This window comes from Oryctolagus cuniculus, chromosome 6 (assembly GCF_964237555.1).
Source record: "Oryctolagus cuniculus chromosome 6, mOryCun1.1, whole genome shotgun sequence".
NCBI lineage: Eukaryota > Metazoa > Chordata > Mammalia > Lagomorpha > Leporidae > Oryctolagus > Oryctolagus cuniculus.
This window is the reverse complement of record NC_091437.1, coordinates 35,629,221-35,700,291: the sequence shown is the minus strand read 5'-3', so window position 1 is coordinate 35,700,291 and position 71,071 is coordinate 35,629,221. Positions and strand designations below refer to the sequence as shown.

The 71,071-nt window shown below is 37.9% G+C and overlaps 5 protein-coding genes across 5 annotated transcripts; 3 read left to right on the top strand and 2 right to left on the bottom strand.

The window, feature by feature from the left end:
* Positions 1-1,943: 1,943 nt before the first annotated feature.
* On the top strand, positions 1,944-9,180 carry LOC108176572 (ovomucoid). Its single transcript, XM_017341610.3, has 5 exons — positions 1,944-3,217; positions 3,680-3,753; positions 4,910-4,944; positions 5,871-5,989; positions 8,862-9,180. The coding sequence occupies exons 1-5, from the start codon at positions 3,183-3,185 to the stop codon at positions 8,905-8,907; spliced, it is 309 nt and encodes a 102-aa protein (XP_017197099.2). The 5' UTR covers positions 1,944-3,182; the 3' UTR covers positions 8,908-9,180.
* Positions 9,181-13,799: 4,619 nt separating this feature from the next.
* LOC103347993 (sperm-associated acrosin inhibitor) lies at positions 13,800-19,392 on the top strand. The gene is made up of 5 exons (XM_017341609.3): positions 13,800-13,901; positions 14,297-14,386; positions 15,327-15,364; positions 16,303-16,412; positions 17,293-19,392. The coding sequence occupies exons 2-5, from the start codon at positions 14,320-14,322 to the stop codon at positions 17,336-17,338; spliced, it is 261 nt and encodes an 86-aa protein (XP_017197098.1). The 5' UTR covers positions 13,800-13,901; positions 14,297-14,319; the 3' UTR covers positions 17,339-19,392.
* Positions 19,393-19,909: 517 nt separating this feature from the next.
* LOC103347913 (serine protease inhibitor Kazal-type 10) lies at positions 19,910-32,211 on the top strand. The gene is made up of 10 exons (XM_051844848.2): positions 19,910-20,195; positions 20,670-20,746; positions 21,717-21,754; positions 22,233-22,348; positions 23,170-23,194; positions 26,973-27,049; positions 27,489-27,565; positions 28,393-28,430; positions 29,284-29,402; positions 32,122-32,211. Exons 1-10 carry the CDS (start codon positions 20,134-20,136, stop codon positions 32,165-32,167), a joined length of 675 nt encoding a protein of 224 aa, XP_051700808.1. The 5' UTR covers positions 19,910-20,133; the 3' UTR covers positions 32,168-32,211.
* Positions 32,212-38,885: 6,674 nt separating this feature from the next.
* On the bottom strand, positions 38,886-45,092 carry MARCOL (MARCO like). Its single transcript, XM_051844847.2, has 4 exons — positions 45,044-45,092; positions 40,664-41,220; positions 39,847-39,968; positions 38,886-38,931 (listed from the first exon to the last, which is right to left on the bottom strand). Exons 1-4 carry the CDS (start codon positions 45,090-45,092, stop codon positions 38,886-38,888), a joined length of 774 nt encoding a protein of 257 aa, XP_051700807.2.
* A 12,925-nt stretch (positions 45,093-58,017) lies between these two features.
* LOC103347992 (serine protease inhibitor Kazal-type 6) lies at positions 58,018-70,864 on the bottom strand. The gene is made up of 5 exons (XM_017341608.3): positions 70,668-70,864; positions 66,668-66,690; positions 61,501-61,575; positions 59,614-59,729; positions 58,018-58,570 (listed from the first exon to the last, which is right to left on the bottom strand). The coding sequence occupies exons 1-5, from the start codon at positions 70,723-70,725 to the stop codon at positions 58,525-58,527; spliced, it is 318 nt and encodes a 105-aa protein (XP_017197097.1). The 5' UTR covers positions 70,726-70,864; the 3' UTR covers positions 58,018-58,524.
* Between the last annotated feature and the right edge of the window lie 207 nt (positions 70,865-71,071).

Genomic DNA, 71,071 nt, shown 5'->3' with positions numbered 1-71,071 from the left:
TCTGCTGCTTTCCCAGGCCACCACAGAGAGCTGGCTTAGAAGAGCAGCTGGGACTAGAACCAGCACCCATATGGAATGCTGGCGCTGCAGGTGGAAGATTAACCTGCTGGGCCACAGCACCAGCCCCTTGATTTTTTGTTTTACTGATACAATACATGACATGTTGAAACAACTTTGCAACATTGAGCTAAATCCCACTTGGTCATGGTATTTAATTCTTTATGTATTGCTGATTCTCTTTCTTAGTATTTTATTGAGGAATTTTCATCTATATTTGTAAAAGACTTTATCTGTAGTTTTCCTTTTTAAAAATATTTTTCAAACTTTTTTAGAAGGCAGAGCAATGAGGGTGAAGAGAGAGCAAGTAAGAGCCTTCCATCTGCTGGTTCACTCCTTAGATGACCAAAGCCAGGAGCCAGGAACTCCATCCTGGTCTCCCATAGGGGTGGCAGGGGCCCAAATACTTGGCTATCCCCCGCTGCCTTTCCAGCTGCATTAGCAGGGGTAGAGTAGGTCAGACTCCAGCCAGCACTCTGACATGAGATGAAGGCATCACGAACTGTACAACACCACTGCGCCATAATGCTGGCCCCGTCTGTCGTTTTCTTTACTGAGATGTCTTTTTCTGGTTTGATGTTAGGATACTATTGATCTCATAAAGTGATTTAGCAAATGTTTCTTCATGTTCTGTCTTTAGCAGGAATTTATGAAGTATTGGTGGTAGTTTGCTATTTGGTTGGTAGAATTCTGAGATCTCTAATGTTGGTTTTCAAGGAAACACAACTTTTTAAAAAATATTTATTTTATTATTTATTTGAAAGAGTTAGAGAGAGAAGTAGAGACCGAGAGAGAGAGAGAGAGAGGTCTTCCATTCTGCTGGTTCACTCCCTAGGTGGCTGCAACAGTTGGAGCTGTGCCGATCTGAAGCCAGAAGCCAGAAGCCAGGAGCTTCTTCCAGGTCTCCCATGTTGGGTGCAGAGGCCCAAGGACTTGGGCCACCTTCAACTGCTTTCCCAGGCCATAGCAAAGAGCTGGATCAGAAGTGGAGCAGCTGGGACACGAACTGGCGCCCAAATGGGATGCTGGCACTGCAGGCTGGGGCTTTAACCCACTGCGCCATAGTGCTGGCCCCAAGGAAACACAACTTTGAGTATGGTTGCAGTCATCTTGAATGGTAGTTGTACAAGTTGGCCTCTCTTCAACTCTTCCTGAACACAGCTATTTGTTTGTTTATTTACAGCAATGTCTTGAGACATAAATCCCTCTATAAATGAATCCATACAAATTGTGTCTTCTTGGGTGAAGGTTTCTGAGGTCATTGTTTGATATTTGGTCTTCCCTCAAGAGAGCTCTTTCAGCTGTCTTACTCCTGAGTCCTCTCCCCCAAACTGTCTGACCTGTAACCTGGGCTGGATCTTCTTAGATAGATGAATTGCCTTTCAATTGCATTCCCAACAATCTCTAATGATTTTGAGAAGTCATTTAGGTTTAAATTCATTTGTTAATTATGCAGGATATATGATTCTTGGTTGACTCGCCCCCTTCTTTCAATACTTGAAATATATCATCATACTGATTTTCATATCTGTATTTTCTGATGAAAAGTTACCTGTTGATTATCTTTTTGTTTCCTTGCATATTATAAGCCATTTTCCTCTTTTTTGTTTATCTCTTTTGGAAATTTTTATTAGTATAAAGAGAACAGATTTCATGTATTTCATAGATAACAATTCTAAGACAACCATACTTCTGTTCCTCCCTTCATCCCTCCCTCAATCCCTCCTCATTCCTTTCTTTTTTCTGCTTTAATTTTTATAATAACATACTTTCAATTTACTATATAATCAGAGGCGTTTCTCTTTTTAAAAATGCCCTCTTTTTATCTTTGACTTTCAAAGTGTGTGTCTGGATTTCATTCTTTTAATTTACTCTAATTGGAGTTAATTTAGTTTCTTAGATATGTGAAATCATGGTTTCTAAATCAACTTTGAAAAATCTTCAGTTATTATTTCAAGATATGGAAACAACTCAAATGCCTATTAACTGAAAAATGGATTTTAAATATAGTACATACTTGCAGGGGAATACTATTCAAGTATATTTTTATAAAGGAAATCCTATCATTTGTGACAAGATAAATGGACCTGAAAGATACTATGCTACTCATGAAAGACAAACCCTGCTTGATTCCACTTATATGAAGTATGTAAATAGTCAAATTTACAGAAGCAGATTATAGAATAGTGTTTACAGGGGATTGTGTGAGGGGAAAATGGAAAGTAGTTCAATGAGTATAAAGTTATACAAGAGGAATAAATTCTAGATATTTGTTATTCAACATAGTACCTATAGTTACCAATATGGTGTTGTGCACTTAAAAATTTGGTAAAAAAAAATGTACTTCACTAAGTGCCCTTATTAAAACAAAGCAAAACAATTTGCCAAACAAAAAGAAATCCAAATAGTCAAAAGGAAACTTTTGAAGGTGATGGATTTTTTTACCTTAATGGTGGTGATGACATCACCAAAGTCCAAACTCATCATATTGTATTCATTAAGTATATCCATTTTTTGCTTAAAAATAATGAATATGCTCAATAATATGAAAGTTATGAAATAAATATAAAATAAAAACATACATATGATCATTATACCAACGACCAGGACTTAGCTATTGAGAAGTAATTTACAATCTTGATGGAGGGTTGGTGCATCCACAGGCTGCAAAATTTCTCCAGATACTTATAACATAAATTTATTTTTTAAAATTACTAAGAGTACAGACCTTTATTGAATTAAAATTTCCCCATGTTCTTTTTCTTTCTCGATGATCTTATTTGTTTCCAACTCCCCTGCTTGCAAAGAGTTCACATATCTTCCATATCTTAGGATCTGTAACCAGGCTTACTACCATCTCTCCTCCTTGTACTTTTGGGTTCACCAGATCAAATTGTCCCCAAACCTCCTGCTGAGGGGAGATCTATTGAGTATTTATTAGGCACCTCTCATGACCTCTTTTGTAGCCTCCAGGGAGGACACAAAATACTTCTGTCTTATCTACCCTGGACCATCTGTCCTATCTACATCTAGCTCCTCACTCACAGATCAATAAAAGAGACTTAGCTACAGGGTCGTGGATGGTTCAGGAAGAACAGTGAACAGGATAACTACAGTCTCCTGAGATGTTGGCCTCATCTCTCTTCCCTCTATGTGTGAGGTAAGCCAAGTGGGGATCCTTGGGCTGTGGAATTGCTACAAGTCCTGCTATAGATTGGTGCTAAATAGAAATAATTGGTCCTACTTGTTTCCTGAGGAATACATACTTCTGAATGATCATGTTTACTTTAATGGGATCAGGTTGTTTATGGACTTAGCCAAGAATTAGAGTAGTAATAAGCTCCTCACTTTTTCCTGGGTGTTGGTCCTAGTCTTTCTATCATGTCTTCAGGGAGGCATTTTGTTGACATTATGTTATGTTTATTGAATTATAAGGTTGGGGGGAGGAGAGAGGAAACAGGTCAGTGGTGTTAACTGGGAATTTAGAGTGTTGGAGAAAGTTTTTTTCCAAGCAAGAAACTTTCTAAAATCGGGCCCTGTATCCCATTTGCCTGTTAATTGGAAATGAACAATGTTGTTTCTGTGCCGTTGTATCAAACATTCTGAAGAATTTCTTCCACAGACTCAATCAAATGCCTTTATTTTCATTATGGATCAAAGCCATTTTTGTCATCTCGGCCTTGGCTCCTTATTCAGGTGAGTAAAGTTTACAGTTCTAGGTGGAACACATAGATACCCTTAAAACACGTATCCTTGAAAAGCAGGTAAATTTCTAATGTAATTTAGGCATGGAATGATTGTTTTTTCTATTTCTTTAAATTGGCAAAATGGAACAGAATGTGTTCTAAATTCCTATTAAAGATTTCATCAATGGATTGTCTTACTTTCCACATTACAGAAATGAGGGCACAGTGATGGTGTAGAATGAGCAGTTGAATTTCCCTCTTTGTCCATTGCTACACTGAATGACTTTGATTACATATTAATTGTTGTTATTTTGGGGAGATTAGTTTCTATGTTTGTTAAATACAAAAATGCAAGCAAGGAAAGAATCCCTAATAAAATACCTTGAAAATCTGATTTTAAGTTACTTTTACTTACCAACTGTAAATCTTTGCAATCAAGGCCTTATGTAAGGAAGTAACTCATTCATACTTCTGGCAACAAATTATCTTGCTTAAATGTCAAAGAAGTGCATGATTTAAGTATAAAAGAGATAGTATTGAGTACAGCCCTGAAATCAGAAGTTGTTTCATGTTTAAGTAATTTCTTGTTGGCTTTTATCTTCTACCACAATGAGGTGTCTCTTCTATAAAACTTTTAAAAATGGATTTCAAGTATTGGCTGCTACACTTGCAATCCATCTCCTTGCTGATATGCCTGGAAAAGTTCTTGGGCCCCTGTTCCGATGTGGAAAACCCAGAAGAAGCTCCTGGGTCCTGGCTTTGGACCCACCCAGTTTTGGGATTTAGGAGGTGACAGACATTTGAAGAGAGAACCAGTGCATGGAAGATCTCTGTTTCTCATTCCCTCTTTCCCTATCTCTACTCTGCCTTTCAAAAAATAAGGAAATCTTAAAATAAAATAAAATAAAATAAAATAAAATAAAATAAAGGGGCATCTTCAAGCAGGTTATTAGATGCTATTAAAATAATAAATAACACTGTTTTCACAGAGTTAGATTCATTTGGATTCTTTAAGATTTGGATATATTTGAGAATTCATACTTTTATTATTGGCATAAAATTTTCACATCCTTAGTGACAATTCCTTGAATACGTCTCTTAAATAAATTCCTGCTGCCAATGTATGTGCAGATTTCTTATCTCTTAAAACTATTCTTCGGTTGCAGAAGCTTCCATAAAACCAGATCGTGTGCAGAATTGGGTAAGTTGCTATAGGTTCATTTGGAATTTAAAAATATAAATTTTAAACTTTTTAAATTTTTAAAATCATAGCAAAATCAACCACACAAGTGGATTCATAAGAAAGATAAATACTTCAACAAGTAAAAATATTTATGTATTATTTTTTCACCAGGATCAAGCAACACAGTGAATACAAAATCACTTAGCCCTATGCACACAAGGAAGTGATGTGTTTATGCTATCCAAACTTCTAATCATTTCCATTGTTTGCTATTGTATATAACACTGAAAATATAAAAATATATGTAGAATAGAATGGTGCATCCTAACAAAACAAAAGGAAATAAAGTACCATTCCAGTTCTCAATTTTTAGGAGGATAAACTGTAATGATTTTCATATGTTCACATGGTAGAGTATTACATAGAGGTGAAAATAAATGAATTATTGCCCCAAATGTCAATTTACAAGTTCACGAGAATATGTAAAAAAACATATAATTTAAAAATACATTTAGCTTAGTTTTCTTTGTATAAATTGCCAAGATATCCCAAACTACACAAAATGCTGACATGTAATATGTGTGTATATTGATATATAGTGAAATTATAAATTGAGTCGAAGGATCACAAGCTGAGCATTCAGCTTGGTGATTTCCTCTAATGAGGTGGAAGGGGAAGGTCATGGGTAGAGGGGCAGTGTTGACAACATTATGAAAACACACTGATGCAGCGTGGGACCTGCTGATCAGTAGAAAGTTTTTATAAAAATATTGATAATGCTTTTCTTATTTATTGGTTTATGGGAACAAATTTCTTTGTCTTTAAATTTAAATGGAGATTATGTTTATTCATTTTAGTTGTGTGGTATTTCATATTAAGATTTAAGAAAAATGATTCAAATATTTCTTTTCTAATAAACTTTGTGCTGTTTCTCTGTTTTACAGATAGACTGCAATACATTTTCCACGAGTTTTCCAACTATTTGCACAAAAGAGTATCTTCCTATCTGTGGTACTAATGGCCGCACTTATTGCAATAAATGCATTTTCTGCTCTGCATTGAAGTAAGAACGCAAGTGTAAATATTTGCTCTTCCAAAATAGTGAAATATTATAGGAAAATTCATATTCCTGATAACCTAAGCTTAATGTATACTGAAAACAGCCACAATATTTGGGTTAAAATCAAAGTTACACACTACTATATTTCCTTAAAATTATTTCTTTTTTTAATATTTGTATTTATTTTTAAAAGATTTATTTATTTTACTTGAAAGGCAGAGAGAGAGAGAAAGAGAGAAGAGATCAATCTTCCATTCGCTGGTTTACTCCCCAGATGATTGTGTTGTTCAGTGATGGGCCACTTGAGCCATCTTCTGCTGCTGCCCTTCCAGATGCATTAGCAGTGAGCTGGGTTGAAAGTGGAGCACCCAGGATACAAACCAGCACTCTGATATGGGATCCAGCATGGCAGGCAGTGGCTTAACTGCTGTACCAGAAATCCAGCTTAAAATTCTTATTTCTTTTTTAAAGATTTATTTATCTATTTGAAAGTCAGAGTTACAGAGAGAAAGAGAGTACTTCCATCTACTGGTTCACTCCCCAGACGGCTACAGTGGCTAGGTCTGGGCCAAGCCAAAGCCAGGAACATCATCTGGGTCTCTGATGTGGATGGCAGAGGCCCAAACACTTGGACCATCCTCTGCTGCTTTCCCAAGGCCATTAGCAGGAAGCTTAATTGGAACTGGCACAGCTAGGGCATGAAACTGTGCCCATATGGAATAGGAGATGGCTTTACCAGCTGTACCATGATACCAGCCCCTTAAAATTTTTCTTTCTTTCCTTTTTATTTTTTAAAGATTTTTTTTATTTGGAAGACAGAGCTACAGAGAGAGCAGGAGAGCAAGAAATCTCACATCTGATGCTTCATTCCCCCAAAAAGCCGTAACAGCTGGAGTGGGCCAGGCCAAAGCCAGGAGCTTCATCTGGGTCTCCCATGTAGATGGCAGGACCCCAAGTACTTGGGCCATCTTCTGCTGCTTTCCTAAGCACATTATCAAAGAGCTGGAATGGAAGTGTAGCAGCCAGGACCCGAACTGGTGCCCATATGGGATGCTGGCATCTTATGCGACGACAATATCTGGTTTGCTACAATGCTGGCCTCAAAATTCTTATTTCTAACAGTGTATTTGGGACAGGTGCTTGGTGCAGCAGTTTAGATGCCACTTGAGACACCTGCATCCCATAACGGAGTGCCTGGGTCTGAGTCCCAGCTCTGCTTCTGCTTCCAGATTCCTGCCAGTGCACACAACGAGAGGCAGCAAATGGTGGTTCAAGTACTGAAGTCTTTGCCACTCATGTGGGACATTCTCATTTTGACCTGTCCCAGCTCAGGCTGTTGCAAGCATTTGTCTCTCTGTTTTTTTTTTGTTTTTTTTTGTTTGTTTGTTTGTTTGTTTTTTGTTTTTTTTTTTGACAGGCAGAGTTAGAGAGTGAGAGAGGGAGAGACAGAGAGAAAGGTCTTCCTTCCGTTGGTTCACCCTCCAAATGGCCATATGGCCGGCACGCTGCGCTGATCCGAAGCCAGGAGCCAGGTGCTTCCTCCTGCTCTCCCATGCGGGTGCAGGGCCCAGGCACTTGGGCCATCCTCCACTGCCTTCCCAGGCCACAGCAGAGAGCTGGACTGGAAGAGGAGAAACCAGGACAGAATCCGGCACCCCAACTGGGACTAGAACCCAGGATGCCAGCGCCGCAGGCAAAGGATTAGCCTAGTGAGCCACAGCATCGGCCTTTTTTTTTTTTTTTTTTTTTTTTTTTAAGATTTATTGATTTGAAGTCAGAGTTACACAGAGAAAGGAGAGGCAGAGAGAGAGAGAGGTCTTCCATCTGGTGGTTCACTCCCCAATTGGCTGCAATTGCTGGAGCTGCACCCATCTGAAGCCAGGAACCAGGAGCCTCTTCCAGGTCTCCCACGCAGGTGCAGAGGCCCAAGGACTTGGACCATCTTCCACTGCTATCTCAGGCCATAGTAGAGAGCTGGATCGGAAGGGGAGCAGCCGGCACTAGAACCGGCACCCATATGGGATTGCAGCGCTTCAGGCCAGGGTGTTAACCTGCTGTGCCACAGCGCCAGCCCCTCTGCCTTTCAAATAAAAATGAAAATAAATAAATAAAAATTTAAAAGTACTATTTGAATTATCAATATAATCATACTGATGTTCCACAATGCATAAACCAATTAGTTAACTGAATTCAATTAACTGTAATTACTAGTGGCAGCTTGGTAGCCAGTGTGATGTATTTCCATAACCATGATGCTGGGTGCCATAAGAATCAGCCTTGCAAAATCCAGCTATAATGAGCATAAATGAGCAAGAACCAGACTGCACTGTTCTCTGCATTCTGAAATCCCATACAATGGGCCCCTTCCTGTTAGCAGGAACTCGTGATTGTAAGCTCCTGGAACTGATGGCGTGAAGACTTCCTCAGAGTGCAGGACAGCTCCGTCCGCGCTCCCTTCCCTTCGTCCTTCACCCGGAAGTAGTTTGTGGTCAGACGCTTAGCCGACCTTCTCTACCTTACTACCCACTTTTTTTACTCAGGTGTTCCCTTTTATAAAGTACTTGCCCATTTACTACTTAAAATTGTCTGTCTCTTGGAGGACCTGTGGTAAAAACCCCTAATTAGTCTTCTTCCTTAGGCCTGGTCTGATATTGAGATACAGTTAAGCACGCAGGAAGGTTCATGTGCCTCACAGCAGAGAAAGGATGTGGGGTGGAGGAGAGGGTGGCACCCGGCCGCTGTGGAAGTGGAGTGCAGCTTCTCCCTCGTGTCCTGAGTTCAGACACTTCTCATTTAGAAGCACTGTGTGCATCACCCAGGCCATTTACTGTGTTCTTTTATTTATCTATTTTTTTCTTTCTGATTCTTTCTACAGAAAAAGTGGTGGCAAATTTAGTGTTGCTCATTACGGTAGATGCTGACGTTTAGATGGAACTGCAAATCCCTATGGTTTTTATTTTGATAATATTTTCTGGCGGATTTTATAGATTAAATAGAGTTTTAAAATCAGGGTCTTCCATTTGTAGAAGACTAGGTGAACCCTCCTGAGTGACACAAGATGGAATCCTGGACGATCTGTTCTTCCCAGCTCAAGATTCCACAATTCAGCCATGTTTATTCTCTGTGCTCAATAATTCAACGCTGAAAAATTAATATCCTAATTTTATGTTTGATATTATAAAGTGTAATTTAAATTCCTCGATATTTTGCTCAATAAAATGTTAAATGGTGTTATTACATTTATTAAGATGTCTTTTTTAATTCGAATGCTAAATAAGACTCTGGGATCTAGAACATGTCTATAATTGAATGAATTAAAGGCCATATAGAAATATAATGTAAAGTTTATTGGGAAATTTTATGTTATTTACATATACATATATATTTATTGGGAAAAATGTATCACTTCTTTTTGTTTCTTGATGACAAATCAGTTGAATGGCTGATGCGTGGTCCTGGAATGATAAGCAGAAATGATTTCATTGACATAGGACGTGATTGGGTTCAAATCAGATCTTTCTCCATCTTCCAGCCACAAGAAGCACACTTTCGCTGTATTTCCAAAAGCTAATTTAAAATTTTAATTTAAAAAGTATTTTATTTTCATCTTAGAGAGAGAGAAACTGATTCACTCCCCAAAAGGCTATAACAGTCAGGGCTGGTCCAGGCTGTAGCCAAGAGCCAAGAACTCAGTCAAGATCTTCCGTTTAGGTGGCAGGAACCCGAATGCTTGAATCATCATCTGTTTGCACTCATGGTGCATATTAGTAGGAAGCTGGATCAGAAGCAGTAGAGTTAGGCCTCAAACAAGGCACTCCAAGATGGCACCATTGTATTGGATATGCAGTGATGGGAAACTGACTGAGGGTTTTTTAAGATTATTTAAAATATGGGTGAAATACTGAAACTCTTTTCATAAAAGACAATATCCTGTAATGTTGTGGTCTTGTGTATACTGAATCTGACTGGAAACTTTTGAGCTTCCTGCATTTGGAGATTTATTTCTTTCCTCTGATTTGGGAAGCTTTCAACAATTATTGCTCCATACATTAATCTGAATTCACCATTTTTTTCTCTGATGTACTTTTTTTATTTTGGGATCCAACTCAAGAAACCACAAATTTAAACTTTTAATTGGTTGGTTTTTTTTTCTTTTTCTTGATTGTAGAAATGTAATATTTATGTTTGTATATGCACATAAAATAATAAATATACATATACACAATATTAAAACATACTCACATACACATATTCCAGAACTGAGTCTTTTTTGATTATTTATGGTTGGATCTTTTTGAATTCTAGTTCTTTTATCTACTTTTAAATAATAACTTAGTGAGTAGAATTTCTAATAATGGGATCCTGTGTATCATTTATTTTTCTCTATGGCTCTTCCTTCTTTTTCTTTCTGTTTAAGAACCTGTCACCAACTCTCAGGTAATGAATGTATTCGCTATTTTTTCTAGAAAATTATTCATCTTAGTTTAATACTTAGGTGTGCAGTTTACCTCAAATTATATTTTGGTTTTTATTCTAGTAGGTGTCAATAGTTTTTTAGCTAGTAGATGTCAGTATTTTAAAGTATTATTTTTCTGTAGATATGTAATTTTCTCAGAATTGTTGTTAGGGTGATTGGCCCCACATTTTTTCTTCATCAAAAGAAGGGATTCAAGGCTGTGATATAGATAAAGTCAATAGATAAGCAAGATTTATTTACATGCAAAGCGAAAGTACACATGCAGGAATGAGTCCAGACAAGCTCAAGGAAGGACTGCATTCAGTAAGATTCAGGGCTGCCCCTTTATATGAGCTGAAGGCACGGGGTGGTGTCAGGGATGGGGATGCACTGAGTACGCAGACAGCAGAACTCTGTGTGGGGTTTCAGTGCTGTCCATTTCCCTGCCTTTTTCTGAAAATCCTAGAAATGGTAAGGCATCAGGTGCATGATGGGGCTGTGACTCTTGACCGTGGTCATCTTATATAATGATAAAATGAAGTAAAGGTCCTCGTAGGGATGCAGTCTGCAACCATATGGAATATCTTTAGCTGGCACCGATTCTAAGCAGCAAAACTCCAGGCGTTGTAGATTTCCACCAGACAGACTGGAGGAGGTTTGTTGGCACAGAGGAGGAGGAGGCTTGGGCAGTGCAGGGAAGGAGGTTGTGGGTGGTGCAGCAGGCAGTGCAGGCAGGTTTGCAGTGGGCAGAGCTGCAAAGCAGTGCTGGCAGACCTCCGCTCCTCCTTGCTAGCTGCTTCTTTGCCTGCATCAGTACCATTCATTGAAAAAAAAAAAAAAAAAAAAAAAACCTCTCCTATAAACTGACTGTGTATATGTGGGCTTATTCTTGGTCTATTTCTATTTTTATCACCATTACTGTATTTTTTGATTATGAAGACTTCCATGAATTTCACATCCAGTAGTATAGGTACTAAGAAGATCTTAACATTTTACTCTTCTCATTTAGCTCACCACTTACGTCTTCATTCTGCAGAGTTACATAGGCAAATGTTTTTACCCCCCTGTAAAAGTCATACATACCCAGTTGGTGAGGGACATTTTAATAAGCCTTATCTGTTTAGAAATCTCCCCAAAAGAAGTGGTAACCTATCTCTACACTCATGTGCTCCCTGAAAGTGATATTATTGTTTGTCTATTTATTGCTCACCTGCTTGCATAAGAATGGGTTTGGATTTCACCCTCAACCTCCAGATACACTGTTGTACTCAGGCCTGTCCCCACCCAACTCAACTCCCTCATTGGAACATGTCACCGAGTAACTTCATCCTCTTCTGTGAGAAGACACCTTAGAATATCTCGGACTACTTTGAAAGGATAGTAAATGTATTTATTTAGAATTCTATTTCAATAATATGCGGTGTCCAGAAAACATTACCGTATTCAGTAAGCTGGAGGAGAACCTGGTCCATATCACAACTGCTGTTTCACAAGCCTGAACTAGACCCTGACGGCCGTCCGTGTTACCCTGTGGGATTCTTTGCCCAGTACAGGGGAAGTTGCCTTGGACAGTTGGAGAATATTCTTTTTTTTTTTTTTTTTTTTTTTTTTTTTTTTTTTTTTTTTTTTTTTTTGACAGGCAGAGTGGACAGTGAGAGAGAGAGACAGAGAGAAAGGTCTTCCTTTTGCCGTTGGTTCACCCTCCAATGGCCGCTGCGGCCGGCGCATGACCCGATGGCAGGAGCCAGGTACTTCTCCTGTCTCCCATGGGGTGCAGGGCCCAAGCACTTGGGCCATCCTCCACTGCACTCCCTGGCCATAGCATAGAGCTGGCCTGGAAGAGGGGCAACCGGGACAGAATCCGGCACCCCGACCGGGACTAGAACCCGGTGTGCCAACACTGCAAGGCGGAGGATTAGCCTAGTGAGCCGCGGCGCCGGCCCGGAGAATATTCTTCTCCCCATCAACTCGTTCTGTCCTGCTTTATTTTGACATCTCTTTCATATTTTTCTTTTTTTAAGATTTATTTATTTATTTGAAATGTGGAGTTACAGAGAGGGGGAGGCAGAGGCTGAGAGAAAGAAGTCTTCCATCTGCTGGTTCACTCCTCAAATGGCCACAGTGGCCAGGGCTGGGCCAGAGTGAAGCCTGGAGACAAGAACTTCTTCTGGGTCTCCAACATGGGTGTAAAGTCCCAAGGACTTGGGGCATCTTCTGCTACTTTTCCAGGTAGGTTAGTTAGCAGGAAGCTGGATCAGAAGTGGAGCAGCCGAGACACGAACTGGTGCCCTTATGGGATGCCAGCGTCACAGGCAGCGACTTAATCCACTACGTCAAGCGCTGACCTCAGCCTCTTTCATCTTGAAGACATTGTCTTCTCTACCTCTGGAGCAGATTACATTTTCTTTGTGAAGCTATATTAGATACCCACACACCTAACATTCTTTTCACTGATTTGTCTCAAAACCATGTGGCCTGTTGTGTGACGTGGTTGTTTATCCTGCTTGTGATCTCTGTGAATGAATGGAAACAATGAACAGCCAATGTGTAGACCATAAGAACATTACAATACCTTCACAATAGCTTCAAATCCAGACTTCAGTTCCATTTTGCTTCAACTAATTTATTTAGATTGGCATGGAACAGTGCTAGAACCAAAGGTTCTTTCCTACATTTTAACTTTATTTACCACACAAAAAAAAGGGCAGGTTAGATTATGGTGATTTGTATCTCTAATATTTATGACAAATCTATGAGATAGAAATTATTCTGTCCTGTCCTTGGGATAGAACTGGACATGGGTAAAAGGTCTTCAGCTGGTATCCATCCCTGGCTGTATACTTATAATATAGCTTTACAAGATGTTCCCATTTGGGGAACTGTTTAATGGCATCACAAGAACACGCTGCGTTAGCATTTAAAATTTTATGTGCGTCTACATTTACCTTAAATAAGAGATCCAGTAAGAATCAAATATCCATTCAATCTGATGTATTTCCAGTGTTACAGAACAGGCATTTGTCTATGTAGAATTTCCTAAAAGGCTTTCTTATTTTTCTTGCTTTTGTTCTCTTGGGCATTTCTGCCTGGGAGCTTAGAAAGCTTTTACTCTTTTTCTATGATGGGATCTCTGAGTACTGTTAGCACCTCTCCATTCTCACCCCATGTTTTTGAATGCATCAGATCTACTTGTCCCGAACCTCTTGCTGGGGGAAGATCTGTTGAGTACTATATGAAGGAATTCTCGTACGCTATTTTGTGACCTCCAGGGAGGACACAGAATATCTCTGTGTCCCATCTGCCCTTGGGCAGCTCTTTTATCTCCACGCAGCTCTGCACTGACAAATCAGTAATGGAGACTCCTCAGCTGAATACACGTGACTGAGAAGTGCAGGTGAACAAAATAGAGACCGCGTCTGCAGCTGGTGTCTGCACTCTGCGTTGCCCTCTCTCCTTCAGGTAGGCCAGGTGGGAGATCTAGACGATGCCCGGCCGTCTCACGATGCTGTGCTGAGGACCACTCCAGTCCTTTCTTTTCTCCTGTTTTTACTTCCTGAGCAAAAACTGAGGTTCCGTTGAGAATATTTCCTTAAACGCAGGCAGACTATTTGTGGGCTGACTCGGAGGGTTGGGGGAGTAAACCGTTCCTTTTTAGATGTTCAAAGACTTACCCTGGGCTTTCTCTCAAGTTTCTAGGAGGCCCTATGTTCATATAATATGCTTTATTGATCATGAGGGTTGGGGGAAGAACACAGGCAGGTAATAGAGAGGTAGAACATGAACAGTTCCTTTAACCGTAAGAGACTTTCATTTGGACATGGACAATTTGTTCTGTGCTATAAACATTCCTAAAGGTTTCTTCCACAGAGTTGATAAAATGCCTTTCTTCTCGTCATGGATCAAAGCAGTTTTCATCATTGCCTTGACATTTCCTTTTCATTCTGGTGAGTAAATTTTCCAGCCCTGGTTGAAGCATTTTACATGTAGAAAGTGCTGCAAACAACTGCTGTAATTCAGAACTGACCAAGCTTGTTTTATGGGGTTTGCAAACTGTAAACTGGTGAAATAAAACAGGGCATGTTTCAAATGCCTTTTTAAAACTGCACCTGTGAATTACCTTTTACTCATTCCCTACCTTAGAGATAAAGAAGTACTGCGAATGGGCAGCAGACCTTAGAGTTTTATCCATCTGTGATGAAAGATATTTATTTACCTTTTCTCTCTCTTAAGGTTAAATTTGATGGTGGTTGAATGCCAAGTGAGGAGAGTAGTGGCACCTTTACACCTGGCATGTCTTGGCAGCCTAATTTGTACTTGAGTCTTCTAGGTCAAGGTCTTGTGTAAGATGAGGACTCATAGATCTGTCTGCTGACAAGTTCTCTTTCTTAAAGTTCATCTTGACTCATGTAATTTCAGAATAAAGTAACAGAGGAGTTGGATATATCCTTCGTATTTTAATTGAGTGCCAATTAATTAAATACTAATTAATTTCTACATATTAGTTCACAGGGCATACTATGGGACTTTCTGCAAGGTATTATCTTCTTTGAGTAGGCAATCTCATCTATTAAAATGGGAAGAGAAAGCCACTATAGCATCTTCAAAGGAGAGTTTGGTGGATTATTAAATAATACATAAAATTATTTTTCATAAGTGATATTAATTTTTTAGCTATAGAATATTTCCAGATTTGAAGTCATTTTGTATATTTAGTATTTTAGTACTAGCAAAAAAGGCTCATCCCATTACTTGCAAGGCCTTAGTGTAAGTAAGCAATTCTCATAAGTTTCTGCTACTAAGAAATGTGGGAACTTCCCAACATAGAATATGCTTTTGTCCACATTTTCTTCTTCTTTTTAATTATTCTTTTTTTGTTGGTTACAGAAACTGCTTTTGCACCTTTACCAGTCATTCGCAAACCAGTAAGTTAATGCTGATTAATTTGGAAGTTGGAAAAGGTCAATTTTAATAACAAACTTCAACACAAAAAATGTGTAACCAAATAATCCTTCTAAACAAATGAAAAAATAAAAATAAAAACAATTGAAAACCTGTAATTATATTAAGGTCAATAGATTGAATCTTTCTAGCTATATGAAACTGATTGGCATTAAAGAGAAGATAAAACTATACCATTATTTAAAAATTCCATAATGGACATAAGTTTTATTGTTCACAACATCTAATATGTGCTAAAGGGTGTTTAAGTAGAATCATTTGCCTTAGGAATAAAAAAGCCAATAGCCCAATTATATACTTCAAGATAGATAAAATGGTACTTTTCATATATTCATGTATTGGAATATTAAATAGAACTAAAGACAATGAACTATATTTCTAAGCATCTATATAGATAAAGGTCAAAGAAGTGTAGAAAGTAAATCATGTAAGAATACACACAACTTATATATGTAAATGATCAATATGGCCAACACTAAACAAATTACATATAAAGTATAGGTATATTTGGTGGTACATATATATTTACAAACACATAAATGCATACATGTGAATATGGTGGTACTATTGGGGAAGACAAAAAGATGCTCTGTTTTATGATTTCTTATTGTATGAAATAATGGGTAACATTTGACCTGAGAAGGGAGAACAAGGCAGCTAAGTTATAAAATATACATTCAGCAGCCTGTATTGATTTTTAAATGCATATTGGGTTTATAAACTCAATACAGTAGTATTTCATGTTTAGTTGAGTCATGGGCACCTCAGTTTTATTATTAAACTTTGAAATAGGCCATAATGATTCCATTTTAATATATGAAATTTTATATGAAGAATAAAGAAAGATTTTATTAAAAACTTCATCATCTGACAAATTCTATGTTGTCTCTGTGTTCAATAGCCAAACTGCGATTTATATTCAAACTATATCTGCACCAAAGAACTTGATCCAATCTGTGCAACCAATGGCAAGACTTACAGCAATAGATGCATGTTCTGCAGTGAAAAGCGGTAAGAATACAGAATAAATATTTACTCTCCCAAAGTAATAAGGAAACCATCACAAAATGATAGTAAAAACCATGGTTTTGATGACCTGGGAGCAACATATACCAAAAAATGATTACATTGTCTTTATATTCATAGAAGCCACAGGAACAAGCTTGTACCTCTCCCTGAAATTTTTGCTTCTAAAAGCAGTTTTGTTTAAAGAAAAAAAAGTTAAAAAGTGTTGTATTTGGCCTCTAATTATATGTCTTTTAGGTATTCTGCAAATATATAAATCCATTAATTTAACTTAGCTTGATTATTGTGAATTACTAATGCTAGACTGGTGACTATAGAACTCTGAAATCCATTGCAATGGGCCACTGATACTAGGAAGGACTCCTCTGATGAGCCACATTGCCTTCCAAACGGGATGACACCCTTCATACCTTAAAGTACAGGACGCTCCACCCACCCCCCTTCATGTCTCCTTCTCTCTGAAGGAGTTCGCACCTGAAGGTTCAGCCAGCGTTCTCCCCACCACAACGTGTCTTTCACAGGTGTCTCCTCCTCTCAAATCCTTTCCTATTTAATCCCCAAACTGGCTTCTGCCCCTAGAGATGCACTAAAACACACTCTAATCCTTTCTCTTTCCACATTTGGGCAAGTCTCAGATCAGGTCAGAACTGAGCTTGTGGGAAGAGTCCAGTTGCCCCAGATGGAGAAGAGGCTTTGTGCAAGGCTGGGGAATAGGTGGGACCCAGCTGCTTGAGAAGTGGAGCACAGGCTCTCTGCTGTCCCTTGTTCAAATCCTCATTGAGAAGCACTTTATGCGATGCTCAGTAAATTTAAAATGTTCTTTCAGTTATTTACTTTTTCTTCTCTTTGTGCTCTTCATCTACAGACAAAGTAAAGATGCGTTTGTATTTTTGCATTATGGTGAATGCTGAATTTTGCCTGACCGACACATTCCGGTGGCTTCATTGTAACCCTTTTTGTGGTGGCTCCTGCAATCAACTAGACTCTCCTTAATTAGGGTCTCATTCCTGGTTGATCAAGTGAAGACTTCTACGGTACATAGGATGTACATAGGATGTCAAAGAACCTTTCCAACACTAATAGCCTGTAACTAAAGGAACTTTATTCTCTGTGTCCAATTTTTCACTGATAACTTAAAAAAAGCTATTATAATAATTTTGAGTTTGTTAATATAAAATCTACCACAATTTATAATCATAAATATTTCACTCAATAAAATGTTAAATTTTTTTATCTTTGTTAAAATATTCATACTATCTTTGGTTAGTAATGGGTTAAAATAGTTTTCATAACTATAATTAAAGAAACATATTCAGAGGTGAATACACAATACATTACTTGAGTGTTTGGTGGGAGTACAGACTCCTGGGCTCCTCTTTAGCCTGAAGCACCAGAATCTGTAGGAGAACATTCTGGAAGTTCCACATGAGCTATTCTTCTTGATCTCTCTAACTGCACCTTGCCTCATGTGCCCATTTACTTTGTGTTTTGGAATTATCTTGAAATTATTTATTTCCTTGCAATGCTTCTTGCAACATTGAACTCTTGAACTGGCTATTCTGTTTCACGAAAGACTTTTTAAACTTTCTAGTATTCTGCTCATAGGTTCATCTCTGATCATCCTAATGAGGACATATTGTCTCAGTTGTAAACTTGCATGCCCTGAGACACTATGACATTTCTTGACACAGTTTTTTTCTGTAGAGAGATAGTTTGGCACATTTCTTATTCACCTCTCAACTACATTCCCCACAAGCAGCTGGGATGGGGCACTGTGATAAACTCTCTGTACGCAGAATCTCCTAGAAAAATGGGCTTCCACTCTTGTACTCAGGTTCTATCTACCAGTTTATCTTTCCCTATTTAACATCCAACTCCCTATCCCATGAAAATGGGTCTGGGCATTAGACTCTAATCTCAAGACACACTGTGGTACTCAGAAGTATACCCAAACCAGTCAATCCATTGTGTCTCCCGGTAATAAACATCATCAAGTCACTTTGGCCTCTTCGAGTCAGAAACAAATTTAAAATATCTAGTGTCTTTTGAAAGTATCATAATTGTATTTTCAAGAATATGGGTTCTCCAAACAACAACAGTAGCAAGGGAAAAAAATCAACACAAAACCTTGCACTTCTCAGTATAACGCAGTAGAGGACCTAGTATGAAGCTCAGCTGATGTTTATGTTTGCTTAGGTCAGATCCAGGAAGTTTATCCCATTATTGCCTGAGTGGTGAATTGATTTAGCCCACAATTCATGAGAAAGTGACACTGAGATTAGTCTCTATTTTTTCTGTCTCTTTAAGATCTCTGTCATCTAAAGTCATAATCTTCTCCTTACTCATTCTCTTACACAAACTAATACATTCATTTTTTCTTACAAAACCGTATAAAATAATTTACATACCTAACATTTCCTATACTAGTTGATTCCTAGGCTGCTTGGGGAGTCACAGGCAATCTGTTTTACTCTTGATGTCTACTGATGCACACATAAAGAGAAATCCACTGCATGGACTATAAAGAGCTTCCCAGCAACTTCACCTCAGCTTCAGCTGAATTTAGTTTATTTCTCTATCATGAGTTTCTTTCGTGATGAGTTTATTCCTGGAAACATCAGGTAGGGTTAAGGTGACAGTGCCCTGTAGTCAACAACCTAAGTCCAGACAGTTTAAATATTTATTACTGACACTACTTTAAATATATACCACAAATATATATGACTTTCTCTTTCTCTCTCTCTCTCTCTCTCTCTTTCTGCTGTTCCAAATGTTTCCAGCATGTGTGTCAGAAGAATTTCCTCAAACCTTACTGCACATGGGATTGTTCTGGGAGCTTCTAAAGCTTGCCAATGCCCAGTCCTTGTCAACTAGTGGTGGATTTACAATTTTGACTGCAGAATGATGCATTCATACTGTTTAAAATTTCCCCCTAAAATTAAAATTAAAACAAATCAAAAAAGAAAAACAAAAGAAGAAATGTCTATGTGTATCAGTTTTGCTGCAAATAGTGTTTTGTCAAACTTTGTTTTAAATCTTTGCAAATTGCTAAGAATTATGCATTTTTATATTTTAATGATACTGTGACTTTTAAAATTTACTTTATGTGAATGAAGCCAAATGTCTTTTCATTTGATTATTGTTCATAGGTCTGGCCTATTTTCTTGCTGAATATGATCTTTTTAATTTTTATTTGTTGAAATCTTTGAGTGGAGTATTAAGCATTTGACTATATTGTAAATTAAAAGTATTTTTGTTTAAAAAAGCAAGTAAAATATTAAACTGAAAGAAAAGAAAGTTCTCCATGATTCCAGTATGCATATAGTTTTAAATAATATTACTGACAGGTTCATGTCAGTAATATTTCTTTTTCCTACTTCATTTTGTTTTCTGTTTTGAACTCACGTGATTGGAAAGTTTTCTTCTGTATCTTAGAATCTATATTTCTTCTGTATCTTAGAATCTGTAACTACTTCTGTTATCTTCTCTCTTTCTCATATTTTTGACTTCATAAGAACAAATTGTCCCCAAGCATCCTGTTGAGAACTCCCTTGAGAAGTGTTTGTGAGACACCTCTCACCACCTGCTTTGTAGCCTCTAGGGAGGACATAGCATACTTCTGTGTCTTATCTGCCCTGAACCATCTGTCCTACCCCCATCCAGCTCCTCATTCACAGATCAATAAAAGAGACTTAGCTGGAAGGCCATGGCTGGGCAGGACAGCCAGTCTCCAGAGCGGCTGGCCGTGAGCCCCCTTATCTCTGTGAGGTAGGTGTGATGGGGCATCTAGAGCGATAGTGTTCTTGTGCAGTACTGCTGTGAGGACTGCTCCAGATCCATCGTCCCAGCCGAGATCATTCCTATCTTCCGAGAAAAATACAGACTCAAATGCACAGTTTTGTTTTGTTTTGTTTTGTTTTGTTTTGTTTTGTTTTAATGCGACCAGTCTCCTTCCAGGCAGACTAAAAAGTTCAGAGAGCAGTCAGATCCTTCCATTTTGTTAACAGTTTCCTGGGCTTTCCTTGACCTCTCTTAGATGGGCTTCTGAAATGACATTTTAAGCCTTGTTGAAGCACAGGTTTGGGGAACAGTGGAAGAGGATGATTCGCCCCAAGAAGGAACCTAGGGGGTTGGAGCCATTTCCTTAAATAAGAAACTTTCTAAAATGGAGCCCTGGATTCATTTTGTTTACTCTGTTTGGCAGGTAACATTGTTACAAACTCCTAAAGCTTTCTTCCACAGACTTGATAAAATGTCCCTCTTCTCATCAAAGATCAAAGTCATTTTCACCATTATCTTCACATTTCCTCTTTACTCTGGTGAGTAAAATTCCAGTCCATTCTAGTTTAAGTGAAATGCTTCCCTAGAAAATTCAGGAAATAACTCTGTAATTTAGGAATGGAGGATGTTGTTTGTAATCCTTAAACTGATAAGGTGATACAGGGCATACCTTCTTACAGTCACATCAGTGGATTACTTTTCCTTGTTTCCTGCATTAGATAAGTTGAAATAGAGTCATGAGTTAGAATGGGCAGCAGGCTTTAGATCTTGTTTGTCAGTAACTCAAGGGCTTTAAATTGCATTTTTTAAAGATTTACTTATTTATTTGAAAGGCAGAGAAAGAGAGAGAGAGTCTTCCATCCACTGGTTCACTCCCCAATGCCACAATGGCCAGGGCTGCACCAATCCAAAGCTAGGAGCCAGGAGCTTCTTCAGGTTCTCCCACCCGGGTGCATGGGCCCAGGGACTTGGGCTGTCTTCTACTGCTTTCCCAGGCCATAGCAGAGAGCTGGATCGGAAACAGAGCAGCCGCGACTTGAACCAGCGCCCATATGGGATGCCAGCACTTCCCTGCTATGCCACAGTGCCAGCCCCTAAATTACATTTTCTTTAAGGAACTCAAATGCCATTGTTGTTGACTGCAAGGTGCAAGGAGGAATGCTATCTTCTAAATCTGCCAGTGCTTGCTCATCACATTTACTATTTGCCAGCTCTGAGTCATTCAAGTCAATGAATGGTATAAGGAGAGAACTCTCTGACAAATATGTTGGGGGAAATGTGTCTTCCCTAAAGCTCAGTGTTGTCTGTGAATTTTTTCATAAGATAATTGTGAAATATTAGCTAGAATCTGAAAATGAGGGGAGAGTATTGATTAATTTTTCCTATTGAAGTGAATGCATGCACAACACTGTTTAAAGTAGTTGGAAATTCTGTTACAGATATGGGCACTTCTCACCAGAGAGATGCTTTTGTAATGTACTGTCTTTGTCATCTCTGCTTTGCTTTCAGAAACGCTTTATTTAAAATCAGCAATGTACAGGTATCCGGTAAGTTATTACTGATCGATTTGGAATGTAGAAAAGGTAAAATTTTAACTTAATCTTTTTATTTATATAAGGTGAACAAATTTCATGTGTTTTATATGTACAGATTTAACTGGATGAGATTTAGCAGATTTAGAAACATAGTGATACTTCCTGTCTTACCCTCCCTCCTGCCCACATTCCACTCTCCCTTCTCCTTCATTTTGTATCACTTTTAATTTTTACAATGACATACTTTTAGTTTCAATGCAAAATTTACCAAGAAAAATGTATTATAGAATGAGTCTGCAAAATTAAAAATATGTATTTTATTATGCCAGTTTTAAGAAATAGAATGTCATTAAATGTTTGTCATTAAATATCTCTACACATTATGTTTATCTCACTTTGGATTATGACATTACATATTAAGAATGGAGACTGTTTCTACCCCAATGGTCGTTGTCTGACGCACTCTTGTTGTCCTCTGTGTCTTTTGCAGACAATCTGTAATCTGTATACTCACACTCGCAAGTTTTGCACCACAGAATATCTTCCAGTCTGTGCAACTAATGGCCACACTTACTGCAACAAATGCTTGTTCTGCCTTGCATACAAGTAAGGACACACTAGTACATATGTGCTCTCTCTAAGTGACTGGTAACAAAATCTTAGTAAATCCATGTTACTGTAATCTAGAATACACAGACAAGAAAACTAATGATGCTGTAAAAGATAAAGAAACCCATTTGTCCCTTTCCTTGAAATTCTCACTTCTGAAAGTTGAGCTCTCAGAACATAACTATGGTGGGTGTTCCACATACATGTGAGTCAGCTGATAGAACTTATTGTGAATTACTATGGCAGACTAGCAACCAATATGACATAATTTCAAAGTCCTGATGCTAAAGAGATCTCTGCTATACTCTGAAATCTATCTAGTTGAGCCATTTGTGCTGGGAAGAATTCTTCTGATGTTCACTTTTATTTCTTGAACTCCACGCTGCCTTCCAAATTTTCCTGGAGTGACAGGGATATTCTTGGACATGTCCACTCCAGATCACTGACCTGTCTGCTCCTTGAGGAGTTTGTGGTCTGATGGCTCTGCAAAGCGCTCCTGTATTGGTTCCATTTTTCTTCTCATGGCTGTTCTCTGTCAGAAAGTCTTTGCACCTATTGCCATCTATGTCTCAAAAGCCACTAACACAATTCTTAGCTCCTTGCTCAGAGTGGACATGTTCCAAGCCTGGGGCAAAGCTGCCAGAATAGGAAGGGTCAGGTGTGCCCCTAGTGGAGACACAGGAGGCCTGGGAGCGGGGGTGGGGGCTTGTGGAGGTGGGGCGCAGCCTCTTCACTGTGTCCCATGGTGTACTTTTCAAGATGTTTCCTGTGCCCTTTCAATCACTTCTTTTCCTTTCTCTCTGTCTCTTTCTCTACAGGGAAAGTGGCGGCAAATTTAATTTGGCTCGTTACGGTGAATGCTGACTTTTTGCTGGAACTACACATTGCTGTGGATTTTACTATGACCCCCTGTTAGAAGCGGATTCTACAGTTAACTCGAGCTTTTGCAATCAGGGTCTTATGTTCCTAACAGATCAGGTGAATCCTCCCATAGGACGCATGATGAAGTTCTAGACATTCAATGTTCTTTCCAATTCTGTGATCCTGGGATTTTAGGGTTTTTATTTTCTATGCTCAACTATTTAATGATGCAATTAACATTTTATTTTGCTTAATAAACTGATCTATTATCTTCATCAAATTGTCCTTTGTTCCTTTGTTTAAACAGCGGATTGATACACAGTGCACAAATTTGGTATTTTAAAGTTTATTATATGTTTTTAAAAAGATAGGGGAGGGATAGGAGATCTTTTCTCTGCTGGTTCACTCCCCAGATGCTAAGAGCAGCTGGGGCTCAGCTAGGCCAAAGACGGGAGTCAGGAACTTCATCTTGGTCTCCCGTGTGGGTAGCAGACAATCAAGTACTGGAGTTATCACCTACTATCTCCAAGCAGCTTATTAGCAGCGAGATGGATCAGAAACACAGGCAGCAGGAATCATACCAGGCATTCTAGTGTGGGATGTGATGTCCAAGTGCCTACTTTTTTAAAGATTTATTTATTTATTTGAAAGTCAGAGTTACACATACATACATACACACACACACACACACAGAGAGAGAGAGAGAGAGAGAGAGGGAGGGAGGGAGAGAGGTGTCTTCCATCCGATGGTTCACTCCCCAATTGGCTGCAACACCGGAGCTGTGCTGATCCGAAGCCAGGGGCCAGGAGCTTCTTCCAGGACTCCCACGTGGGTACAGGGGCCCAAGGACTTGGGCCATCTTCTACTGCTTTCCCAGACCATAGCAGAGAGCTGGATCAGAAGTGGAACAGCCAGGTCTCTAACTAGCGCCCATAGGGGATGCTGGCGCTTCAGGCCAAGGTGTTAACCCTCTGTGCCATAGCGCTGGCCCCAAGTGACTACTTAACCTGTAGCATCATAACATTTGCCCCTATTCTGGTAATTTTTTAAAAGATTTATTTGTTTTATTTGAAAGGCCGAGTCACAGAGAGAGCGAGAGAGAGAGACAAGAGCAGAGGGGAGAGATCCTCCATCTGTTGGTTTACTCTCCAAAATGGTTTCAGTGACCAGCACTGGGCTGGGCTGAATCCGGAGGCCAGGAGCTTCATCCGGGTTTCCCATGTACGTGCAGGGGCCCAAAGGACTTGGCCATCTTCCCCTGCCTTCCCAGGTGCTTTAGCAGAGAGCTAGATCAGAAGTGGAGCAGCCGGGACTCAAACCAGCACCCATATAGGATGTTGACATTGCAGGTGGTGGCTTTTCTCTCTATGCCATAGCACCAACCCTGGTAATTTTTTTTTGTTGTTGCTGTTAAGTAAAGAATTTTGGAAATAAGGGCTTGATTTCCAGAAATTACCTACCTTGGGCACTTATATATATACATATATATATTATATACAATTATAAAAATATAAAGCTATCTAATATTTTCTCAGTCCTAAAGAATGAAAACTTCCCGTTTTCAAATCTAGGAACCTGAATTTCTGAAAATCACTCCAGATTAATGTTTTGCTCACAAATGTTAAACCATACTGACTTAGACTCTACAACTTAGCATGTGTCTGAAATTAAATGCTGAATTTATATCAAAAGTAATGTAAGACTTTGGGAAAATTTATCATGCATGTTTCTTTTCTTATTTACAAGTCAGTTGAAATGTAGAGATGTAGTCCTGGGATGATAACAATCAACGCCTTCTTTGACTTAGGATTTGCTTGTGGTATCCAAGACAGATGTGTCTGTATTTCTCTCAACCTTCCAGCGCAAGAAACAGGAAAGCCCAGCGGCTAATTCAGAAAGTCAATTTAATGGCAGAAACATAGATATACTATTTGAAGACTATTGGCAATCTGTGGCATGTGTTAGCTATGCAAGCTATAATTTACAATAAATATTTTCATTTTGAATGAGTGAGCAGGGGCCAGTGCTGTGGAAAAGCAGGTTGAGCTTCTGCCTGCAGTGCCAGCATCTCATTCGGGTATCAGTTGGAGACCCAGCTGCTCCATTTCCAATGCAGCTCCCTGCTAATGGCCTGGGAAAGAAGTGGAAGATGATCCAAGTGCTTGGGCCCTTGCACCCGCGTGGGAGACCGGGAAGAAGTTTTGGCTACTGGCTTTGCATCAGCACGGCTCCAGCTGGTGTGGCCATTTGGGGAGTGAACCAGCGGATGGAAGACTTCTCTCTGATACTCCCTCTCTCTATCTGTAACTCTGCCTGTCAAATAAATAAATAAATCTTAAAAAAAGAATGACTGAGCATTGTGTTGGCTATATAATTGTGTACAATTTGAATATGAATTTTTAAGAAATGCAATGGAATCAAAGGGTATGTCTTTAACTATGACTCTGTTTATAAGCACTTAGAAATAAAGATTGAATATATTCAAAGTCTACTATGTGAGGATTTGATTATATATTGTTTAGTGATTACAATAATCAAAATAATTCACACAATCACTATCATTCACCCTACACATTAGGTCAGCAGAACTTGTTCCTTTTATAACTGAAAGTCTGTGCTGTTTGACAGACATCTCCCCTTTCCCTTAATCCCAGCTCCTGGAAACCACTGTTCTACTCTCTGCTAGTATGTATTTGAGCTATTTGAGATGCCGCATGTAAGTGAGACTTGCTGTGTTTAGTTTATTTCAGATAGCACGATTTCCTTTAGGTTCATCCACGTTTTCACAAACATAGTTTTCCTTCTTTTATGGCTGGCTAATGGTCCATTATGTATACATACACAATTTCTTTATCCACACATTCTCCATGGACTCATAGGTTGTTTCCTTATATATTGGCTGGTATCAATAATGCTATGATGAACACAGGGTGCTAGTATTTCTTTGACATACTGACTTCATTTTCTGTGACTATATACCAAGAACTGAAATGCTGGATCTTATAATATTTCCATTTTCAATTTTTGAGGATCCTTCACAGTTTTTTCCACTGTGGCTCCACCCTTATACTTTCTTTTCAGTAGTTCACAAGAGTTCCAATTTCTGCACTTTGCTGGCTACACTTATTGTCTTTTTTTCCATAATAGCCATCTGAACTGGTATGAAGTTATATCTCACTGTAGTTTTGATTTTCACTTCTTTGATGATGAGTGATGATCAACGTCTTTTCATATACTTACTAGCTATTTGTATGAAAAAGAGTACTTGTGAAAAATTTCTAGCTCACCTGAAGTCCCCGTTGAAATACTTACTATAGTTTCACACACTTTGCCATTACAGGAAATGTAGTCAAACAGAATCCTCCTGCATTTTTCTACCAATTGTAAACCTATAATTTTCTCAAAATATAAGAAAATTAAACCTGTTGGGTATAACACATTCTACTGTTGATATCTACTGAGGGTCCAGGTACTTATCTAAGCACAGATAACAAAAGTTTTATTGTCTTGTTTCAATTATTTTGTTCCTTTCCAATGCAATTGCTTGGATGATTTCATATTACTTTTCTATATTGGGATCTACAATCACTCTCATCATTTTTCCCTTTCCTCATACTTCTGGGTACATCATACCCTTCTTTATAGCTCCCAGAGAGAACACGTTATACCTCCCTGCCATATCTGCTCTGAGCCATCTGTCCTACCCCATTGATTCCCTCCCTCACAGGTCAATAAAAGAGACTTAGCTGGAAGGCGATAGCTGAGGAGGGAGTGTGAAAAAGTTAGGCACAGCCTCCTGAGCTGTTGGCCTCAATCCCCGTTATCTCTCTCCTTGAGGTAGGTCATGTGGAGAATCTGGGGACACGGTTCTAGTGTGTAGCATTGCTGCAAGGACTATTCTAGGGCAGTGCTGCCCGAAATGACTGAAATCCAAATGTGCAGGTTTTTTTAAACATAGTTATGTTACTTAGGGGCTATCCCAAAGTGTTGGGAAGGCAAGCAGCTACTGCTTACCTGTGCAAAATGCACTCTGGCCTAGACATTCTCTCACATGGCCAGGGAGACTTCTTCACACACATTATGTGTTTTATTGATGTTAGGACTGGAGTAATAAAAGAGGAAATAGTTTGCATACATCAGGAATCTAGGGGTTTGGGACAGTTCATTTACCGGTAGGAAAGTTTCCAAGTGTGGGGCCTGATTCTGTTTGAACATTAAATATTTGAAATTTGTCTGCTTCATGAATTATAAACCATACAAACCTTTTCATTCACAGACATGAAAAAATGCCTTCCTACTCATCATGGATTAAAGCTATTTTCATCATGCTCCTAGCCTTTCTTCTTTATTCTGGTGAGTGTATTTTCTAGTTCTGACGGAAGCACTTGTCATATCCTAGAAAGTGCATCAACAATTACCTAATTCAGGAGTAGGGGGACTAATTGTGTTGGGCAGTAACATTTAATTGGTAATGTGAAATAGGGTATGTTACCCATGTCTTTTTGAATTTGCATGAGTAAATTCTTTATTCTCATGTTAGAGAACTAGAGATAGAATGGTGGGTTAGAAATGGCAGTAGATCTTAGCTCTTCGCTCATCCTTAACTGAAAAAGTCAAAACTCTTTTTCCTTTTGGTAAGTCTGATTCTGTAGTTGTTAAATCAAAGTATGAGTGAAACTCTTCTCTTCCTAACCTGGAACCCCTTAACAATTTGAGTCAATGTTTATCTGCTCTGAGTCTCCTAAAGTCAAGGCCTATTGGTGTATGGAAGATGCACACTGACATATAACCAAGTTATTTCCCTTAAACTTATGGTGTTTGAATTTCAGAATAAAGCAATCTTTAAGGCATTAAATTAAGGTATAATTAATTAAGTATTGCTTAATTTTTTATATTTGAATGAATCATGTAAGCATTGTCCCTTTTGACTAAGATCTCAACTATAAATCTGAAGAAACAATGGAAGATGTTACAAAGTAATATGTAAAATTATTTTTTATCAGGTAAACTTAGGACTTCAAAATGTTTTAAAAATGCTTTATTTTAAGAATTTAGTATTTTGCTACTGCTGTTTTTAGCTACTAAGAGATGTGGTCACTCACTAATCAGGTTGTGTTTTTTGTAAGTTTATGTTTTTATTCCTTTTCATTTGTGTATTTTTTTGTCCTTGATTGTTGCAGAAACTTCCCTTCTGTTTAAACAAGGTAAAAAGCGAAAGGTAAGACAAAATGAATTATTTATGTAGTTAAAAAAGGTAACCTACTAACCTTTTTAAATTATATATTTTAATAAAATTCACCAAATAAAATATACAAGCCAAATGGACCTTCAAAAAGTAAAAATCTATAATGTGACTGTATTAACTTTCAGAAATCACAAACAAAATCACTTGAAATTACCCTGATGTGATAAAAATGTACATATCTTGTTATCCCAAAATTTCATTTTGGGGAATAAACGTTATTACAAACAAATATCTGAGAGATTCTTTGTTGCTTAGCATAGAAATGTTCGTTCTTGTAAAACAAAAGAAAAAGTGTCAATTCAATGATCTGTTTTGAAAATCCATGTATGTGTGTAGTGGATTACTACAGTGAAAAAATTAATTATAGCTGTAAACGTTAGAATGGAAATAGTTTACCTAAAACGTAGGTTATGTAAAAATACAAAGTAGTGTTTTTTGTGTAAATTACCACACTATGAAAACTAACCAAAATGTGTATGTGTGTGTGTGTGTGTGTGTGTGGTGAAATGGTAGAAAAAAATGTGGAGAGAGAAATAGAAAATGTAGTTTTGAGACTCATTTGAATGTGATGAAAAGATTCACAAGAGATAACAGAAGGGGAGCATATGTGACTAATGTATCGAAAGTATATTGCCTTTTTTGTTAATAATAGAAGATATGAAATGTTGATAATTTTTTAAAACTTAAGAAAGTTTTTATTGCTAAGCCTACATCTAGAATGTGTTTATCCTGTTTTTGATATGTGGTATTTCATGTTAGAATTGAATCATATTTTATTGAGATATTCAATATCTGACAAATTTCATGCAGTCTTAATATTTTTCAGCCAGATTGTATTTTATACACATTTAAATCAAATCCTATTTGCACCAGTGAACTTGATCCAGTCTGTGCAAGCAATGGCCGAACTTACCGGAATAAATGTGTTTTCTGCAGTGAAAAAATGTAAGAACATGATCATATATATTTACTGGTTGAAATTAATGAAGAAATCATCATGTTAGTTCATTATGCTGATACTCTAGATATAGCATAAATATAAAAAAAATTGCAATAACTATAAAAGATATCCAGAAAACACTGTATCTTTCCCTAAAGTTTTCATTTCTTTTTTTTTTTTATTTTTCTGAAAGACGTATTTATTTATTTGAAAGGCTGAGTTACAGAGAGGCAGAGGTAGAGAGAGAGAGAGAGAGAGAGAGAACAGTCCTTCCTTCCATCTGCTGGTTTATTCTGCAAATGGCCACATGGCCAGAGCTGAGCTGATCTGAAGGCAGGAGCCAGGAGCTTACTCTGGGTCTCCCACGTGGGTGCGGGGACCTAAGGCTCTGGGCCATCTTCTACTGCCCTTCTAGGCCATAGCAGAGAGCCGGTTCAGAAGTAGAGCAATCAGGATTCGAACTGGCGCCCATATGAGATGCTGGCACTGCAGGCTGCAGCTTTACCTGCTACATCACAGCGCCAACCCCGTTTTCATTTCTTTTTTTTTTTTTTTAACTTTTATTTAATGCATATAAATTTCCAAAGTACGACTTATGGATTACAATGGCTTCCCCCCCATACCGTCCCTCCCACCCACAACCCTCCCCTTTCCCACTCCCTCTCCCCTTCCATTCACATCAAGATTCATTTTGATTATCTTAATATACAGAAGATCAGCTTAGTATACATTAAGTATGGATTTCAACAGTTTGCTCCCACACAGAAACATAAAGTGAAAAATAATAGATGATTTTTTAAATGATGATGAAATCAGATCAGACCTATTGTCATGTTTAATCCCAGTGAGAGTCAAGTTGGCAAACAAAAAAGAGGTCTGCACCCTAATGTTTATTGCAGCTCAAGTCACAATAGCTAAGACCTGGAACCAACCTAAATGCCCATCAACGATAGACTGGATAAAGAAATTATGGGATATGTACTCTTTAGAATACTATACCGCAGTAAGAAACAACGAAATCCAGTCATTTGCAACAAAATGGAGGAATCTGGAACACATCATGCTGAGTGAAATAAGCCAGTCCCAAAGGGACAAATACCATATGTTCTCCCTGATCGGTGACGACTGACTGAACACCAAGAGGGAAACCTGTTGGAGTGAGGTGGACACTATGGGAAATGGTGGCTTGATCAGCATAGCCCTGACTGTTAATGAACAACTAAATACATTATCCCTCTTGGTAGTTTTTTTATCTGTTCTACTTAATATGACTGGTTTAGATCTGTAATTGATGCAGTTATTCTTAAGTGTTGAAAATTAACTGAAATGTGATCCCTGTTGAACATGGTGGTGGGAATGGGAGAGGGAAGAGATGTATAATTTGGGACATGCTCAGGCTGACTTGCCCCAAGTGGTGGAGTTGGAAGCATACCAGGGGATTCCAATTCAATCCCATCGAGGTGGCATGTACCAATGCCATCTCACTGTTCCAGGTGATCAGTTTCAGTTCACAGTTGGTCATGGTGAAGGGACTGGGAGTCAAAGGAAGCACATAAACAAGTCTAGTATCTGCTAACACTAACCGATAGAATAAATAAAGGGGAGAGTGATCCAACATGGGAAGTGAGATACTCAGCAGACTCATAGAATGGCAGATGTCCTAAATAGCACTCTGGCCTCAGAATCAGCCCTAAAGGCATTCGGAGCTGGCTGAAAAGCTCATGAGAGTATTTCAGGCATGGAAAGCCAAGACACTCTGGCAAAAGATCTCTGCGAGTGAGATCCCAGTGGAAAGAACAGGTCATCAAAGAAGGAGGTACCTTTCTCTGAAGGGAGGAGAGAACCTCCACTTTGACTATGACCTTGTCTAAACAAGATAAGAGTCGGAGAACTCAGAGGGCTTCCATAGCCTTGGAAACTCATGACTGGAGCATAGGGAGATTACTGATGCCATAGACAGGAGTGTCAATTGGTAAAGTCAACAACAGGAGTCACTGTGCACTTACCCGTTTTCATTTCTTAAAAATACTTTTGTATCATAGTCCTCTATGGAATCATAGTGGGTGTTCTGCAAATGTAGAAATGACTTTAATTCTATTATGATACACTAACGGTGTACTAGAGACCAAGATGATGACAGTCAGCAGCCTTGAGGATGCACAGCTGATCTTGGTGACGCCACAGTCGACAGCCTGGCAGCCCTCCAGCTACAGGGAGTCTAAGCAAAGCAGGAAGCAGTGATGCATTCTGGAATCCCAAGGCCATCTTTTCAAACGTTCTTCAGATTGCAGGACAACACAGGACACTTCTACCCTACTCTTTTTCCTCTGTCCTTCTGTGGGATTTTTTTCTAACTTCCTTACCTATTTTCCCATTTCCTCCCTCCGCTGTTTCTCCTTATAAAACCTTTGCTCTTACAGTTGCCCGGCTGCCACCTTCTCGAGGACCACTTAGGCAATGCCTACTCCTCTTCTTTCTCAAGTATTGGCAGGTTCCAGCTGAATGAGGTCTAAGCAAATGGAAAGGGTCAGCTGTCCCAAGAACATGACATGTGTAAGACTGGGGACAGATAGAGTCTAGATTCTTGTAAAAAAGCAGCCCAGCCTATGCATCATGTACCAAGTTCAAATATTTATTGAGATGCACATAGCACATTTCCCAGAGAGTTTAACCCATTCTTTTAATAACTTATTTTTCATTATTTTTCTTTTGTTTTCTCTACAGAATTTTGGGTGAAAAAATTAAATTTGTTCGTTACGGGTTTTGCTGAATTTTGATGGAGCTATGCATCCTCTGGGCTGTGATGTGATCCTGGTTTACCGTGGATTCTACAGCTAGAATGACTACAGTCTTTTCAATCAGAGTCTTGAATTCATAGACGTCCACAGAACTCCTTTTGTAGAAGACAAGATGGAACATAGCATGGGAAAGATTCATTCCACCTCTAAGATTTTGTGATTTTTAAGATTTTAGTTGTTCATCTTCAATTACCTAATGATAATTTGCAAATCAAATATCTTAAGCATCTGTTTGGGACAGATACTTTAAGACAGTCTTTCTTATTTATAATTGATATTTTTCCATTAGCATATCAAAATGCATTTACTTATTTTCATGGCCTTTTTATTTATATAAACTGCTCAAATAGTTCTCCGGTGAGCATATTTCCACCTGATGCATTCTTTTCTATTTTCTATAATGTGGATTATAAGTACTCATTGTTGCTCAGCATCAGTCATGTTTTGACTACTTGTTTAACTTGTATCTCTGTCCCAAGACCATATGCTACATGATGTCTTCTTACCCTTATGTGGAAGCCCAAGAATGAAATACCTTGCTCATATTAATCTGTAGTGAAGATAAAATCAGTGTTCCTAGGATTTAAAATAAGTTTTCCTAGTTGCAAAGGGGAAGATTGAGAAGTAAGTGTCTAGAATTTATTTTCTATATTTGAAAATCTATGTACTTTACAATTCTTTTATCCTGGGTACCTTTAGGTGTACTTTGGATGAGGAAAATTTTGAAGGAATTGTATTTTTTTCCCCAATGGAATTGCAGTCAACAAGTGGAACTGTTTGCTGTTGTGTGAGTGTGTCTTACAGATAATCTTAGAGGAAGAAGCTCATAATTGCATTTAATATAAAAAAAGATTCCTTCAAACTGACACTCAAAAGAAGATTTAAAGATAATCACATTTCAGGAACAATTTCTGTATTATAGACTTTGAATAACATGAAACTACTGCATTATAGAAAATCTCTGGATTTTATAAAAGTGCTATATATTTTTATTTTTAATCATTTTGCATGAACAACACTAACTCCTCTATGTACACAATAAAATTACTTTCATTCCTTAATGTGCATTTTTTGTTCATACTAAAGAGGGTGAAAACATTCTGTCTTGTGTTGTTTCCTAAAAGCTCATTGCAGTTTGGGATTTCTGTGATCAAATTTGGTGGCTGAATATTTTTTTCTTTTGGATAAATACACTGAAAAATTCCAATATTATCATGACATCCATCACTTTTCACAGACTCAATCCTTCCTTGTTATGATTATAAATTCTAAATGGCCTAGTTTATTGCCAGATACAGGGATGTCAGAGAGAAAGGAGTTTCATAGTTTGAGCAGATATTTGCCTAGGAATGTAAAACAGATGTGTAAAGAATTTCCAGCATTTTTCTGCTCAACTTTTATGCAGGCTGACCGTGTCTTTTCTAGTTCACACTTAGATAACATTCATCAGTAAGATGTTTCCTCACCAGCCCAGGAATCTTTATCCCTCACCTCAACTCCAGGCCCTTCATTTGTATATTTTGGACAGGTGTGACTCTACCCATGTCTCAATCACATTCCATAGCCTAACGATGTGGGAAACTTCACAGAGTCTACTTTATTCATAAATCTCCCAGCAAGAAAAGGTTATCCTGCCTTTTACTTGAGTGCTGAGTTTACTGGTTCCTTATTCAACATGCACCTCTCCTCCCAAGAGAATGGATTCCAGTACCCCAGCCTGGCTTCCAGGCACAATTTTCTACCCAGAACTCTCTACACTCTAGTACACTTTTGACGTCTTTTGGTGAGAAATAGCACCAAAAGTGTTGACTCCTTCTGAGGCACGAGGCAGATAAGAATTTGGTCTCATCTGAGTGTTTAAGAAATTTTGACTGCTTTAATTTTGTTTTCACCAAATCCCATCTCAAATAAATAAATAAAACATAAAAAGTGCAGAATCCAGTAACACATGGAAGGAGCAAGTATGAGTTTTGTTGGTGTTTCTCATTGTTCACTCACAGGTCTCAAGTGCTGGTTCAAGTCCCAGCCTACTGGCTTCAGCCTGGCATAGCCGTGGATCTTGTGGGCTTTTGGGAAGTGTACCAGCAGACAGAAGACATCTCTCTATTTCCCTCTCCCTCTCACTCTACTGCTCTGCATTTCAAGTAAATGAAAATAAATTAACATTAAAATAATTTCTATTCCTCTATCAACTCCAGACTTGAATAGTATATGCATTTTTTCTTTAGAAAGCAACATTAAACAATCACTGTGTCTAACACTACCTTTACTTGTTTATTTCAAAATTTCAAAAACATCCAAATTTCTGTGCCTCATAGACAGTCTTTGCTTTGATCAATGATACTCAGAAGTCAAGAATTCTAGATCATCCATGTTGGCATAAACCCAAACAATACATTTAAAGAACTGAAGCATAGACTCCATGTCTTTGCAAAGAAATCACTATTTCTTAAAGGATTTGTCATGAAGCTATCTTTATGATTATTCTAACTTATCAATGTGTTATAGCTAAATTAATTAAATGTATGAAATCTAATAAAGGTGTTATCAACAATAGCCATAGTTTAATTACTTCACCTCAAGATGATTTTTGGCTTCTATTTTAATTACATTAATATAATCAGTTTATTACAGAAATATTTTTGTTATTTCTATATGCATAACTCATTTATTTTGGATTTTTTCCACATATACTTTATTCATTTGTGATCACAGACCACTCAGAAAAAAAAGTGACTGGAAGAAGAATGAAACTGTATAAAGCGTGAATGTATCTTAAGATATTGCATTATGACCTGAGTTTCACAAACTAATTTTTAGTTAGCCTTGATATCCATACTTTCATTAGATCACAAAAAAGTATTCAATTGTGTCTTAATTAAAGAATGAAATCCACTGAACATTCCAGTTACAGTCAGCAATAGAATAAAACATAATTTCCCTTCCTATGGGATGATTTTAAGAATCATGCTTTCAAGATGAGCTCAATGCTCAGGAAAAGTCAAAGAGATGGGAAGGAGAGAGGATATGAGAGGGAAAAATTCAGGGGAATTAAGCTCATTAACAGGACTGCCATAGCTGCAGACATTATCAGTAGACAAACTGCAGACCTGGAAGCACTGGCAGCAGAGAGTCTGTCATGATCCATAGGTGGGGAAAGAAGGAGAAGAATACATTTCTAGGGAAATGAGGATCAGAAAATAATTCAAAACCCAATATGACTCCCACCCCCATCCCCCGCCACTGGCCATCAGGCTTCCCCCACCCCACAATAAACCTTTCCTCTAAAAAATAAATCAACAGTAACCTCTGAAATATACCAATACAGTGATCTGCTGAATAAAAAAGATTAGCCTTGCAAAACTGAAGAAACATGGTAGATATTCAAAAGATTTCTTTGCTGTTATAAGAGAATTGATCCCTGGATAAAGCTCTTGAAAGGAGACTGATACTTGGAAATTATATTTCCATATATTGTTCAAGCAGTTTCATGAATGACCTTTATAATAAAGAATCTAAAATTTTAGAAGTTCCTTCTTCAGTTAAATATTAAACTCTTGAATTACCTTATCTTAGCCTACTGAAACACTGACTTTGTTTTCTCATATTATTTGCCATTTCAGAAGATGTGGATTGTTTGACATTTTCTTAATAGTTTTTTTGATTTAACCAGAAAAGGAAATTCCTTACTTTATACATTGTATTTTTATAAGCATGTGAAGACTCTACATGAAAATTATTTCCTTTGATTCAAAAAAATATGAGTTAGATGTAGTTAATTCCATTTTAAAATAATGATCAACTGGAACTTAACATTTTAAATTTATGAAGATATGTTGCTATAATAATAAAAGTACACTTTATTAAGCAGTATAAATCACTTTATAAGGGTTAGGAGCAGAAAGTCTGCCTGACACGAGTTTCTATCACTATGAATTGTAAGTTTTTTTTAAATGGGGAATATGCAAGAGTATACATACAAACTCATTGCCTGGTTGATTAGAAGAATTAGAAAAATCCCTTATCTAGCCTGATTAATAAGTATTTCAACTGAAAGCATTTTTGAATTTTATTCAGATAAATACATCAACAATCACTTTTAATTTACACCTGTAAGCGTGGTTTACCTCTGTCCCTATTTTCATCGGGAAAATGAATTCTTGACTCCAAGAATTTCTCTACATACCCAGAAGGCAAAATCACCAAGCCCACATTTGGATGCCACAAATACTGATGCTTTTACTTCCCATGACTTGGGTGTCACTCCACTAAGCCTACGATAGATTCTCATTTGCGCCTTAGCTGGCCTCCTGAACTTTGATCCTCCACTTATTTTTCTTGTCTATGAGGAGCTCTGAGGAAAAAAGATTCAGGAAAATTTACTCTATTAGAGAGTTCCTCGGAGGAAAAGAAAGAAAGAGGTATTTACTCTATTGAGTTTCCAGACTTGGGCAGTGAAAATACTATAGAGGTTAGCTGAATTTGTGTGTGAGAAAATAGTAGAATAACGAGGTTTCTTTAATTCAAGTTCCACTGCAACCGTTCAATTTTATTTGTTTTGTACATTTTAGACATTGATTTTGTGTTATTTCTATTTTTTTATTTTTTTTTATTTTTTGACAGGCAGAGTGGACAGTGAGAGAGAAAGAGAGAGAGAGAGAAAGGTCTTCCTTTGCCATTGGTTCACCCTCCAATGGCCTCTGCAGGCGGAGCACTGAGGCCTGCGCACCGCACTGATTTGAAGCCAGAAGCCAGGTGCTTCTCCTGGTCTCCCGTGGGGTGCAGGGCCCAAGCACTTGGGCCATCCTCCACTGCACTCCCTGGCCACAGCAGAGAGCTGGCCTGGAAGAGGGGCAACCGGGACAGAATCCGGCACCCCGACCGGGACTAGAACCTGGTGTGCCGGCGCCGCAAGGCGGAGGATTAGCCTAGTGAGCCGCGGTGCTGGCCTGTGTTATTTCTAAAGTTAGATGCTTGAAGATGTTTCAAGTTGATTTTACATCTGTTTCAAATTTCAAATTTGGTTATGTTCTACATTATACATTACTGGAATTGATGTAAATAATTAGAAAAAATGGACATATATTGGGAAGTACATTATAAGAAAATTTACCTATCAGGTTATGATATGAAAAAAATATTGTGGACAACTAATCCCTGACTTGCTGCAGTGCCACAATGCAGAGGCAAGGAAAACCTAGACAGATGAACTTAGATGAATGACAAGTATGACAGACATCCTAGCTCTCAGGATTATGGGGTTTCTACCTAACACTTGCTTCAAGGGACATGGTATATATCCTTCTGTAAGATTTGACATTAAAACTCAGTGTTTGATGCTGCCTTCACATCTTTAAGTCTTGCAGATCACCAAAATCCTCAGTATGAGTTCCCTTGAGTTTCTCAGATGATGCCCCTACCTAATAGGATAGTTTCCCTATCTGCAGGATCCTCTTCATTGCAACCAGCCTTCCAGCTAACTAGTGGCTTCGCTGCCAGGCCACCATTATTCAAAATAGCCAATCACAGAATTCCATTTCAAATAGGGATGGTTTTATCCTCTTGTTACTGCAAAGCCTACTCCTCGCAGTCCCTCTTCATCCAGTCTGTTTCCAGGTTGAACTCTTGTGGTCCTGACTGACAGTGTGTTCCTCTTTCAGGCTGTGAGCATACGGGAGTAATGAACTTCTGTCAATTCCATCTGCCCAGGGCTGGGTGTCAGGATTTTGACTATCCACAGAATCCTAGCCCAAGACTCCTTTCCTCAACAGTGGGGTAAACAAAAAAGGTGAATGAAAAATGGAAAAGAAGAGGAGAATTACTTTCAGTGGGGCGGTGAGTATATACAAATGTACTGAGTTCATTAGCAGCCATGTTATCAAGTGGAGGTTGGTTACAATAGAAATGGGTATGAACTGGAAAAAATGTGTCCACTGAGGCATATTTTATTTTTTAATTGTGGCTTTTAATAGATTAAATCATCAAAAATAAACCAAGCTCTAAAAATACAAAGCAAACAAGAAGATAAAGAAATGAGTAGAGAAGGGCAGGCATTTGGCCAGTTAAGACACCACTTGAGATGCCCACATCCACTCTGGAATGCCTGGGCCCAAGTCCTGGCTCCACTTCTGGTTCAAGCTTCCTGCTAACGTGTACCCTGGGAGGTGGTAAATGATGGCTCAAGTGCTTGGTTCCTTGCTACCCATGTGGTAGCCCTGCATTGATTTCCTGGCTCCTGACTTGAGCTTGTCTCAGTTCTAGTTATTGTAAGCATTTGGGGAGTGAACCTGAGAATGGGAGATTCTCTCTCTCCCTCCCGCTCTCTCTCTCTCTCTTTAAAAGAAATTTTAAAAATATTAAATGGGCGATCCTGAGATTGTTTCTGTCAGAAGTTACAAATTAATGATCTGATTAGCAAAGGATGAACATCAATGAGGAGACCCGAATTCCTGGAGTTTGGGAACAAAGGGCTCATACTCATAAGGCCTGAGAAGTCTAGAACACAAACAACCTCTGGAATCAGAAGCTTCTCTGGAACAAATTTTATTTGCAGTGGAACAAGTGAAAATCACATTGATCCAAAATTATTGTATGATTTATGCTGACCTCACGAACACCCGGGGAAATCCACTGTTCAAAGAGAACTGCAGGAGGTTTTGAAGTTCCAGGTAATCGGATGCACATAGGTGCTTAGCACTTTCCCTCGTGGTTCAGATTCAGTTTTCCTTTACTCAACCTAAAAAAAAGAAGGAGAAATCAACGTCCACAGTAAGAGAAAATGTTATTGTCTAAGAGCCACGTGCAGGAACGCAGGCCTCGGTGCTGGTGTGTGCGGCTGTCAGTGACTGCCATGAGAATCTGCACCTCCCAGCCAGTCCCTTCTCCCCTCTGCACCAGGCACCTTATTCATCACATAGGGAACTGGGGTCTAGCGTCCTTTCTAACAACTCTATGACTATTGGGGACACGTTAAGATTTATTTATTTCTGCAATAATGACTTCTTAAGTACTTAATTCTAGAATGGTTGAAACAGTAGAGATTATTCTTCCTTATTCCTATAGTTCATAGTTGAATATTTGGACATTCTGAAAGCTAAAGTATCTTTACCATTTTAAACAGCCAATAATCATCTTATTTCTTGTGCAGGGAATTTTAACTCTTAAAGGTTTGAATAACTAACCATATCTCAGCTTCCATATTGTTAATTAAGTTTAAAATAAACCTTATTGGGCAACAACTAGAAATGGAAGGGCTTTGTAGTAGTGTTTATCCTTTTGTGTATTTTACAGGTTCATCTTCTCTTGCGAACGTCAAAGCTCAATGAAAGCAGAAATGACTGTCTGTTTTGCTTACCACTTTCCCTCCAGTCCTCAAAGAACTGCTAAATACACAAGTTGTTCAGTTAATATACGGAAAGCAAACGAATCAAAAGTAAATTTACTCCCACATTAACATTTGAATAAATGGCATTACTCCAGGAATTAACTAAATTTATCTTTTAAGAGTTAAGTATCATTTTTTGTGTCCTTTGGACAAACAATAGCCAAGCCACTGTTGAAAAAAACTACAGAGCTATGTGGAAAAACATTATTTTATCCTCCATGGATCAGAATAGAATTTCTAATGCAAATGAATACAGAGCCTTCTTACCTCTTTGCCTCGTTAAATACACAGCGGTTACCATAGGTTTTCCCATCAGAACCACAGACTGGTTTGAAGACAGATGGACACTTTGCATTTCTAACCGGAATCTTGCTGATGGTACTACCAGCCTGCAGTAATGTTAAAGATCATTAGATAAGGATAGGATAGCCAATGTGCATTATAATAAAACAAATATTCATTGCTCTTTTATTATTAACAATACATAGGGCCGGCGCCGCTGCTCACTAGGCTAATCCTCCGCCTAGCGGTGCCGGCACACCGGGTTCTAGTCCTGGTCGGGGCGCCGGATTCTGTCCTGGTTGCCCCTCTTCCAGGCCAGCTCTCTGCTGTGGCCCCAGAGTGCAGTGGAGGATGGCCCAAGTGCTTGGGCCCTGCACCCCATGGGAGACCAGGAGAAGCACCTGGCTCCTGCCATCAGATCAGTGCGGTGCGCCGGCTGCAGCGCGCTGGCCGCGGTGGCCATTGGAGGGTGAACCAACGGCAAAAGGAAGACCTTTCTCTCTGTCTCTCTCTCTCACTGTCCACTCTGCCTGTCCAAAAAAAAAAAAAAAATACATAGTTTATCAATCATTTTATTGATCCCTTATATTTAATCCACATGAGAGTATTGAAAAAAGGAGTATATTTTATTCAGTGTTTTTAGCTACAGGGATGGATGCCTCATGCAACTTCCTGCAAAGTTCATTTTGTTTGATCAGAATCACTGTAAATTGTTGTTCATGAAGGCAGTGTATTTGATCCGCCATTTCTGTTCTTACAAAATAGAGTGGCTGAGGTGAATTGAAGAAGTAGTAACACTAACCTGGGTCTTCTTTATATTGCCATTCAAAGGACCTTCTGCATTTTTGCTTTCTTCTTGATTGTAAAAAGACCGTGATTGCCTATGCTGAGAGGATGACCCCGGCTTGCCTTGCTGAGAGGACGACCCCGGCTTCCCTGGCTGAGAGGACGACCCCGGCTTCCCTGGCTGAGAGGACGACCCCGGCTTCCCTGGCTGAGAGGATGACCCCGGCTTCCCTACTTGATGAAAAGATCCAGAATTTCCTTGCTTGTTAGAAGCTTCTGTGTTTCCTTTTTGATTATATTCTCCTGAATTTCCTTTCAAAATCCAAGTTTCTGACGTGCCAGGCTGGTTCAAAACTTCTGGCCTTTCATGCTGATTAAAATACCCTGGTTTTCCTGGCTGGTTAGAATATCCTGGTTGTCCTTGCAGATTAAGTGTGCCTGGTTTTCCTTGCTCATAACTACCTCCTTGCTTATTGGGTGGGTTAAGATCATTTTTTTTCTCTAGAAAAAGTTGAGGTTCTTGATTCCCTTCTGGTTTGAAAACAATTGGTTTGGAAATCTGGGTTGACGACCCTGGAAAAAACATAATGACAAACACAAACATAAAAATAATTACTCTAAGAATTTAAAATCAGCATCATTCACCCCAATATACAGCTTGTATTTAATGTACTCTTGATTTTTTAACCAAGCCTCAGGATAGAATCTTCCTACTCTTCATCATACATTGAATATGTTGGATTTTGGATTTTCTCTCATACAGTCAGGTTAGCTTTACCCATTTCTAAACTGTAGAGTCTGAATTATTCTTATTGAAACTTTGTTCTGCCTCAGATTACTTCTAATGATTTTCTGGCCTGATAAATGTCTATTATCAACTTTATTTAGATCCCAGAAACTATTCCCAAATTCTGAACCTCACTTAATAGTTGATACCATCAGAATTTTCTAGATCTAACAGCTGGCAGATATGAGCCCTAGCCTAGTCTATAAATGAGTAAATGAAGTGGCTTTTGAAGTAAGTACACTGGCATTCTATTGAGTCTGTGTTTCTTATCCTTTATTGTATTTCTTTCTGCCTATTTTGGTTTGTTTGTTTATTTGATAATTTCTGTATCCTGTTGACTTCTTAATATGGAGTTTACTTTCCTCAAAAGTTTTATTCAAACTTGCATTTATGTTTCACAGATTTCCTTGATACATATTTTTTATTTACATGACTTTTAAATTATTTCAATGTGGAAGATTCATATTTATCCTTATGCTTTCACTTGCACTTGCATTTACTCTGCTGTATATTTCCCTGAGTGTATATCCTTGTACTTTCAAGTCAACTTAACTAAAATCAGATGTGTCATCAATTGTTATCCACTGAGCATGTTGTAGTAAACTACTGCAGGAGGTTAACTCCAAGTACAGACACAGAAGTTTAGCAGTTACCAGCCTTTGATAAACTGCGACGCTGAGTGAAGTCTAAGGGTGTAATCTAGCCAGTCATCCAGTTTAACAAAGAACATGTATTTAGAGGTGGGTGTCTAGTCTAGAAGGTAGGATACTGGTAAGATGCTCATATTCCATATCAGAGTCCTTAGGTTCCATACCTGGCTCTGGTTCCTGACTCAAGCTTCCTGCTAATGTACAGCATTGGAAACAGCTGTGATGGCTACAGTAATGGAATTCCTGCCACCAGGTGGGAGACATGGATTGAGTAGCTTTTGCCTGTCCCAGCTCCAGATATTGCAGGCTTCTGGAGCAAGGAGCACCAGAGAGCTCATTCTTTCTGCCTCTCCAATATGTATTTTAAAAAATGTATTTCTATGATAGAATCATAGCTAGAGATACAACTAATGCATAAGATGCATATGGTCCTGCCATCTTGAAACCAAGAAGTCTTGTAATAGGTTCACACATGTAATGTGTAGCAGCATAATCAATTCTGTAAAGTGAGAAGTATACTAGACAATAGAGAATATGAGAGAGAATATGACATACTGTCTCTTTCCTAAAGGAGATAACAGATAAGAAATATGGGTAACAACCAGAAAAATAGCTCAAAGAGAAAAATTATTTCAGCAGACAGATGAGTATATGCATGGTCTCTTTGAGTTCTGGGAATCAAATATTGTTGATTAACAACTGCTAATACCAACTGGGAAACATTTAGAGATGTAGATGAAATGGGAAAAATGAATTGGCTGAAATATTAATTGTAAGTCATTTTTAATTTTTTATAGGTAACACAGCAAAGGGAACCAGATCCTGAAGATACAAAAAGATGAATAGTTTAAAATATGTTTTCCTTCCTTTTCTGTCCCAAACAACCCATTTTCCTTCCTGAAACACAATTATGTTTACCAGGTTTTTGTTGAATTTTTGATATCCTGTGTATTTACAAACATGTATGCATATTTGTTATTACAATTAATAGCCCACTTTAGACACTCTTCTGTGACTTGTTTTTCTCATCGACAATTTAGTGGAGCTTTCTGTTTGTCAATGAGTTCTTTCATTTAATCCCTTAATGCCTGCATGCTATCCCTTATTATAAGTTTACCATAATTTATTTGCCAGCCTTCTAGCAATAAACAGCTACATTATTTCTTTCATTTGCTAGTATAGATGATGATTCAAAGAAAATATTAATATATCATTTTTATAAGAATAAAATTACAGAATAAAAACTAAAATTGGGAGTCAAAAGAATAATTAAGATATTAATAGATTATGGTTGGACCATCTATTTTTAAATTGAAAATTTGGAAAATAATTATCTTTTGCTCTTTTACTTTGCTTCATTTTATAATTTCCTCTTCTGATTTTATACTCCATTATGTGCTTGTCATTGCTTTCCTAAAAACTCTCTTTTCTTGCTCTTCTCCATGCAAATGCCCACCACGTCTACTATTCACATAGTTGTATCCGTTAATGAATACGTGCTGAGTACATACTATCATCTAGCCAGGCAGTGACAACATGGTATATGTCATCATGGAACATATGTACTAGTAAGAGATTTTAACTGTATGAGTTTGTTTTCTAATAAAGTATGTGCACGTATATATATATGTGTGTGTGTGTATTTCTCCATTATTCTGTCCCATTTTTTAGTTTTTTGTTCTTTTTTTTTACAGGCAGAGTGGACAGTGAGAGAGAGAGACAGAGAGAAAGGTCTTCCTTTGCCGTTGGTTCACCCTCCAATGGCCGCCGCGACTGGCGCGCTGCGGCCAGCGCACCGCACTTATCCGAAGCCAGGAGCCAGGTGCTTCTCCTGGTCTCCCATGGGGTGCAGGGCCTAAACACTTGGGCCATCCTCCACTGCATTCCCTGGCCACAGCAGAGAGCCTGCCTGGAAGAGGGGCAACCGGGACAGAATCCGGCGCCCCGACCAGGACTAGAACCCCGTGTGCCGGCGCCGCTAGGTGGAGTATTAGCCTACTGAGCCGCGGCACCGGCCCTGTTCTTATTTCTTAACTCTCATACAATAACACCTCGCTAATGACATTCTACTTTTAATACTACCGCATGATTGATATTACTTAACAGGATAGTTATGTTCATGCATTTACTTAACAGGATGAAACAACTTTTTGGTTACTCAAAAGAAGAGAGAACCTCTATGTCTTACAAGCATAAGTTGAAGGTCCTAGTCGTTTTAGCTTTACTTCTTTTCATTAGCTATAAGAAAGATGGAGGCCATAATTTGGAGAAAAATTATAATCTGTTTTATTATCATTAATTTAATATCTTGTGTTAACTGTGTAATTTATTATTTCAAGAAGTTTATACCTCTGAATGAGAAGTGTACATGTAGCTGCACTAAGGTCAGTAATAGAAGTATATTGAATATCATGTACCCAAGAACTCAAGTAATGGTGACCATGCTCTTATCCACAAAATTCATATAAAAACCCTATAAGAAAGTATAATTACTTTCATTTTACAAATGAAAAAACTGGGACTAAAATAAACAGGTTGTTCAAAATCACAGTAGAAAAGGCCAGGAGTTGAGCACATTTTAATCTACCATCAAGCAGAGGATCATAACACAAAACCATGCCCTATGGATCCACAGGAGCTTGAATATTCATAAACTCTCATGAACCTTCCAGACTGAATTTATATATCCCTGTATAATTAATATCTTGCCTTTCCGATTCTTTTCTCTCTTCTTCTATTCAGCCACACCCAACTCTTCACTCATGTTACACTGCGCACTTACTTTTATGTCTCTGGATCTGTATTTTTTTTTTCTGAAATGAACTTTTTCCACTTATTTGTCTGAAGGATTTTTTTCCTGTTTTAAAATCCTCTCACAAAGCTTTCCTAAATCACTAAACATTTCAAATTCTTTTATTCAGAGAGTTGGAAGGAAATTCACTGGCTGTGACGTTCTTACCTGAGAACATGGCCAGGAACATGAAGGATAGGAAAATGCATACCCCCATCGTGGAGTCAGTTGATTGAGACTTGATTGGCGAGTGGAGTAAAGTGTAACTCCTCAGTAGACGCTCTCCGAATAAACCATGCTGATCATGACCATGTTATATATTCGAAAAATTCTCCACCCTAATTGCTAGACACTGTCACAGTCTTTAAAAATTACAGAGTACCTTTCACAAACTGGAAGGTGTTATTTCTCAAGTGGTCATTTTTAAAATGAGCTTCACGCCCCAACTCCCATAAATATCAACTTAACTTTAATATACATCTATCAGATATCTTCTCCTTTAAAAAAATTAAAGTAGTAAAATCTGGGAAAATGATAGCACCAGTGTTCAAAGTTTTATTGTTAAGGGAAGGTTTATCTTCAGTTGGTGCAGTAATTGACACTATGAGTTTATCCATTCCTACTAGAGAATCTCAAGACATTTTTGTTCATATGAATTATGTTCTAATTACTTGTCAAATTATATTTTAAAAGGAAGTAAAATGCATTGAGTATTGGTCATTAGTAAATGATGAATGCATGCAGCAGGGAATGATGACAGCTAATGTGTTTTTAAGAGGTAACAAGAGACAATGGGTCTCATGTCTGAAGAATAACATTACACTTGTCAGCCTCAAGCTAAGAAGCGTCTTTTCTCAAGACATTACACCAAGCAGAAGATAGTGTGAAAATGACCCTGGGATTTTCACTTGGTCATAAACGCAATATTATAAAACAGTGAAATACTGTCATCAAAATTAGCTTTGTTACATAAGAGAAATTTCAATTAATTGGAGAATTCCAAAAGATATCCTTGATAATGTGAGATCTGGAAAACAAATAGCATGAAGTAGTTTGGAGGCAGGAGGAAATAGAAGGCTGAAAAGGGCAGGCTAAGGATAAAGTATTCCTTGGTTTCATCTTTTCAAGGGCATTTATATGGTAGACAGAAATCATTTTTATCTGTGTAGTTCTAGATGGCATAATCTGTATAAAGAAGTACAGGATTAATGCCTTTAAGTTCTAAAGAAAATTTCAACTTTGGAAAAGAAGGTGAACTAGGTAATTTTTTTCAATCCATTCCAATTTGAAGATCCTCAGAATAGTATTTCTGGGTTGTGCTTTATTTTCTCTTTAGCCTATTTAGAAGAAAGACAATTTTAAAAGTCAGTGTCTTTAAACCAAGTTACAATTTTATGGTATAAAGAGAAAAAACTTCTAAAGCTTTCTACCAGAAGAAGGCAACTTTTTCCCCTGCATAATTATCCTCTGAGTGGACTTGGATTCATATGAGTGTCAAAGAGTCATGGCTCATGCCTGGATCCATGACTAGATCAGATACTAGCTCCTGGCTTTGACCTGGCCCAGCCCTGGCCATTGAACTAGTCGATGGAAGACCTCCCTCTCTGAAACTCTGACTTTCAAATAAATAAATAAATCTTTTAAAAAACCATCTGTAAAACAAACAGCATAGTTAAATCTTAAGACAGTTTTCCTGATTCACATACCCAAGACCCAGACTAAAGTTCCTGTCCCTCTAGCCTCCCCATGAGCCTCCGAAGCTGCTTTGCAGAATTCGTGATGAATTCCCATCAGTGCCACACACGTGTTGGTGGGTTTTTGGACAAGAATCTCCACCTGATGCTGATGTAATCCTGTAATTCAAATGAAGTATTCTTATTTCCTGCAGTTTTGTCACCTAGAGATTACCTATGTAAATATTTTCTTATTTCCTTCCATTTCTTCTCCATGGATTGTATTCCAAAATATAATACTAAAAATAGGACCACGTAGTATGCATATTCTAAAAAGAAGATTTAGTGACATACTATTCCGTCACAAAGATGTGACATGTTCTGTTTTTCTAATACGCATACGCTATTGTATGTTTCCTTTTTCTGTTTTACATTAATTTGGCTTGGATGACCACTTTATATATCAATATTTATTCTAAAGAAAATGATTGCTATTTCAAGGTGTACTGCTTTTCAAGGTCTCTAATATTTACTGTCAAATTATTCTATCACATGTGTGTATTCAAGTGAAAATTGTTTGTTTCTTTGTAATAATTCCTGGGGAAATTCATCCATACTTTTGCTGCACTTCAGCTATTTCTCCTCAGTTTGGCTGGAAGCATCATGGACTAGTCAATCATGTCTGCTTTACCTTTACTTGTTAGCGTCAAAATGGGATGATAAGCTCTGAGAGCAACTTCTGGGTTGCATAAAAAAAGATAGCAAAAAAAATAGCTCATTTGATTTATTATCTATTATGCACCAAACACTCTTTATGTATTTTACATAAATAAATTCACATACTTGTGAATTAGTTATTATTAGCTGAATTTTATTGATAAAGAAACTGAGGCACAGGCTTTTATATACATAATACTCAGATCCACTCAGATCTTGGTTGCCTGGCACAGCCCAAGTTTATGATTATCTTTGTGTTATAATTATTATATATACTACTGTCATTCTCAAAATCATTGGAAAATAAGTGACATTCATTTCATATTTTTATTAAGATGTACTATTATAGAGACTTTGACTGAATGGAAACTTCTAACATGCAAATGTGATGAATGGTTATTTAAAGACAATGAGAGACAGTTTTCAAGTTCTTTTCCACTGTTAAATACAGGGCATCTGGACAAGTGATGGCACTTTGTCTAGAACAGTGTGTTATAACATCATTTTACCTGCTCACTGGACCAGCCAAATGAGCTCAGGGGATCTGAATGGAACAGGCACAATATCTCTCAACCCAGGCTCACATTTGCCAAAGACCTGTGTGATAAGAAAGGGCCCACTGGAGAGAAAAGCACGTGCCTGAAGTCCTCCTTGACTTGAGCCCCTGCAAGAAGAGAGCAGACAGGATACATCAGAACAGCTCAGAACTGCAGAATTTTACTGTTGAAATTAACTTTACAGGTTTTCCATTAGAACTGTCTTGCTCTATGGATGAAGAACTGAGACCCACAGAAGAGAAGACAACTTACCAAGTACACTTACCAGGTTTGTTATCTGCACAACTGAACAAGCAGAGATCAGGCTCCAAATGATCAAAGCTGTCATCATTTTATTTGCTATTTATGTGATTTTATCCAATCATGTTTTTTACTTCTCTAATGCTTGCCTTACAACTATGCTATCTAATCAAAGAGAAATGAAGGGAAATTCTGGATCTAGTATTTGTCAAAGAGGAAAATGCTAAACTAAAAAGTATTTGAAAATTCCACAACCTAGAAGTCATTTGATTAAAAGATAACCAAGATAACGGGTGAACAGTGTATTACTCTAACGATAAAACAAAATAATTCTGAGAGCATTGAAAAAAATCATATGATTTACTACCAATAACATCAATAATATCTACCATCTACTAAGATAGTTCTGTATTTTAAGCATTGTGCTAAAACTTATATACATGAAGTCATGCTACTAACACTGTTTTAAAAGATATGGGAACTGAGCTCTGGGACAAGTAACTTGCATGAGTCCATATGTGTACAGCCAGGACCCCAGCCTCGGTCTCATGGACTCTAAAGGCAGTGTACCGACACAGAACATTTTCATGAAAGAACTCTTAGAGCATATGCTTCCCATGTGCTGTTTGCATGTGATGAAACAGTAGCCAGGAAAAGGCAGTGACCTGATCAGTATTAAAGAAGACAGCTACAGAAGGATTAGAAGCCAAATCTTGGCAAACAGGTCCTGGCCACTTTATACTATATTGCGTTCTTGCTCTCTTTCTGTCTCTGTCACTTCTTTCTATCTATTATCTATCTATCTATCTATCTATCTATCTATATCTCTATCATTGATCTATCTATTTAACATGTATCCATCTATTCTCGGCTCTTCCCCTCAATGACCTACGTATTTATCTGGTCATTTCTTTGCTTAACTGGAAGGTAAGACTGACTCAGCTTTCAGTAAAAAGGGGTCTCAGAAAATTCTGGAAGTTGAGAAATTTAGATGAGAGTTTCTGATTTTAATCTAAATTTCTTACTTGAATGTTGAAGTTTATTTCTAAATGTATTCTACTAATTGTGGTTTGCTGAGAAAAACACAGATGCCCTGAATCTCCTAGATTAGCACATGGGAATCACAATGTCTGGGACAGGCCTTCTCATCTTATGAGATGAAACATTGTATGTGGAATTGTAAAAACTATCTCTTCCATAGAATTACAGAGAAAATTAAAATAGCTAATTTAAAAAAATTCATTCTAAAGTATAAGTGTGTTGAGTAGTCACCATCATTAAACATCACTTTCATCACTATAAACTAAAGCATCATGTTATGATATTGACCAGGCTGGTACAGAATTCTGTTTCTTTTATATATTCAATTCTGAATATTTTTGCATCCATCTCTATCCTTTGATGTAATTAAATTACTTTAAAAAGTTTGTGTTTTTTTTTTTTTTTTTGAGACAAGAGATTCAAAAAGTTCTTAGAAAATGTGCACTATCTTTAATTCCATTTCCCATGAATTTTTTGAAGCCCCTTTGGACTTTAAAACTTCATTACATAGGACCAGTGTAGCCTTACTCTAAGGCAACATCTTTATGAACATGCAAATAGATGTGCATTAACGTGAGCTTTTAACTCTGGAACAACAAAACAGTTCTAACCCTGAGAGAACTGCAAGGATTATTCACTGTGTGCTCCACTTGGAAGGGAAGCCAAAGCAGAGCCTATAGTTTCTGTGACAGGAAGACAAGGCATTGAGAGTTCACGGGTCAGAGTGGAGCTCAGAAGCTCTGCAAAGGAACCCTCTACCACTCAGCTAAATGTTTATCGCCAGTTCTGGGTTAAGAAGCTACATGCTGTCAAGGTAAGATGCACCCATCTTTTGCTGTGAACTTAAAAACTGCTCTAAAAATGGTTAATTAAATAAAGGTAAGCATAACAGATTCAAACACAAGTATGTCAGAAGTTATTGGAGCTCATTTTCAGGCATTTGAGTACAGTTAGGACAGTTTCTGCAGAACGGGAACATACACACCTCATAACTTCATTACACTTCAGAAGAGGCATATTTCCTTATAGGTCTATGAACAGCATGTTGAAGTATATACGAAGATATTTTTACACATTATTTTCACTTATCCTAAAATTATGTATGTGATGTCTTATGAACATTGTGAATGAGACATTACTGAGTCTTAGTAAGTTATGATTTAACTCGTAATTCCTTATAGAACGCCAAACAAAGAGACTACATACGTGTAAATCCAACTCCTTTCAGGGACTCAGCACTCTGGGGTACATAGCCTAGCGGGCTCTCTGTAGTACAGCTATGCTGAGAGCACAGAGTGATTTCTCATGCAATTTGAATTGATAGGAGGACAAAGGTTACCCAGGCCCCAACACCCTTGAAAAGATGACATTTGAGCTGAAAGAATAAAGAGGGCGATCCATGCAGGAGAATGAGGATTTCCTTTCCCCACAGTTCGCTTTGCTTGGTCTTAAAGACATCCATTGCGGTGCACATCGCACTCCTCACCTAAGCAGCATGGCGTAACGCTCTCCTACAAACCAGGTACGTATACTGCCAGCAAGTAGAAGCAAGTCTCCTCCAGATTTTAGGATTTCAGTAACAAAAACTTAGTGTCCATAGACGGGTGGGAAGGAATTCATACTTGATGATGCTTTCATGAGATCCTGTTGGTTTTGCTTATATAAAAGGGTAAGAAGATTTTTGGGAAGTCCCTGAACTGAACCTATAATTAGTTATGACACCTATGGGAAGGGCTCAATGCTTCTTTACATACTCAGTAAGCAAAAATGTCATGATGTCTCCTTAAGTCTATAAAATTTTGAAAGCATTGCGCATTCAATAAGATTATTGCTACAAAATGAGCTATATTTTATTGGGTGAGCCAGCAATTTTCTCTGTAATGAGAGCTTAAGCACAATGTTTACTGTAAAATAATTCATATAAAAATAAAATAATTCAGATAATTGCCATTTTCATTCTGACCTGAGACTGGTGTGGTTGTTCTCCCACAACTGCTTCGCTTGCTCAGCAAAAGTTGTTACAAATATTTTCGGCAACAGAGTTGAGGATTCATTTCTTCTACCTCTTACTGCCAGTTTTTCTGTATCCACTCTGGTACCCTCACTCCACTCCTGAACATTAACCCACCTTTGACTTTTATATATTTTGTAATCACATAGCATCCTCCAAGATATTTTTAGACAAAAATTAAATCTGAGTTGTATTATGTTTTTAATAATTTTATTATCAAATTTATTTTCATCAAATGTTTTAAATGTGTGTGTGTGTGTGTATAAAATGTGCTCTTGGGCATTTTCCAATCATTCTTTGTTCTTGTATCAAAACATACCTTTCCCTAGCAGTGAAGGCTGATTTTCTAAACCAGTGGTTACAAGCTAGAGATACTGGGACTGTACTCAGTCTGCAGTTTTTCTCTTCTGTCTCTGCTGTGATAGTGTCTGTTTTAATGGGTTGTTACATTTACATGTTGTCTCATTTGTAAAAATTTTCAATATCTTGAAATCAAATGCTTTGTATCAGTCTAGACTATGCAGATATGTGATTTTTAAAAATTTCACCAAACATTATTATATGAATTGTCTCTGACAATTCTAAATTGTATTTACTGATCCCAATTGCATTTATTTTGTTACTTATTGCCTTATATATTGGAGATAAACTGATAAATAAAGACTGACAAGAATCTTGCTCTCATAGGACCCCTGCCCAAAAGAAATTAAGCAAAAAATTACAAGGCAAAAACTATTAATTCAATAGTAAAAATAAAACCACCTATAAAATGTGTGTGCTAGCCAATTATTCATAACAAAGTTGGTGCTCATAAAACTCCATGTTGTTATGTTAATTAAGGAAAAAGAGGAGTGAACATTTGGTGCAGCAGTTAAGGTGTTGCTTCAGACCCCTGCATCCCATTTACAGTAGCTGGTTCAAGTTCCAGTTCTGCTCTGCATCCAGTATTCTGTTAAAGCAAACTCTGGGAAGGCAACAGGTGGTTCAAGTACTTGTGTCCCTGCCACCCGCCACTCAACCAGGACTGAGTTCCTGGGTCTTGACTTCACCATGGCCCATCCCTGCCTGTTTCGGGCATTTTGGGAGTAAATTAGTGAGTGGAAGACCTCTCCACATCTATTTGTTTCTCTGCCTTTCAAATAAAAAGAAAATAATTAAAATTTTAAAATTATTTTTAAAAAGCAGAAAGGACTCAAATATATTACCAACTGTCTAACTTAAGGGATCTGATAAAAAATAGCAATCTAAACTGAAATCTAACCAAAAGAAGGAGATAAAATAGAATAATAATTAAAGGACAGGTAAATTAGATAAATTAGATAAAGATCATAAAAACAATAGAGAAAACAAATAAAACCAAAACTTGATGGTTTGAAAATAGCAACAAAACTGTTGAAGCTTTAGGTAAATGAACTAAGAAAAAAAAGAAAACTCAAAGTACTAAAATCAGAAATGAAAATGGAGACATTACTATTAATAAAGAAATTTTAAAATTATAAGAGAACACTATGAACATCTACACACCAATGAGTTAAATAACAAATAAAATGGATACACTCTTGGAAATATACTAACTGCCAAAACGGAATTACAAAGAAATAAAAAATTTGAGTAGACTTACAACTTGTAAGGAGATTTAATGATAATCAAAAGCATCTAATGAAGATAAGCTGTAGAACAGATAACTGGTGGATTCTACAAACATTTACAGAAGCATTAACATCAAGCCTTCAAAATATTAATTAAGGCTTGCACGTTGAAAACAACTAAACCAGAGAAAGCATAAATATAAATTCCCAAATGTCTGCAAAAGCTAGGGTGGTGTTAGGCTGGAACCAGGACTTCCATATGGGTGGCAGGTACCCAACACCTGAGTGATCATGTGCTGCCTCCAGCATGTTTATTAACAGGAAGCTGGAACCAGAGTGGACAGGACTCAAATCCAGGTATTCTGATATGGGGTGTAGGTGTCCAAGTAGTATCTTGACTGCTATACCAAATACTCACCCCTAATAAGATGCAGGCATTTTGCTTGGGTTGAAGACACTGGTTACTCTATGTGAGTCATGTTTGTGAGTGCTGGAGTTTGACTTGTGGCTCTAGCTTCCCACAAAAACAGATTCTAGAAGCCAGTAAGCGGCCGGCACCATGGCTCACTAAGCTACTCCTCCGCCTGCAGTGCCAGCACCCCGGGTTCTAGTCCTGGTTGGGGCGCCGGATTCTGTCCTGGTTGCCCCTCTTCCAGGCCAGCTCTCTGCTGTGGCCTGGGAGGGCAGTGGAGGATGGCCCAAGTGCTTGGGCCCTGCACCCGCAGGGGAGACCAGGAGGAAGCACCTGGCTCCTGGCTTCAGATTGGCGCAGTGCACCGGCCGCAGCGGCCATTTTGGGGGTGAACCAATGGAAGGAAGACCTTTCTCTCTGTCTCTCTCTCTCTCACTGTCTAACCCTGCCTGTTGAAAAAAAAAGTCCGTAAGCAATAGCTCAAGTAATTGGATTCCTGCTACCTTGTGGGAAGCTTGGATTGAGTACCCAGCTCCTGGTTCTGGCCCAGCCCAGCCCCACGTCGTTGTGGGCATTTGAGGAGTGAACAGGCAGATAAGAGTGTTTTCTTTCTCTTTCTCTCTTCCTCTCTTTCTCTCTTCTCTATCTCTCTGAAATAAATTAAAATTTTAAAAAGTAAAAAAGTCACAGGCATCAGCTCTGAAAGAAAAAATAAACTCAGAGAAAGATGACGGAACCCATTTACTACATGCCTAGCCCAAGTCAATCCATTTGAAACCAGTTCTCCTGCTGAAACCATAACTTCATCACAAAATTCACACAATAGCACACACACTAGAAATATGGCAGACACAGGTCAACCTCTTTGAATATTTGCTTGAGTCACTGTTGAATCATTGATACATTTATTTCTGATGTTCCCTAATAATCACGAAGATTCTCTCCAGTTCAACACTTTCATTTAAGTCACTCAATTTATTATTATTGTGTAATATATGGTTTAGGGTTATGATATTTTCATTAATTATCTTGAGTTTAAATTCAGACTCTGATTCTGTGACTATATGATTGTTGACAAATTATTTAAAGTTCTATATTTCAGGCTTCTGGGTTTTTTTTTTTTTTAATAATATAGGACTATGCCTTCAAAGCCATTGCTAAATTTAAATTTGATAATATATATGTGTGCTATATTATGAAAGTTTTTAGCTGACATCATTAGTAATGACTTACTTCATTATTTTATGTATTGTTTTCTCTGGCTTTCTTTTGTTTATCCTTTTTAATTTTAATATTTGTTTATGTGTGTGTGGGGGGGTGTATTTCACTTAAAGAAGCCTTCACATTGTCATAGACAGGCACCCAGGAACCTATGTTCATTCAAGCCTAAATGCTGACACACCATGTCGTGAATTTACCTTCAAAAAAATCATAGAAGGAGAAGAGTTAAGAAAGACATGACTTCGCAACAATTGGAGTGGGAGCATAAGAAGGAGAACAGTTAATGATTACAAGATGGTGAGTCAGTTTTAACAGTGTTCCCATTATCATCTGAAACTATAACAATAGATACTGGTGTTTAGATAAAATAAATTCTTTTTATGCAATGGAGCAAAGAGTACAAACTATGCTTGAAACAGTGTGTTCTGTCCTGAATTTCACAATAATGCATCCACAATTGTCAATATCTGCTCCTGTTATAGACTGTGTGTTGCGATTTTAAAAAAGTTTTAATGAAAATATTCAAATATATAGTGATGTTAAAATAATTCAACAATTAACACCTATAAACCTAATTATATCACTAACATTTTACCATATTTATCTTCAATTTTTATTTTATATATTTAAGGTGTTCAAAATGTTTGGATAGTACAAAAATAAAATTATTACTACATGAAAACAAATTTATAAATCATCTTTCTTACCTTTGTGGGCATCTGTTAAAATATCGATTCTTTTGGCACATTTTCAGTATGAATACAAAATTGTTAACTACAGTCTTTATGTTGTACATTAGATTCTAAACTTGTTCATTCTACCTAACTGCAAACTTGTTGAATTATTTCTCATCTTTCACCCCCCTGTCTCCACCCCTGGTAACCTCCATCCTATTCTCTATCTCTGTGTGTTCAACTTGATTTTAGTTTGCTTATACATCTGATCATTTATTCATCTTCTATCCATTAAGCCATTCTTGATGCAATTTAAAACTAATTGTAAGCATCAATATCCTTCCCCCAAGACTTTTACTGTGCATGTCATAGCTAAGACTTCACTAAACATTTATAGTCTTTTAATATAAACCTTTCCAACAATTATTTGCATAAATCTTCAGTGTGTATTGACTGGGTTTGACAAATGTATACATCTCTGTAATGCAAATCCCATATTTAGACTGTTACTTTGTTTTTATGTGACTTGTCTCTTCTTCCTAAGAAATGGAAGATTTCTGGTCCACTGTTATTTATTTTTATAAGTTTTTCTTTTCATCCTCAAAGAAAAATTTGCCACTAGACAAGAGGCAATATTCTGACAATTTTCAGATATGATTCCTTGAAATAAGTGGTAGGATTAAGATGCGGATAAAAGATTTGTGTGGAGGGAGGAAGGGGTAGTCAGTGCAGCAGAAGATGGAACTAGAGGCATTCATGCAGGAAAGGAAAAAGCAGTGGTAATGACCCTGTTGTGTGAAGGACAGAGGACAGGAATTTGGCTTGGTTGAGGGAAGGGTTCAAAAAGGAGAGAGGGGAAGGAGTGGGCCATGTCAGGGGCAAGATGTCCAAAGAGGCAAAGTGGTTGTTGTATCAAAAGAGCTAACTTATTTCAATGAGTAGAAAGTAAAGAAAAGGATTTGATTTTCCTAATGAGTAGAAAAATAAATTTACAAATACAGCAAGGAAAGAAAGAACAAAATGTTGGGATGGGGATTTCCAAAAATGGTAGCTGGAAAGAAGATAGGTAGTTTACAAACTACCTAGATATATAGTTTATATAATTGTATAATTAAAATATAGTTTTATATATATATATAAACAAAAATATCCTGATCACAAAAGATTATAATTCCATAATGATGACAGGTGTCTTCCAGTCCAAAGGACTTGTCTAGCTTCTATTTTTGTTCTTCTTCAAGATATTTGCTAGGTCCAATCCCTCATGTCCGGATCTTCCAAATTACTACTCTATCTGATTTAGTACAACTATTAGCAATTCTGCTTAATCTTTTTCTATATGGCCTTTGTCACCTTCTACCTTATTATGCCATTTATATGTTTATTATATTGATTATTTTTGTCTATTTTTCTGACAGTAAAGCATCATTGGCCCTCCTTATTCACAAGCACAGCTGTATTTCAAATATTTTTAAGAGTCTACCCCAGAGTGTGTACCCAGTAAATGGCTGTTACTGTAGTGAAGGTTACGGCATTGTAAATTCACTTAAAGTATTTTGTGTGAAATTTCCCAGGAATATATTATATATAAAAACATGTTGTGTTATATGAAAGTACTCAAGAGTTCCCAGGGCTTCCATCTGGATTTCTTATACATATATTCATATTCTAGAATTGAGACAAATGCTTAGATATTGATCTTTATCAAAGAAATTGTGTTCTATTTTTAAAATAAACTATCTTTTTAAAAAAAGTATTTATTTATTTGAAAGACAGAGAAACATAGAAGGGACAGAGAGAGCCAGAGAAAGATCTTCCATCCTCTGGTTCATTCCCCAAATGTCCACAACAGTCAAGATACAAAAACTCAATCTGAGTCTCCCACATGGGTGGCAGGGGCCCAATTACTTGATCCATCACTTGCTGCCTCCCTGAGTAGGCATGAGCAAGAAACTAGAATCAGAAGTGGAGCTGAGACTTGAACCCAGGCACTCCAGTTTGGGATGTGGACATGAAACTGCTGAGCTACGTGCCTGACCCAAGAGCTGTGTTATAACCTTCAGTTTTCTTCCAACTGAATCTGTTTTCTTTAGCAATTTGCTAATTGGGCTTCAGGGCCTTAGGGTTTCTAATGTCTCATCCAGTTAACTCAGTCCATAATAATGTTCAAAACTAACTATAATTAAATACATAGGTTCTCACAGATTTTGTTTATATTCTCTACTGAACATTTTGTAACATATTTCCATATGGTAGACCCTGTGATGTTGCTGAGAAACAAAATACAGTATGTTTTCATACATTATGTAGTCCAAAGCCACCATTTCAGAGAGATGAACAAACTATGGTCTGTAGAGGACAAATGTCTTGCTTTTATATAAAATATTTTCCTTAAATGGGGAAGAATCAATATTATATGATCAAATACTTAAAAATAAGTATTTTAAAAATTATTTATTTATTTATTTGAAAGGCAGAGTTACAGAGAACAGAGGCAGAGAGAGAAAGAGGTCTTCCATCCGCTGATTCAATTCCCAAATGGCTGCATTGGCTGGAGCTGGGCAGATCTGAAGCCAGGAGCCAGGAGCTTCTTCCAGGTCCCCCACTTGCATGCAGGGGCTGAAGGTCTTGGGCCATCTTCTACAGCTTTCCCAGGCACATTAGCAGGGAGCTGGATTGGAAGTAGAGCAACTGGGACTTCAACTGGCACCCATATGGGATACCGGCACTGCAGGTGACAGCTTTACCCAATACACCACAGAGCTGGCCCCATAAAAGTATTTTAAAATAATTGAAGCACAGTGTATGGTCATGATCCACATGCATATTCCAAGAGAAAGAAAGGGAGTTTTCCAAGATTTCACAGTGACTAAATGACTGACTTAAATCAGAAAAACAGGTCTCTTGATAGCAGGTCAGTTATTCCAGGTGCATCTGTATATACTTTTTTTAAAAAAATATTTATTTATTTATTTGAAAGTCATAATTACACAGAGAGAGAAGAAGAGAAGAGAGAGAGACAGAGAGGTCTTCCATCCGCTGGTTCACTCCCCAATTGGCTGCAACAGCTGGAGCTACACCGATCCGAAGCCAGGAGTCAGGAGCTTCTTCCAGGTCTCCCACGTGGGCACAGGGGCCCAAGCACTTGGGCTATCTTCCACTGCTATCCCAGGCCATAGCAGAGAGATGAACGGGAAGTGGAGCAGCCAGGACTAGAACTGGCACCCATATGGGATGACGGCACTGCAGGTGGCAGCTTTACCTGCTACATCACAACTCCGGCCCCCTGTATATACACTTGATCTCAAAGTAAAAGCATAATCTGTGCTTTGGCAGAATTTACTTTATTGAAAAGCAAATCAAGAGAAATAGACATACATTGAACTCCCAAGACCCAGGCAAAGTAAAAGATGTGTCTTCATAAATTTGAGGCATTTGCTAGGAAAAAGTAAAGCAGAAATGAAAACAGAAGAATGAGAGTGCTGACAAGCCAGCACCAAACACTGGCTTTCATTCAGCATTTCCCACGATGTTTTAGGTTAATCTTCCCATCACTTTTCCTATGAAACAGAAAGACAAACGAATGTTCAGTGCAATACCATAGGAACTCACCAGAGATTGGAAACAGGTTTAACTATGGTAAGGCTCTTCTTATCATTTGATTCTATAGATACCCATGCCTGTGATTCTGCAAAGATTAATTAAACGCACTCAAAAGTGCCATCCAGCCTAACTGTAGAAAACACCAATTAAACATATCTCAGAGTTCTGATGAACCTTAGACATCTTGATACTAAGTACTCACTCCCTAAGAGAAAGTATACATGCAAGTGGGAAAGGCAGAAATGATGGAAAAAATAATGACAAAGGGCTGACAGTGTCACAGTTCTATTATGAGAGAAGATGGAAGAAGCCGAGCCAAATACTCAGGTATTTTTATTTTTTATTGGAAAGGCAGAGTTGGGGGAGGGTGGAGAGGGGGATACACACGCACACACACACACACATATATAAGATATATATAATAGAATATATATATATATAGATAGATATAAGATATATAAGATATATATATCTTCTATCTGCTGATTCATACCCCCAAATAACCACAACAGCCAAGGTTGGGCCAGGTTGATTCCAGGAGCCTGGAACTCCTTCTTGGTCTCCCATATGGATGGCAGGGGCCCAAGCAATTGAACCATCTTCCACTGCTTTCTGGGGGACACATTAACAGAAAGCTGGATTGAAAGTGGAGCATCCAGGACTTGAACTGGCACTCATATGGGATACCAGCATTCCAGTTGGAGTCAACTCGCTGTGCCACAATGCTAGCCCCAGAATTTGGCTTTTCACAGCACACTACAGAGCCCTTCAATAGCTTACATCCATTATTCATATCTCATCTTCCCCCATTGACCTGCTCTTCAGGAAAGCTTGGTATTGATCAGACATAATCAATGTGTTCATTATGTACTGACATTGATATTGAAGTGTTTAATTAGAAATAAGTAAAAAAATAAGAAAAATATATCCACATAGCCATCTCAATCATATCCTAAAGTTTGTGTGCACAATGGACAGGTTTGGTGAGCATAACACTTACGCCACTGCCTTACAGAAGGCACATTTGTTGCCATATGTCTGACCATCTGAGCCACAGTGGGGATTAGATTCCCTGGTGCAGAAGATCTTAGGGTCACGGAACTCGGCACAGTCAATCTACCAAAGTAAGCACAGTGACAGTCACATCAGCGCATCCTATCTAAGGGATTGTTCCTCAAAACAGAAGCTGTGGACAACAAACTTTTAAAGTCATGTATATCTATATAGTTGTGACATACAGCATCTCCAAAGAGAAAATAGCTCTCCTTGTCTGCTTAAGCAGAATATGTTAACTATTTGAGAAACAGGAAGCTTATTATGGAAAATACATTACATTTTTGTATTGAGTAGTAAGTTAATGATGTTAAATGCCATCTTTAGGACTTTTGGCCCATATAAATCATTCCAATTGAGGGTAGCTTTTGGTCATTAAATTACATTAATTTTTTCAACTGTGTTGATAGCACACCTTCTGCATTGCTATAACTGACCCTGTAAAGGGTTCTAAGACATTACCTGATTACTTTTTTGTTTTCCCCGTGAATGTAACATCCACTTACTATCCCTTGAAAATAAAATTCTAACGTTTCCATTGTCACCTACTCTGTCTCCGAGTCAGTTGAATTTGAACTTGTGAGCCTATTATAATTTAGTAACAGCTACCTCAGTTGCTGTATTTAGAAGTATTTTAATGTTGAATTCAATCTTGTTCAGAACATGGGTTGATTGTTCAATAATTATCACCACGGCGCTATAGAAGGAATGGTAGCTGTTATGCTACTAATATATCCTTGGCTATAGAGTTCTCTCAGAAGTAAACTCAAGTTCTAAGATTTCTTTTAAACACAATGTCAACTGAGTCAACACTTGGCGTGTAAGGGAAACTGAATATTAAGGATGTGATATGCAATATGTTAAACCGAACTCCTCTAAAAGCCACTTTTTTGTGTGCAGTGTCATAACACTTTAGAGGAACTTTGGTTTTTTGGGGTCCCAGTTCCATTAAAAATAACACTGTCTTATGTTTACCAATTGTTTCATAATCAAACTACTTCATTATCAAACTACTGAGCAATACCCTCACGAGGTATATTCAGCAACAGTATATCAGCCAGTTGACAGATGAGAATACCATGTTCATGAAAATGGAAATGTTTACAAAAGCTTGAACATATTCTTCCTCACTGTTGACCCAGAACTTTCAAATGTCTAATATACTTGATTTCCAATACATCCTCATCGGGAGAGTTAAGAACTAACTGCCACTATGAACCTTTGACCACACTTACAGTCAGAACACTTGGGCTTCATGAAAATAGCTTATGAAGCCCAAAGGACAAAAGGAGGGATGCAGGTCATAAACCTGTAAGGTATTTGAGATTCATGTTAAATGAGTAGATTTTCAGCTGCTCTTGACACAAAAACAATAGAAAAATGGGTAACAATGTAAGATTCTGGATATATTCATTTGCTTCACTATAGTAATATTTTTATTATCGATATGTATCCCATAGCTTCATTTGTAAAGCCAAAATATATACAACAAAATTTATTTTTAGAAAGGACTTAATAAGGAAATGTATGAGCATTGGCAAAAGGAATCACTTATTTAAAATATTAACAAAATATGCACTGATGAAGTATTATGTATAGAAGACACAGGGATGGGTATTGGTCACGTCAAGGAAAAAGAGTAATGAACTCTCTCTCAGTAAGTACACCATTAAGGAAGCAGAGAAGAACGTGTGTAACAACCATGCATGTTGGGTAGATGCCATAGTGGGACAAGCAAAGCCAACTTGGAAGCTGAGCCAAGGGTGTCTCAGTCAAAGCTTTGTGAGTCTCTGGTGTCAGGACAACTAGGAAAAGAAACAAAAAAGTCTCTTACTTGAAAGAGGCGTCTCCTTAAGACACCTTTCCCTGGCAATCGGCCCTCTGATCTTGTGATCCAGCCTCTTTTGTCCTTTAGAAAGCAGATATGGAAGTAGTACTTGGGCAAAACATTCACTTTGAGAGTTTCTAGACCCTCCCTTCCTCCCTTCCCCTTCAATCCCCTTTACCTGTCCTTTGGAAGTGACTAAGAGAACATTTTCAATACACAGAAGCAAGTCAATCAACTGGCATATGATCGAACTTTCTTAGAACAGATACATTTCATACTTTTAAAAATTATAGTGTCCTTTGATAACCCCTGAAGTAAAGTGAGAATCATGCTATAGAGTTTGTTCTGCTCTAGTTGTGTTCTCTTCAACAAAGCACACAGTACTTGCATTTAAATTTTGTCAACCAAAAAACCTTTGCCAAGTCTAATTTCCATCTTCCCAGTGTTGTTAAAGGGGTAAAATGTGGTCCCAAAATAGTTGTACAGAGTTCATGTAGAATATTGGAAATCATTCTGTATTAGGAGTATAGAGAGAAATCTTTTTTTCTGCCAGCCTCTCCTGACTCAGTTCTGAGAGCCATCTGGAATTCATATAAAATGATCTACATGGATTCTAGCTGGTATCTAAGGTTCCTTTCAGCTGTGATGGTCCAAGGGTTAGCAGTGATTACTTTTGATGAACTTACTTAAATAAAGTTCTTACATTCTTTGTCCTTTAGTTGAGTTAGAAAGAAAGCAACTTTTTTGGGGTGCAGTTTCTCTCTCTTTTACATATAGAGAGCACTCTCCATGCACTTTGTAAGAAGTTATAGCTTGGTGGCTGCAGACAAAAGAGGACCACATTCTGTGAGCCTCAGAGGCGGTGGAAGGTGACAGATGTCTCTGCAGAGTCACCCACTTAGGGAGGCATAAGGCAAATGAGGCAAGGGGCATCAGGACTGGGACTAGAAAGAGAACACAGTGTTCACAATTTTAGGAGAAGTAGACTGAGATTTCTCCACCTGAACTTCTACTCTTTGATTTATTTATATGTAAATATTTTATATACTAATATTTTATATACTTGCATATAAATATGTATGTTTTATACACATAGAATGCCTTTCTATGAAAATCAAATGATTGGTTTGTCAGTGGAAGTCAAAGCAGGTCTAGCCTGGGGCTGATGGCAGGATACTACATCTCCCTCAAGGTTTCACCCTGGAGGCACTCAGGGGACTTGAGAAAGGTGAAATGCCCTAGACTCTAATAAAAATGTCCCAAATCGGCTGCAGCATTGTGAGGTTGTCCCTTAGAATTAGACTGGCCTGGGTTTAGATTTTGTTTCTCTCATGTATTGGCTATATTACATTATGAAAGAACTTCATTGTTCTGAGTTTAAATTTTCATAGGGGTTAATTGTTTGAAAATATTTGTAAAATATCACGTGCTATGTGGAAGGTTGGGATTATAAACACTAACGACATATATTTTACCAAATTCTACAATTTGGGGAACCCATTAATGTTTACTCTATTTTAGTGATATTGCATTTTTTTGAAATGTTCTTTAGATTGATACTGGATTTGGCAAGAAACTCCATTTATCACCTGAGATATTCCACTCTAGAAAATTATTACTTTCTGCACATAGATGTCAGTATTCAGTATTAGCCTGACCTCTTGAGGTTCTTCATAGAATTGCACCTCTTAAAACAGTTTGGAATAGAGAGATTGTAGTGCCTAGATTAGTCATCTTTACTAATACTGAAAACAAAAATCATTTGACTTGGTTGGAAAAAAAAATGGGCTAATATGGCTATTAAGTCAACTTAAGGCTCAATATAATTAATATTTTAGTCTAGCATTTTAGGTTACAAGTAAAGCCACTGAAAATTTGAAATCACACACACACACTTGGGGTATAGAATGACACCTCTTCTTCCTTTCACTTAAAAACTTTTATCTGTGTGGTTAAATCAGCTCCATCATCTGCCATACAAGTATTCTTAACCACTGCCTGCCTTGGCTTTCTCTCGCCCTATTTCTCTCTCTGCACTTCTGAAGCTGCTCTCAAAAATGTTGCCTTTCAGGGTTAGTGTTTGGCACAGTTGCTTCACATGCCTGCATCCCACACGGAACTGCCAGCTTGAATCCCAGCTACTCCACTTCCAATCCAGCTTCTTGTTTATGCATCCTGGGGACAGAGGCCCCTGCCAACTATGTGGGAGACCTGGATAGGGTCCTGGGCTTCTGGCCTCGGCTTGGCCCAGCTAGTTTGTGTTCTCTCTCTCTCTCTCTCTCTCTCTCTCTCCTTCTTACTTCATTTTTAAAATGGTGCCTTTTGGGACACACCCATTGGCCATGTATAAAATCTGATGACTTCTTTATGATAAGTGCTACTCTTCATCACTTCAGCGTTTTGAAAATTTGGTCTACTGGTTCTCCCCCCGTTTGTTCTCTGTTGGTTGTCTTCTATTTTTCCTCCAGAATACTAATTATAATAATCGAGAAGGTGGTTTTATATTCTTGATTTCATCTACAAACATTTTCACAAAAGGAACAGATAAATCCCATACTTGTTTTTATGAGTTTACTTCATTATCTCAAATTTTGATTCTTGATTTTCAGAGTATAAAAGGCACCTTTAGTAAATAACTTTATTCACACGGCTTATGTATGTCCAAAATATAACTGAATTTTTCTTTCAAAGTTTTGTATCCCAGCTTTCATTTTTGCATCCCATATTCCATTTTTCATAACAGCATTTTTCAGATTCATTAAGCTGCCCTCAGATCGCCACACTGCCATTTCTTAGTGTTACCTTTTACGTGTGTCTTCACCTCAAGGCCTCGTGGCTAAGCCCAGATTTACTACCTATACCAGCTCTCAAAACTTTTTGTCTGAACTAATACAGCAGTTCTCTTACTTTCACATCCTCCCTGCACGTGGAGACAACTTATCTTACTTTAAACTGCTGTTATCCTATTCTTTGCTTCAAGATATTAATCGCTCTCGTATGCTGATTTAGAGAATTCTGCTCAAAGCTTTTTCACATGCACTGACAATTGCTCTCTATTATGAATTAAAATCCACTAATATAGAGTCTGACATCCAGAGACGGGGACTACAGCTTTACAGTGACCAGTAGCCTTCAGCTGACCGGCTCCTCTTTCTGGGTTTCAGTTTTCCCATCTGTAGATGGGAAAGTTGTAGATGCAGTTGTATTTAGCTATTTGGTCAATACATTACTTGTAGGTAAAATAAAGCTGTTCAGGAAAAATGAAGAGCCTCAACTTCTTTCTAGTCATGAAATGTTGTTTAATTAACTGTACTCAAATTCTCCAATTTTTATCTTAAGCTACAACAAAAATAAACCTAAATATGCCAAAGTATTATAAATGAAAATGATTGTCATTCATTGCTTATAAGAGGTTTGTTCTGTTAATTCCAAACTAGACTATTCATTTAAATGTGTCTTTAAGAATATGATTTTCAAATACAGAATCTGGTAGTAAAATAAAATAATATTAAAAAAACATCAAAGACAATATAGTGACTGATTCAAAAAGTAAAATTTACTCACTTTTGAAAACAATCCTGGGGTCAGCACTGTGGTGCACAGGTTAAGCCTCTGCCTGCAGCACCGGTAGCCCATAAGGGTGCCAGTTTGAGTTCCGGCTGCTCCACTGCTGATCGAGATCCCTGCTAATGCAGAAGATGGTCCACTTGCTTGGGCCCCTGCACTCACATGGGAGACCTGGAAACACAGGCTTTGGGCTGGACCATCCCTGGCTGTTATGGCCACTAGGGGAATGAACCAGCGGACCGAAGGTTTCTCTGTCTCTTCTTCTCTTTATAACTCTGCCTTTCAAATAAATCTTTTAAAAAAATCCTTATTCTGAGAATCTTTTGGAATTATACTACAGCTTCTTAATGAAATACTAGTTATGGCAAACAGTTTTATTTTACTTATTATTATTATTATGTGATTTAATGTACCTACTTGGCAAATTAAAAAGGGAGCAACATATTGGTCACTTGCAAGTATATTTATGAGAAAAAATTTTACTGGAACACAAGTTCCACAAGTCTAGGAATGTGTGTTTGCTTAGCATGAATAATCTTTTTGAAAAAATATAAAAATGCTAAAGGTCTATAATTTAGATTGCTAATTATAATCTTCCATCACTTCTTTCATCATGGAGAGAATTCTTGGCATAAGAAGAATGGTTTGAGTGTCAGTAAATCTTCGTTTCTTTGGTTTTGGCTGGATCAGACTTGAGCAGGCATGCTCTTAACTTCGGTTTCAATTTTTTCTGCTTGTTACTGAGAGTCCACCCTTCCTCCAGCCATGAAGAAGAGAAGTGGCATCTCTCTGTCCTTTATATTTGAGGGGACAAGAGATAGCAGCCTTGGCAAGACAGGCTTGGTTCATAATAATTCAGATATTTAGGGCAGAGAAGGGCTTTATAGATCATTGAATCCCATTCACATATGAGATGTGATGAAGTTTGGAAAATATAAAGCCCACCAATGGGGATAAATTGTTCCTAGTTCAATTTTTAACCCCAAAGTGTATTCAGATTTGAGTGAACTAGTCTGTGTGTCCTGAATACAGAACATTGAACAAGTTTTCTGCCTACTTTAAGTTCTTGTTTCTAAGAAAGCAGTAATAACCTCTTCCTAACTCTTTCAGAGGCTATTAATTATTAGCCAATAACTAATCTACATATAACCTTTTACAGTTTGCCAAGTGCTGTGGGATACTTTGTGTAATTTAAGCCCAACTTCAAGTCTGTGAAGTGAATAGGGATAATATCCTTTTTTTTCTGTAGTCTTGAATATGGAAGCTCAGAGAAGTCAAGTAAAGTGTATCACACAGTGAAATCAGTGACAGACATGAATTTTTATCTTAGAGCCATCTTACTTTTATTTGTGTTCATTTTCCTTTGACAAAACGTGAGACTATGTATGTAAGCCTGTTTTAAACTAAAAATTTCATACCCATAGAAGGATTACAGTTTTTTAAAAGTAATTATTTCACTGACTTTTACATTTGGCCTGCAAAAATTGTTCAACTCATTATTTTTGCCCTTTTACCCACAGACAAACTTCTTTTTTTTGCCAAAGAATACTAGCCATGCACCCACCCAGATCAGAAGAACAGATTAATAAAAAAAAAAGTCACTCACCTTGCCTTCTTGAGTGAAGACACCTAAAAAAAAGCACAAAATCCGAACAGTGTAACTTACGAATTGCAAGCTTTACGAAACCAGAAAATCACCAATGCTTGCTCCTGGTTCTTGGTGATCTCAAGAAACCAAAGCACATTGTGAGTTTCCTTCTATTAATGCCTGCTCACTTCTTGAGGGGCAGTAGAGACTGGGATGCTGATTGATTCATAGCCATCTTTTTTTTGAAGAAGCAACATTTGTAGAATGTTGGGAGAGGATGGGAGAACATTTAAGGATCTGGAGATTCATATTAGAGTCCTACCTCTGTCACTAATTTACTATCGTCTATGGTCTCATTTTGGAGAAGCTGGATTGAAAAGTGCTCTCAAATATTTGCATTTCAAGGTTCAGTCCATGAAGTTCCTCCTAAAAGCCTGTGCTACAAGTATTTAGGAAAGGTATTCAGTTTGTTTGCTTATTTGTCTGTTTTTGGATCTCAAAATTGCTCTTCTGTACCTTATTTTTAGGTTTATTTATTTTCATCTACTTGAAATGAGAAGAGAGAGATTGAGAGAGAGAGAGAGAGAGAGAATGAATCTTCCATTTGCTGGTTCATTCCTCAAATCCTTGCAACCAGATCTGGAATCCTCTGCAGCCATGAGCTCAGACCTCTATTTGGGTTCATATGGGGGTGGCAAGGTCCCAAGCACTTTAGCTATTACCTTCTTTTTTTTTTTTTTTTTTTTTTTACAGGCAGAGTGGACAGTGAGAGAGAGAGACAGAGAGAAAGGTCTTCCTTTGCCATTGGTTCACCCTCCAATGGCCACCGTAGCTGGCGTGCTGTGGCCGGCACACTGCGCTGATCCGATGGCAGGAGCCAGGTGCTTCTCCTGGTCTCCCATGGGGTGCAGGGCCCAAGCACTTGGGCCATCCTCCACTGCACTCCCATCCACAGCAGAGAGCTGGCCTGGAAGAGGGGCAACCGGGACAGAATCCGGCACCCTGACCGGGACTAAAACCCGGTGTGCCAGCGCCGCAAGGCAGAGGATTAGCCTAGTGAGCCGCGGCGCCGGCCAAGCTGTTACCTTCTACTCCCCAGGATGCATTAACAGGAAACTGGATTGGAGTGCAGTAGCCGGAACTGAAACCATCACTCCCTCATGGGATATGCTGACTTAATCCACTGTACCACAATGCCCTACCCTCTCCTGTGCTTTGTGCAGGACTTCAACTCTAAAGACTTAGCCCAGGGGCCCGTGCTGTGGCACATTGGCTTAAAGTCCTAGCCTGAAGTGCCGGCATCCCATATGGCCCCAGTTCTAGTCCCAGCTGCTCCACTTCCCATCCAGCTGTCTGCTATGGCCTGGGATAGTGGTGGAGGATGGCCCAAGTCCTTGGGCCCCTGCACTCACATGGGAGACCCGGAAGAAGCTCCTGGCTCCTGGCTTCAGATCGGCACAGCTCCGGCCATTGCGGGCATCTGGGGAGTGAACCAGTGAATGGAAGACCTCTCTCTCTGTCTCTACCTCTCTCTGTGATTCTATCTTTCAAATAAATAAAATGAATCTTAAAAAAAAAAAAAAAAGACTTGGCCCAAATGTAAACTGGTAAAGACCAACTTAATTTCTTCTCTTTGACCAATTCTACTTCTACACCTCTCTAAATTCCTCAAGAGAAAAAAAAAAGTCAATATATACAATCTTGTTTCCTTCCTTCTTCCTCCCTTTTCATATTTGTTTTGTAATTTTGGATCATTGTAAATAGCCCGGTGGTTTAACAAGTGGAAATTGTAAAAATCCTAGGTATAGTCCTGGAAATTGCTGCTGAATTTTTATCTGCAGCTATTTCTGAGGTGTGCCTAGTACCGCAACAGCTCTTCACATAAGCCCAAAGCCCCTTTAGTGAGAAGCAGTATAGATTAGTACACTCCATCTCCAGGACTGCCCAGCACTCATAGCAGAACAACTGGAGACGCCTCTTGTTCAATCTCTATTAATGGGGATAAAGACAGAATGAGGCTTTAAATTGGAAAGGAAGTTACTGAACATTTTCAGTGGTGATTACTAACCTCACTAATTCATAACTAACAGTGTGAGTTTACTAAACATACAAATTCTTAGAGTAATCCCTGAAAAGTCCATGATATAAAATCTGATAGGGCCTGGGAGTCTATATTTTTGTAAACGCTCTTAGCAGTTCTCATACCCATGGAAAACTCATTATTATGATTATCTGTTAATTCTCCATGCACAAAATGGTGATGAGAAGAGCAGAGTTTTGCCCAATGTCTCGTATGTGGTAAATGGCACAGCAGAACCGGGACCAATGCTCACAATGCCTGAGTCCAATCTAGTGCTCAATTTAATCACATTTTAGTTATAATCATCATATTAATTGGACATTTGTTGAATATTTACTACACCTCAACTACTATGTTAAACACCTTACATACATTTTTATCATTCAGTTCCCCACACGGAAATCGTTCTTTTATATCCTCAACTTATATATGAGGAAAATTGGGCTCAGAAAGGTCACAAAGCTATAAAGTGGAAATGCCAGAATAAATTTATTTCTGTGTTCTAACATTAAGGCTCTTAGACACTCATTCTAAATAATACCTAGTACATTTATGAAATACTTATGCTTTGGTAACTTAGGTAGAGTAGTCTACACTTTGGTAAATTAGGTTTAGCAGTCAACTACATTCTATTAATGAACAGTATATCTTCCTTTGCAAAGAGAAGCAATATGATGATAGCAATTACTTTCTGTTTTTGCAACTAAATTGTAACATGGCTGGATGCATTTTTCTACCATCTCAGCAGTTGATTGCACTATAATTTTAAGTTATTTAGCTCTAATAATCAAGCTTACTCCATAATATCGAAAGAATCCTTTATCCATTTCTTCATATAATAAACTTCATTTGTTTACATAAATATGAGCAGCAACAGTGATCCATAGACTTTCCAGAAGCTAAAACTCATTGATAAAATGTTTTTTAACATGTTCTGCAATTTAAAATCTTTAATAGTGCTAAATTCATGTGCTATTTTCACAGACAAGATACACGAGACGTGGACATACCAAGAACTTAGTCTTACTGCTAGCATTTTACAAATGAGAAAATTTTTCAGACAATTGAGATATTTCTCCAGCTGACCCAACCTTCTACAGGAAGAGATGGGACTAAATCTTGGGTCTACAGACTCCAGCATGTGCTTTATCTGCTATAACACAACACAGTAGAATATTAAAGAAGAGAGTAAATATATATAATTGTTCCACCTGTTCTGATGGCCCTGTAACGAAAAACACGACCTTGATGTACAATCGTGCACTGAATCATCTTAAGATTTTTTTTCTCATTAAAGTGACCAAAGATATTTTTCTGCTTGAAAAACTTGTTTAGTTCACCGGCAACATATATGTTTCTGCACACCAAGGTTCAATTCAAGGATTTCCTCACTGAGTTTACATTTTCCCCTATTTCAATTTCAATTTCAATTTCAATTCCATGAGCCCCTTTGTACTGATAACTAAGGACAGGAAAGTTTCTTTTGTACTGGAAAAGCCACGCTAGTATTTATTGCAGTTATTCATCCTCTAGACTAGTTCTATGGAACAAACATCAATTGTGATCTGGATTCAAATTATAAGTTCTATTTACTTGTTGCAAGTCCTTTGGCAATTTTATTAACTTTTTGGTGCCAGTTTTGTATAAGTAGATTAGGGATATGACTACCTATGAATATCACCTTTGGAGATTGAACAGAAAACCTCTTAGCACATGCCTAGATGCCCATTTATTTAAGCTCAACAAGTGATGCTTTATCATCATCACCCTTACCATGATCATCATCATAATCACTACCAGCACTGGTATGATGATGTCTCTTAACTTGTCTTTCATATCAAGTTTGTTAGAATTTTGAATATGTTGTACTACTACTCTTGTCATCTCCAGTTCAGTACAGATATGGGATCTTAATTTTAAGAAAAAACAAAAACTCACCTGAGAAAAGGCAGAAAAGAGCCAGAGAGAGGAGCAGAAAGACACCTGCTATTTTCATGGTGTCAGTCAGCCCACTCAGATCAAGGCTACCTGTCCCGCTCAGGTTCTCTGTCAAGACACTCCCCAGAAAGCACTAAAACACACAATCAGACATTTATATAGACATGATAGAGGCAGTTGGGATCTCCACCTTCTTTATAAAAATCCTATTCTTAAAATCAAGTGCAGTCCCACATGCTTTAGGTATTTATTGGAACATGTGACATTCTTCCCATCAATCTTAAAAATTAGGACAATTATGTGAGTCACTCCTTAGATCTTATTAATAGAGGATGTCATTTCCACTAGTAGCCTGCATTTTCCTGACAACCAATACATTCTCTCTGCTCTTTCCTCTAAGGTTT

What these genes read in the sequence shown, in the direction of transcription:
- LOC103347913 (XM_051844848.2), top strand. Translation starts at nt 20,134, where the DNA reads ATGGCTGGGCAGGACAGCCAGTCTCCAGAGCGGCTGGCCGTGAGCCCC. An exon ending in AACAAGGTAAAAAGCGAAAG is followed by an intron (nt 28,431 to 29,283) that starts GTAAGACAAAAT and finishes AATATTTTTCAG; the next exon opens with CCAGATTGTATTTTATACAC. An exon ending in GTTTTCTGCAGTGAAAAAAT is followed by an intron (nt 29,403 to 32,121) that starts GTAAGAACATGA and finishes TTTTCTCTACAG; the next exon opens with AATTTTGGGTGAAAAAATTA.
- LOC103347992 (XM_017341608.3), bottom strand. Translation starts at nt 70,725, where the DNA reads ATGAAAATAGCAGGTGTCTTTCTGCTCCTCTCTCTGGCTCTTTTCTGC. An exon ending in TCTTTTCTGCCTTTTCTCAG is followed by an intron (nt 66,691 to 70,667) that starts GTGAGTTTTTGT and finishes GCTTTTTTTTAG; the next exon opens with GTGTCTTCACTCAAGAAGGC. An exon ending in GCCTTCTGTAAGGCAGTGGC is followed by an intron (nt 58,571 to 59,613) that starts GTAAGTGTTATG and finishes TCTGTTTCATAG; the next exon opens with GAAAAGTGATGGGAAGATTA.
- LOC108176572 (XM_017341610.3), top strand. Translation starts at nt 3,183, where the DNA reads ATGTTGGCCTCATCTCTCTTCCCTCTATGTGTGAG. An exon ending in CAGATCGTGTGCAGAATTGG is followed by an intron (nt 4,945 to 5,870) that starts GTAAGTTGCTAT and finishes TCTGTTTTACAG; the next exon opens with ATAGACTGCAATACATTTTC. An exon ending in ATTTTCTGCTCTGCATTGAA is followed by an intron (nt 5,990 to 8,861) that starts GTAAGAACGCAA and finishes TTCTTTCTACAG; the next exon opens with AAAAAGTGGTGGCAAATTTA.
- LOC103347993 (XM_017341609.3), top strand. Translation starts at nt 14,320, where the DNA reads ATGCCTTTCTTCTCGTCATGGATCAAAGCAGTTTTCATCATTGCCTTG. An exon ending in GACATTTCCTTTTCATTCTG is followed by an intron (nt 14,387 to 15,326) that starts GTGAGTAAATTT and finishes TGTTGGTTACAG; the next exon opens with AAACTGCTTTTGCACCTTTA. An exon ending in ATGTTCTGCAGTGAAAAGCG is followed by an intron (nt 16,413 to 17,292) that starts GTAAGAATACAG and finishes CTTCATCTACAG; the next exon opens with ACAAAGTAAAGATGCGTTTG.
- MARCOL (XM_051844847.2), bottom strand. Translation starts at nt 45,092, where the DNA reads ATGGGGGTATGCATTTTCCTATCCTTCATGTTCCTGGCCATGTTCTCA. An exon ending in GTTCCTGGCCATGTTCTCAG is followed by an intron (nt 41,221 to 45,043) that starts GTAAGAACGTCA and finishes TGTTTTTTCCAG; the next exon opens with GGTCGTCAACCCAGATTTCC. An exon ending in GCAATATAAAGAAGACCCAG is followed by an intron (nt 39,969 to 40,663) that starts GTTAGTGTTACT and finishes ACATTACTGCAG; the next exon opens with GCTGGTAGTACCATCAGCAA.